Source organism: Odontesthes bonariensis, chromosome 5 (assembly GCF_027942865.1).
Source record: "Odontesthes bonariensis isolate fOdoBon6 chromosome 5, fOdoBon6.hap1, whole genome shotgun sequence".
NCBI classification, from domain to species: Eukaryota; Metazoa; Chordata; class Actinopteri; order Atheriniformes; family Atherinopsidae; genus Odontesthes; species Odontesthes bonariensis.
This window is the reverse complement of record NC_134510.1, coordinates 38,989,652-39,061,740: the sequence shown is the minus strand read 5'-3', so window position 1 is coordinate 39,061,740 and position 72,089 is coordinate 38,989,652. Positions and strand designations below refer to the sequence as shown.

Here is a 72,089-nt window from a genome sequence, read left to right as displayed (position 1 = left end):
TTTACCCAATACATCAAAGGAAAGGAGGAGAAAGAGAACTTCCCCTCACTGATTGAACTACTGGATGCATGCCCTGCCGACATTTTCCCCGGCATGAACGGCCTGTTGAGGTCCATCATTACGCTGCCCATCACATCCTGCAGCGTTGAAAGACTTTTCTCCGCAACTAACAGGATCAAGACAAGGCTCAGGTCGTCAATGCTGACTGGACGTTTGAACAACCTGACGCTACTGACGTTTGAACGAGAGCTCACAGACTCACTGGATTACGACGAAATCATCACCATATTCAATTCCAAACCAAGACGACTCCGCCTAGAGGGAGGCTACAGGTAGGCCTATTTCTCAATCTGATTCTGAATTGAAACTGGCATTATTTTTTCACTGTCACTCCCCCTTGAGCTGTCACCTTACTGTGGTGGGGGGGTTTGCGTGCCCCAATGAGTCTGGGAGCTATGTTGTCTGGGGCTTTAAGCCCCTGGTAGGGTCACCCATGGCAAACAGATCCTAGATGAGGGACCAGACAAAGAACAGCTCACAAGAACCCCTATGACGAATAAAGAAAATGGACACCGTGTTCCCTTGCCCGGACGCGGGTCACCGGGGCCTCCCCCTGGAGCCAGGCCCAGGGGTGGGGCCCGCCGGCGAGCGCCTGGTGGCCGGGTCTGGGCCCGTGGGGCTCGGTCGGGCACAGCCCGAAGAAACGACACGGGTCCCCCTTCCTACGGGCTCACCACCCGTGGGAGGGGCCATGGGGGTCGGGTGCAGTGTGAGCTGGGCGGCAGCCGAAGGCAGGGACCTTGGCGGTCTGATCCTCGGCTACTGAAGCTGGCTCTTGGGATGTGGAACGTCACCTCTCTGCTGGGGAAGGAGCCTGAGCTGGTGCGCGAGGCTGAGCGGTTCCGGCTAGATATAGTCGGACTCACCTCGACGCATGGCTTGGGCTCCGGAACCAGCCTCCTCGAGAGGGGTTGGACTCTCTTCCACTCTGGAGTTGCCCGCGGTGAGAGGCGTAGAGCAGGTGTGGGCATACTTATTGCCCCCCGGCTGTGCGCCTGTACATTGGGGTTCACCCCGGTAGACGAGAGGGTAGCCTCCCTCCGCCTTAGGGTGGGGGGACGGGTCCTGACTGTTGTTTGTGCTTATGCACCGAACAGCAGTTCAGAGTACCCACCCTTTTTGGAGTCCCTGGAGGAGGCACTGGAGAGTGCTCCTCCGGGAGACTCCCTCGTCCTGCTGGGGGACTTCAATGCTCACGTGGGCAATGACAGTGAGACCTGGAGGGGCGTGATTGGGAGGAACGGCCCCCCCGATCTGAATCAGAGTGGTGTTTTGTTGTTGGACTTCTGTGCTCGTCACGGATTGTCCATAACGAACACCATGTTCAGGCATAAGGGTGTCCATATGTGCACTTGGCACCAGGACACCCTAGGCCGCAGCTCGATGATCGACTTTGTAGTCGTATCGTCGGACTTGCGGCCGTATGTCCTGGACACTCGGGTGAAGAGAGGGGCGGAGCTGTCAACTGATCACCACCTGGTGGTGAGTTGGCTCCGCTGGTGGGGGAGGAAGCCGGTCAGACCTGGCAGGCCCAAACGTATTGTGAGGGTCTGCTGGGAACGGCTGGCGGAATCCCCTGTAAGGAGGAGTTTCAACTCCCACCTCCGGCAGAGCTTCAACCATGTCCCGGGGGAGGTGGGGGACATTGAGCCCGAATGGGCCATGTTCCGTGCCTCCATTGTTGAGGCGGCCGACCGGAGCTGTGGCCGCAAGGTGGTCGGTGCCTGTCGTGGCGGCAATCCCCGAACCCGCTGGTGGACCCCAGTGGTGAGGGAGGCCGTCAAGCTGAAGAAGGAGTCCTATCGGGCCTTTTTGGCCAGTGGGACTCTGGAAGCAGCTGATGGGTACCGACAGGCCAAGCGGAACGCAGCCTCGGCGGTTGCTGAGGCAAAAACTCGGGCTTGGGAGGAGTTCGGGGAGGCCATGGAGAACGATTTCCGGACGGCCTCGAGGAGATTCTGGTCCACCATCCGGCGGCTCAGGGGGGGGAAGCGGTGCACCGTCAACACCGTGTATGGTGAGGGCGGGGCTCTGCTGACTTCAACTGGGGACGTCGTGAGTCGGTGGGGGGAATACTTCGAGGGCCTCCTCAATCCTACCGACACGCCTTCCGATGAGGAAGCAGAGTTGGGGAGCTCGGACGTGGGACCTCCCATTTCTGGGGCTGAGGTTGCCGAGGTGGTCAAAAAGCTCCTCGGTGGCAAGGCCCCGGGAGTGGATGAGGTCCGTCCTGAGTTCCTCAAGGCTCTGGATGTTGTGGGGCTGTCTTGGTTGACACGTCTCTGCAGCATCGCGTGGACATCGGGGGCAGTGCCTCTGGACTGGCAGATCGGGGTGGTGGTCCCCCTCTTTAAAAAGGGGGACCGGAGGGTGTGTTCCAACTATAGGGGGATCACACTCCTCAGCCTCCCTGGTAAGGTCTTTTCGGGGGTACTGGAGAGGAGGATCCGCCGGATAGTCGAATCTCGGATTCAGGAGGTGCAGTGTGGTTTTCGTCCTGGCCGTGGAACAGTGGACCAGCTCTATACCCTCCGCAGGATCCTGGAGGGAGCATGGGAGTTCGCCCAACCGGTCTACATGTGTTTTGTGGACTTGGAGAAGGCGTTCGACCGTGTCCCTCGGGGACTCTTGTGGGGGGTGCTCCGGGAGTATGGAGTGCCGGACTCCTTGATATGGGCTGTTCGGTCTCTGTATGACCGGTGTCAGAGTTTGGTCCGCATTGCCGGCAGTAAGTCGGACATGTTTCCTGTGAGGGTTGGACTCCGTCAGGGCTGCCCTTTGTCACCGATTCTGTTTATAATTTTTATGGACAGAATTTCTAGGCGCAGCCAGGGCGTTGAGGGGGTCCGGTTTGGCGACCTCAGAATCGGGTCTCTGCTTTTTGCGGACGATTTGGTTCTGTTGGCGTCGTCGGGCCGTGACCTTCAGCTCTCACTGGAGCGGTTCGCAGTCGAGTGTGAAGCGGCTGGGATGACCATCAGCACCTCCAAATCTGAGACCATGGTCTTCGGCCGGAAAAGGGTGGAATGCTCTCTCCGGGTCGGGAATGAGATCCTTCCCCAAGTGGAGGAGTTCAAGTATCTCGGGGTCTTGTTCACGAGTGAGGGACGAATGGAGCAGGAGATTGACAGACGGATCGGTGCGGCGTCTGCAGTGATGCGGGCTCTGCACCGGCCCGTCGTGGTGAAGAAGGAGCTGAGCCAGAAGGCGAAGCTCTCGATTTACCGGTCAATCTATGTTCCTACCCTCACCTATGGTCACGAGCTGTGGGTAGTGACCGAAAGAACGAGATCGCGAATACAAGCGGCCGAAATGAGTTTCCTCCGCAGGGTGTCTGGGCTCTCCCTTAGAGATAGGGTGAGAAGCTCGGGCATCCGGGAGGGGCTCGGAGTAGAACCGCTGCTCCTCCGCATCGAGAGGAGTCAGATGAGGTGGCTCGGGCATCTGGTGAGAATGCCTCCTGGACGCCTCCCCGGTGAGGTGTTCCGGGCCCGTCCCACTGGGAGGAGGCCCCGGGGAAGACCCAGGACACGTTGGAGAGACTATGTCTCTCGGCTGGCCTGGGAACGCCTCGGGGTCCCCCCAGAAGAGCTGGAGGAAGTGGCCGGGGACAGGGACGTCTGGGTCTCTTTGCTCAAGCTGCTGCCCCCGCGACCCGATCCCCGGACCAGCGGAAGATAATGGATGGATGGATGGATGGATTATTTTTTCATATTTTACCAGCGTGTGACTGTATGTTAGTCTAGTGTCCTGGTATTTATCTGCTGCCGTTGATGGGCCCTGCGTCAGAACTAAAGTGTGTGTGTGTGTGTGTGTTGTGGAAGTTTTGTCTGAACTCCCTATTAAGGTTTGCTTACCTTCCTATTACATCTGATGAGAAGTGAAATAGAGACTTTTCAATGTTTCTGCCGGCCGGCCACGTGTTTATTTTCTTCTGCAAAAGGGTCAGTCAGCACCAGTCAGCGTTCATGGTGGAGAAAGACCCCAGACAAAGGGGGTGCAAACCATTTATACAGGGAAGAGGCTTTGTTCTTTCAGGTGTGTATTCTTCAACCGTCACCTTACCACACACACACACACACACCCCCCCCGGGGAAAGTCTCGCACTTTGGAGAGGATGCAGAATCTGGTAACAATCACTGCATGAAAAGAGGGATTTCTGGATGTGTGTGGCCCCTTACATGTCCGCATACGTTAAGCCCCTGCATTTGCGGTGGTAAAAGTGAAAACTTGGCCCAAGTTGTCGCAAATTGACCTGGCAACTGCTCCCCCATGCCCCCCTCCCCTCCCCTACTTAGGAGAGCCTTTAATATGTAAATGCCAGTGATCAGGTCGGGAGCTGCCACAGTCATTTTCAAGTGGGGTGGGGTGAGGTGAGGTGGGGGGTGGGCAGGCCTGTTTCTACACGTTCACCATCACCTCCAACTCCAGCCAAGTTTGTTGCTGTGTTGTCTTGAAAAAGAAGAGGTGCACGCTGTCTGCTGGTGACAGGTGATGCATATCTGTTTTTTTTCTCCCAAACACCTCTTTTGTAATACCGCTTTTTGTCGGCAAAATTCAAGGATTCAAAGGTTTATTGTCATATGTGCAGTTAGAAACGTGTTTCCCTGAACAATGAAATTCTTTTCTTTGTTGCCCGCACTGGATGTCCAAATGTATAATAATAAAGATAAGATAAAGATAAAATAAGCATGCAACAGCAATATTCTAAAAGGTTTCTTAAATAAAATAGAAATATAGAAATCTGGCCTGTATACATAATGTGCAGTAGTGCGCTCAGTGTTTTATTGTGTATGGCTTAATTCGGTGTCACAATGGTCACAATATCGCCGAGGTCTTTTCTTTGTCCTTGCAGAGTCCATTTTTGTGTCAAAACAGTGCAAATTGCCAGCTGTGGTCAGACAACATTAAACATTAGCAAAAAGGACGGGAGGTTGTCTCGCGAGTATTCCGTGTAATGACGTATACGCATATGATTGGTGGAGCTTAACGGCTCGCATGAGCTCTCGTTCAATCACGTATGAGAAACATTGTGTCGTGCAGTGTAAACAAAAAGTTTAAGGAGCAGATCTGGCGGCAGAAAGGGAGACAGAAATCGCTGAGGTCCCGTGCTGTGAAAACTGCCCTGGTTTGCGGAATACAATGGCTGGAAGACGACTTGCTTTCAACTCCCCAGCAACTCTCTGCGGGTCTACAGGTTTGTGTGTTTTTTTCTACTTGCACATGACCATTTGATTGTTTAATTTTAGTCTTGTTGACACTGTACAGCACTTGGGACAGTTCTCGCTGATTTTAAATGTGCTGTATATTAAACTTACTTACTCACTTGCTTACAGGCAGATAAAATGAAAGTCCTGTTGAATGCTATGACTGGGATGTCTCGTATGGTGGCCAGCACTGTGGATACGGTCGTGGAGAGGGTGCTGGAGGGAATCGACGAGATTCGCTAGGTTGGAGGCAAGATGGCCGTCGAGAACGCACTGGGGTTACATTCCAGAGAAGTTGAAGAGCGCACCCCCAAGAGAAGGCGGATACAGAATCCGAAAATCGCGGTAAGAGTAGGTTATTGACTGTGGCTTTAGGCTAAACTCAACTTAATTGTGTCCATCACGTGAAAACCAGTGTGAGTTGCTTTATTTAAAAAAATGTATTTCGTGTTTTCAATTTATAGGAAGCAGTTCGCCGCCTGCATAACTCACCGCGGCATTATAATCCAGGTCAAGGGTAAGAATAAGTGAATGTTCTCCCAATATCTAGTTGAGTTGGACCTGATGTTACGTTACGTCAATGCAGTTTTTTTTTATTAACCATAGGCCTGTTGTTTTTACAGGCTACTGTCACCTCACAATATGGATGTAACGAGTCGCTTGAAGGAGGCGGTGGCAAACAGTCCGAACTTCAGAGAGGTAGACGGGGACACTATCGAGGGTGAGCGGCGCTGACTTTTACCACGGCTGGCACTGATACTTTTAAGCACTGGTCATTTTATTCATTCCTCTTGTTTTTTGTTTTTTTAGCTGCGTGACGGACCTGTGTGCTGTGCTACAGGCGCGTCTTGAAGCCAACCCGAAATACTCACAGTCTCACCACAGAAGAGTGAAAGAGAGTAAGAACATATACGCTGTCAATATGACTTTTGTTACTTTATAGACAAGTTGTCAATATGCTGTGCATGGATAGACTATGTTTTGATTATTTATTGGTTATTCCAACAGCTCCCAGAAGCCAGCTTCTGATCCAGGATGAGGACGTCTGACAACTCCCGCAGACCCTGCAGGGACCGGAGTAATGAAGAATGCGAATTCCAAACGGCGGCGTTTAGGCTTATTTTGTATATTGTAGGCTACAGCAGTGTGTGTATATAGTTTTTAATTCTTTATTATCAACATGGTTCTTATTACAATGTAAGCTATGTACATTGTGTGGTGTGGCAATAAAAGCGCTTTAAAAAAAAAGTTTCCTTTTTCATTTCCTCAATAGATTCACGTCATTCATGCCTGCATTAGCCTAGTCATAGTGCAGCTTATAAGAATGACGTGAATATATGAAGTACACAAACATCCCAGGAATATTAGGAATCATAATCACAATTATTAATCATAATTGCTGAATGATATGCCCATATAAAGTATGCATATATTAACCTAATGGGCCAATGGGCGGTCAGCTTTACCGACAGTACAGGAGCTTTTTCATGTAATCATGTGCCTTTTTCGTCCAATACCAGCGAGGCCAGTGAGAGGTCCAGGCACTCTCACAGCGGGGTGCTAATCGCTGGGCCATTAGCACCCCGCTGTGAGAGCTCGCCGCGAGTCGGGTTCGTTTGTGACGATTTTCTCGCTCAACAAACTTAAAGTTTGTCTGCCTGCAAGCGCCCAGGTGCGTCTGAAAATTAGGCAAATTCTCGGATGTTCACTGCCGTCCACAGTGACACAAATCCCTCTTTTCGTGCAGTGAATGGTCATTCAAATGATTATTGTCTATTTGTCAATCAAGAGACAAATGGTTTGCAGACATCGAATTTACCATAACACTTCTCTCTTTTGATTATTAATTAATCACTAATAGGAAACAGCCTTAAAACAATAAAAAAAGAATAAAATGAAATAACATAAAAAATAAGGGAAAACAATACCAAAGTAAAGAAATTTTTTTTAAAAGAACAAAAATTAAAATCATCAACCACTTCTCTCTTTTGAGTAGTATTAATCACTAACAGAAAACACCCTTTAAAAAAAAAAAAAAAAAAAAATGAAAGGGACCAAAATGATCAAAAACAAGATTATCACTAATTCACACAGATTGAAAAATATATCATCCTGGCGGTTGTCTACAAGAGAGAAAATAATAATGGGAATATAAAAACAAACAAACAAACCAACACAAAGAAAATAAAAATAAACATTTACAAAATGTTATCATCAGAGTCTGATTTGGGATCAGGAATGTGAACAGAGGTTGAATTTTGATCGGCCTTATTGGCATACACATGAACATACGTGGAGGAGTAAATCATCTTTGTTATGAGCACATCAAACAGCCATTTTAACACGCATGGAATTAAGATGCAGAGCAAAAAGAAAATTATTATTAAAAACAGTGCTGGCCATCCTTGGCTCTAAGATTTTAGCCTAGAAAGTCATTCACTGCTGGTGGGGGTTGAATGGCATCTTGCATATGTTTGATGATGTTGGTAATGTTCTCATATTCATCAGAGTGGTTGTCTTCAGTTCCAGAGGTCCGCTTGACCGTCTTAAAATTTAACAGCATGTTAAGTTGGGAGTCATGTGGGTCGGGTGGCCCATTGACTATAACTGAGTTGTTTGTACATATCCGAGCTTGGATATTTAATTCCACACCAATGCGTGCCATGGTGTAGTTTGTTGAAACACGTCTAGTTGGCGTTTATTGAGTTGATTCCTTGCGTCGTCCTCTCTGGCGTCTGTGCGTCCTTGCACCATTCGTCCTCATGTTGTTCATCCTCGGCGTGTGTTCCTCCTCTGTCGTCCCGGTTGGCAGCTTGGCTCCTCCGTTGGCTCGGGGATCTTCCTTCAGTGGTTGGCGTGAACTCGCGTCGTTCTCTGCCATCTTCACAGCGGTATGCGTCATCAGAAGGCCCTGGAATGGATCTCGTTACCATTTGGAATGGCGGTGCTTCCTTCTCAGGTCCTTCACCCCCACCCAGTGGTCAGGCTGGAAGTCATGGCGTGATCTGGAAGCTGATGGTGATTTGACCTGCTGACACAGAGAGACAGAATAAGTTTTGCAATATTGTAACATGTTTCCTTGTGTGAGTGGAATGGAGTGGCCTGGTTACAAACTCTGTGTGTAAAAGCATTGCAAAGGACCTCGTGTATGTTAGATGTTTTCCTTATTCTAATATGCACAAGAACAATAGGCTTCTGTCCATGGCAGTCCTGTTTCCTGTTACACTACGCTAATTTGATTTTAGAGTGTCATTTTCTGGCAGGGGGTTAATAGCAAGAAATGTATTAATTTGGGTTATTGCAGAATTGACAAAGTGAGAGCCATTATCGCTGCTCAGTCTAATTGGTATTCCCCTTCTGGGAATAATCTCTGTTAGTAGAGCCTTTTTGATATTTTGCTGGGAATCTATCATCAGGTGTTCACATGGTCTGTCTGTGGTGGGTGAGTGGGTGTGATTGTTTGGTTTTACCTTTTATGCGTTGCACAAACCATTCATGATAGACGAAACTTTAGCTGAAAATCTGAAAATCCTTTAGTGAAACAGTGTTGGGTTAAGTGAGGAAAGAAATGTTTAGGAAGGAAAGGCTTATCGTCAGGTCCGCACCACACAGCTTCCTTTTGTGTGGCACTGCAGCGTCTTTTCCTGTGGTGTGGCGAAGGGCTGTGATGCTGTAAGAAACTTGGGGATAGTAACAGGAATTGATACAAATCAGTGGCAGTGTGTTGGAGTGTCGCTCTGTTTGCAGCGGCATCCACGCCTGCATTTCCTAGAGACAGGATCTGAGTTGTTAGTGTGAGCAAGGTATTTGCAACCAACGACTGACTTTGGGAGTCAAAATGGCATAAGACCTGAAATTTTTGTCACGATGGAAAAATGGGTTTTTCATCAGATTTTCTAAAAGCATTGTGTTGTATTGTAGCCATCATTCTGTGAAGAGCTGGGAAGTCTTTTGTTCAAGTGAAATCCTGGACACAGCATGTGGGACCAGGAGAGTTACATGAGAATAGACCTGCAAAGTGGGATGCAAATCTTTAGGTCGTCAGCATATTGTAACGAAGTAGTGTCTGGAGAGAAAACAAAGGATTCAAGACTGTCTGAGCGCTTCATTGGCTTTCACAGTATTCTTGAAACAGACGTGTGAATGTATGGCCTCGTCTGCTGAAGTTAAAAGCAAACCAGAATTAGCTTCCTGTGTAAACCTGGAGCCTCAGAGTAGATGTCTGAAAAAGTTGACCACTGCAACAAATTTTGTATTAATTGGCTGCATCACCTGCTTGCAGACCCTGAACAACACGCCACTGTGTTGGCCGATCTTTATCTCTGATCTTCTTATCAGGAGATAAAGGTGTGTGTTTTGGAGAATCATCACCTGGGACAATGACTCCTGCTGTCTTAAGAGACTCAAAGAATGGTGGTATTCTATCGATGGCTTCTTGTTTAACTGAATTACAAAGTTTAAAGTCTGATTTTGGAGTGATGACAACATTTTCACAAACTTTGAAAGACATCATACTTACCGACAGCCCACAGTGACTTGGGGATCTCCTGTAAGGCTGTTTGAGTACAGTGTTTTCTTTGAACAAACAAAAAAAGTTCCAGAAGTGTTTTCAGTTACCAGCTGGATTTTCGTTTGGGTGTGCACACAGATGTCACTTTTCCTTTTTTTTTTTTTTTTCTAGTAAACACTCTCTTTGAATTTTGTTCTGTCTTATTATTTCCTGTTCCCTATTCTTCAGTTTTTCTTCTAACTTTGATCCATCTTTTAAACTAAGGTACCCCCTATTGGGAACCCAAACATTTAGATATTTTAACCCCCCCCCCCACACACACACATTTCTTTCTCATAACGTCAACAAGTGGCCCCCTCCGGAGGTTGCGCCCCCTCTACGGAGAATCTACTTCCCATCCCACATAGGAAGTGTCGTACGACTGATCCAATTAATCTCCTGCTTCGTCTTCTTAAGTTTACAAGCAGTAAAAACTTTGCCACCTGCTAAGATCATGAGAAATAGAAATGCTAAAACCCAAATTTGAAATAATAATTTAGAAGTCAATATTTCAGTACTCACCAGATGTTTTTCGCTGAATTATGTTTGTGGAATCCCAGCGGCAATGATTCAGGACAAATACACGGTTAGCTAGCCTGGGCGAAAGCCGACTGTTGACTCCGTCAAACAGTCTGGGAAAACCCAAGAGGAATCCGTTTCCATGGAGGGTGGGACCTTACCCAGCAACTTAAATTCATTGGAGTTCCCTTAACCAATCAGTAATGTTTAGAAAGGACGTAGGTTATGTGCCGAGGTTCATGCTTGCTCGCGAATCACGCTTCCCACATCCGCTTTCATTATACCGGTACCATTTGATAAATCAAACTTTTCCCAAAGCCAGTTGGAAGGAGAGCTACGACATCCTTGCCACTAACAAAATTGACGAGGCATTCCTCTTGCTCTTGTTTTAATTGTGTAATGCTCTCCAGAGTTGAGACAACTTCATGGATAGCTTCTAGCTTTCTTCCGTCGCCATGTTTATTTCCGCTGCGGTTGAACTACAATTATATGGACTACAATGGACTCCGCGCGTGAGTTCTGCGTCACCACTCGCAACTGTTTGCTGATTGGCAAAACACTGAGCGAACCGAGGTAGGGGGGTTGGGCCAGACTATGTGCGGAGCCAAAATCTTTGGGCGGAAGTACGTAGGATGGTGTCGCCAGGCTAACGGTTAGCCCTCCCGTCTTAAAAACTAAACAAACGTTCGGAGGCTGAAGTATAATTCAGGACGGCCAATCGCTTCCCGTGTTTTGTCCCGAACGGCTGCGCATGGGACCTGCCGACAACGCCAAACTGTTGTGGAAGTTTTGTCTGAACTCCCTATTAAGGTTTGCTTACCTTCCTATTACATCTGATGAGAAGTGAAATAGAGACTTTTCAATGTTTCTGCCGGCCGGCCACGTGTTTATTTTCTTCTGCAAAAGGGTCAGTCAGCACCAGTCAGCGTTCATGGTGGAGAAAGACCCCAGACAAAGGGGGTGCAAACCATTTATACAGGGAAGAGGCTTTGTTCTTTCAGGTGTGTATTCTTCAACCGTCACCTTACCCCCCCCGGGGAAAGTCTCGCACTTTGGAGAGGATGCAGAATCTGGTAACAATGATCATTCAAATGATTATTGTCTATGTGTTAATCAAGAGACAAATGGTTTGCAGACATTGGACATTTGTCATTTAAAGCTGCCGTAGGTTTTCAAAATTCCGAGTCTAAAGTCAGAAAATTCGAACTGATACAACTTTCTGGTCCCTCCCCCTCTGTGGACGAGGTTGTACACGTGAGTTCACACCAGTGTGCGCACAAACAAGCTCTGCATGGAAGACGTGGTTCTGCTGTTCTGCTCAGATAATAGATAAATAATAAACCTAACGTGATTGGTTAAAAACAGCCGGGAGCGCTCGATTTTTGCAGGCACGATTACAGGCTTTAGAGGGAGCTACAGATTTCGGGATTTTTCCTAAACAGCCTATTTAATATTCTACTTCCAGAATCCCATGACAGTTCAAGCTAATATGACTAAAAAATAGTTGCCGACGGCAAGTTTATGAGACAAATGGTTAGCAGACATCAAATTTACCATAACAGTGTGTGTGTGTGTGTGTGTGTGTGTGTGTGTGTGCGTGTGTGTGTGCGTGTGTGTGTGCGCGTGTGTGTGTGTGTGTGTGTGTGTGCGTGCGTGTGTGCGTGTGTGTGTGTGTGCGTGCGTGTGTGTGTGTGTGTGTGTGTGCGTGTGTGTGTGTGTGTGTGCGTGTGTGTGTGTGTGTGTGTGTGTGTGTGTGTGTGTGTGTGTGTGTGTGTGTGTGTGTGTGTGTGCTTGCGTGCGCGCACTCCAGGTCAGACCTGAAGTAGTTGGCTGGCAGGGGATGGAGGGAGCGAGAGACAAGACAACAGACACAAGAAGCATCACATGAAGGACCCCCCGCGCGAAGGGGCGGCTTGCCCACCCCAATTTCACTCCGTCCCATCCAAATACTGCGTTCTGGATCCGCCACTGACCCTGCCACTCAGTGACAGCTGGGACACGCTCCATACCCTTCAAGCTTAAACTAAATTACACTGATGCCTTCAGAATACCTTCATACTTCTGCATTAATGAGACTTTAAACATGAGAGCATGTGAGCAGCTCTATAGAAGCAGAAGTTCTGTCAGTTTTGCTGCTCTGCAGCATTCAGGTGTGTGTTAACACGATGCCAAGGAGGAAAGACATCAGCAACGATCTCAGAGGAGCAGCTGTTGTTATAAGGCCATTTCCAAACTATCTGGAGTCCATCGTTCTACAGAGAGAAAGATTATTCACAGGTGGAAAACATTCAGTTTGCTGCTCTGCAGCGTTCAGGTGTGTGTTAACACGATGCCAAGAAGGTCAGAAACCCAAGAGCTACATCTCAGACTCTGCGGGCCTCAGTTAGCATGTTAAAGGTTAAAGGTCACCCCAAGGTCAGAAACCCAAGAGCTACATCTCAGACTCTGCGGGCCTCAGTTAGCATGTTAAAGGTTAAAGGTCACCCCAAGGTCAGAAACCCAAGAGCTACATCTCTGTATGCCACAGCATAAAATAAAATAAGAACAAATGAGTTAAATTACTTCAGAAACTTGCGGGATAGTGAACTTACAAACACTTCCGCATTTCAAAGTAAACCAAAGTTACTGATCCAGTTTGAGCGGTGTTTCCAGAGGCCGCTTCATGAGAAAATGAGGACATTATTCACCAGCACACAAAAAGTAAGTACACCCTGTTTCATTTCCAGCCTCTGCCGTCATCGCGCTGTTGGACTGGACTGTAACTTACAGCCAAACGTTATGCAAAGCAAGAGAAACTCACAGAGCAGATCCACTGAATCTGGTTTTTATTCATGTCTACACACGTTTTTAAAGTTGTTTCATTGAATGTTTTCATGACAGTTTACAGAAGAAGTGGTTCTTTGTGTCAGTCCGCCAGAACCTGTTGTCACAGATTCCAGGAGGGAAGAAAATGTCACGCCTGGTAACTGAAAGTTCCTCATCGCGTGTCTGAACACCGACCTACCTTATGCAAATATTCAGTTTATGCAGGTGGAATAGGAGGAGCGCGCTGACGCACCTGGACACGCGCTTCCTGCCAGGGGAAACGAACTTGGCTCGGCACCGAACCGCGTGGAAACCAGCCCGGCAGTTTTGGATCTGTGAGTGAGAAATGTCTCGTGTGAGAAAATGCATGCAGTGCGCGTTGGACAGCCTGTCCGAGGAAAACTTTGAAAGGTTCCGCCACGAGCTCGTGAATAGAAAGCAGGACCGGAACGTTACGCGCAACAAGGTGGAAAAGAAACCTCGCTGGGAAGTTGTAGAAGTGATGATCAACACTTTTTTTAGAGGACGAGGCTTTTAAGGTGACCAAGGAGCTGCTGGAGGAGATCGGCTGCTGCCAGGACGCAGAGGTTATGGGTAAGCGTCTTCCTCTGGTGTAACAGTTCTATCAGTTCCATCAGTCTGGAACTATGGACCCACACTCTGTAAATGTTACACTTACATTTAAATGAAAAACTTTCACATGAACCTATGTCCTGCTGCCAGGTCTGCTCCCCCTCCCTGTTGGCTTAAAGGGATGGGCATAAAGGGCCATTTCGCTACATTTTCGGCATGTTGAGTTTTGGCTGAAAATAGTTAGACAGCTCAGATCTGGACATAATTATTCTAAAGAGGCTGTAGATTTATTAATACCTTATTGGAGATTTGTGAAACCTTTTTCTGATTTGTGACAATGCAGAACGGGGCCATTTTACTGCTTTGTTTGCATCCTGATCACCAGACTATAGTCCTGTATAAACAGAAATGGTTAGACAGCTCAGATCTGGACTCTAGACAGTCTGCAGCAACTTCAAGGATCAAATAAGTCACTGAGGGACTGAGGTTGGGCCTGACTGTCTCACACGCTTAACAAAAGACTTCACTGGGATTTAATAAGTTTAACATTTTAATACCAAAAGAAAGATGATCAACAGTAAATCCCCGCCCATAAGCATGTGACCTGCTATCCCCTACTCAATATAAACACATAATAAATGATACTATAACCAAAACAAACAACAAAAATAATAGCAATATCCATTCACCTCAATAATAGAAAAACACACACTAATTCATTCATGGCTCCTACACGGTCAATATCTTTATTAATTATATTCTGTAGATGTAAAGTGGGAGCAGCATATCCCTTCTGCCTTGGTATTTAACACTCTACCTCTCAGAGAGAAATCCCTTCTTCTGAGTTTTCCCTTTAGCTGGAATAAAATTTAAAGAACATCTTAACTTTGGGTCTTTGTGGTTTAGAAGCCCTCAGTATGCCACTTCTTGTTTCATACAGACAGCATTTGTAGTGCAGTCTTTAATTGCTAATAAGTCACATTATTTTGGATTTAGGCACAAATCAGAGGCCTCAGAGATGTCATTAATCCCAGCAAGAGCAGCAGGAATGGATTGATTTGCATTCTTTACAGAAACTGTGTTGTTATCAGCCAGCTGAATGACGATGAGCTCCTTATCAACTATAGTGATTCAAAGTAAAAATAAATATGGCGATGGGACATCCTATGGCGGATACCACGTCTGCAGTCAAATCTGGGGGTAGAGCCATTTCTCAGTTTAACAGAACTATTCAGCCTTTAGAGTATACGGTTTTAAATACCTTACAAACAAATTCTCCAAAGCCAAATTTTTCCAGTGAGTGTAAAATAAACTGACATTCAGTTGTGCCAAAGGCCTTATAAAAATCCAGGTAAGAATGAAGCTTTTGTCATGTATCAAGTTAGAGTAATCAAGTAAATCCTAAACCCGCCTGATGTTATGAGAAATGTATCTGTTTCATAAACCCTGACTGCGTTTCTTTGATGACCGTGTCCAGGACCTCTTTCATTTTATTAGCAAGTATTACATGTTATATTATATATATATATATATATATATATATATATATATATATATATATATATATATATATATATATATATGTATTGCTGGGAGAATTAGAAACATCCTCCCCCGTGAGAACGCTGTCACGATAACTCTTCCATATCTTCCATATCAATAGTTGTAAGGCCTTTTATAGTGTTGAGAATAGTGCTGAAACCTCCTCGTTATATTGGGAGCTGTACAGTTTAGTGTAGAATTTGTGTAGGGTTGTCAGAGACGAAACCCTCGATGTTTAACTAATGAACAGATCTAGACTTTTCAAGCCTAAATAAGTAAGCAGAACTCTGTTCTCGCTCCTTCGGCCATCTCTTCCTGGATCTCATGAAAGCATCACCCTTGTGGTGATATAAACTATCCAGTTTATTTTGAAGATCCAATAAAATTTATTTATCATCCTCCATAATTTCCTCTGGGGACCTCCAGTAAAACAAAGCAACTTTGCTTGTTACATCTTCCTCTTGAGCTTTCCTAAGTTTAGTAATTTGACTCCCATATCTTCTTAAAAATGTACCTGCTTCAGATTTGAAAAGTTCCCATTTGGTACAGACCAATTTCTCTCTTTTAGCTTTATTGCAATAATAAGTATTTAATTTATTCATATGAATATTGACTGTTTCATTCTATAGTATTATTTCATTTCCAACAGGAGAATTTATAAGGAATGTTGTGAAGCGTAAACCTCTGGATATGAATAAGAACTGCTCTGTGGTCAGTAAGAGAGGTGATGAGTGTATTAACAGCAATGTTGTCTTTATCAATATGATTAGAAACAAGACTGCCATCTGGAAAATCCACAACATTAAATTTTCACATAAAGTTATTTAAATTTGTGCTGCATGAGGATTGTTGTTCTGTAGGCCATCTATCACCACTTTACCGAAGCTGAAGTTACCATTAGAAGGATCGAATTGGTCTTAACAAGCCATGAAATCACGTAAAATCCTTGTGTTTCTCTCATCTTAACAGTTAAAGAAGCGATGGGAGCTGGATATCATCCACCACCACCTGGTCAGTAGCAGTGAGTCGTCCTTACCTCTTCTGTCATCACATCCAGAGGATCATATTTCAGTATCACAGCTTCTTACCTTTGCTGGACTAATTTGAACTGCATCTGATTTTTGAAGCTCTAACTGTCATGGTTTTGTTTAGGCTTCTGACCCACATACAGAGAGAAACTCCCAGGAGACACAGAACTCAGGAAAGCAAGTTTATTGTAGACGGTGTATCAGTGGCGGCTGGTGATTCAATTTGTTGGGGGGGCGCAGTTGCGCGTGACGGGTCAAATAGCACCTCACAATCAGAACACAACACACAAATTCTAAAAACCACCTAAACTAGACCATTGTTCAAGTATTAATACAATTAGAGAGATACTTTGGATATTGTTGACCTTAAATAAAGAGTTTTGGGACAGAATAGATAAAGAAATATAGGCTACTGTAATTAGAATAGACCACATGTTACACCAGTCAACTAGATCATTGTTAAACTATCAATACAGTTAGAGACAGACATTGGGTTGATCAAAAATGAAGCGTTTTGGGGCAGAATAGATTCAGAAAGTAGGCTACTTTAATGAAAATAGACCATATGTTATACCATAACCACAACATAATAGTAGGGAGGGATGATGGTTCTGAATTTCCTATTCTATTGCAAAATGTACAAATATTCAGGAAAAACAAAGACCACATTAAAAGGTAGGTGTGTCTAATGTTTTGAGGACTAATATAGAAGACTGGATCAATTCTGATGTTTTTAAATGTGCTATATAAATAAAGCTGACTTGACTTGACTGCACAGAAAAATGGACAACAACTAATTTCTACAACAGAGACTCACCTCTGCAGCAATCCTACTGTCTGTGGTCTTCTTCCCCGAGAGCCCGGCGCTTCCTCGGATGCTTGCTTGATGGATGTGATTGATTCGATGAATTGTCCAATCACGTTAAGATTAAAAATAAGGAAAACTCTGCCATTGGTCTGGGCGCACAGAGCTGCGAACTAGAATCAATTTTTCATGCGCCAATGAAAAGCTGCCTCTGCTTGTTCGCGGTAAAAAAGTTTGCTAGCTCTCATAGACTCCAGTGTTACCGGCGACCACCTGGAGGAGGGCTTTATATCCAATAGCAAATAGCAAGCCTATCTTAAAGTCGAAAGCATTTAATGGTTGCTGGCAGTGGCATGTAGCCTACAGCAGAGTCTATCACACCACTGCACGAGTAAAAACGCAATGTACAAATGTATAATTAATTTCATATTTGTTATGGTTGATTCACGGGAGGGGCGGCGCTCTAGCGCCCTCTATTGACCAACCGCCACTGCGGTGTATGCGTTAAGGGGGTAGTCAGGAACGGTGAAGCGGCTCTGGGCTCAGGTCCTCTGAAACACAGGACAAAGGGTTAGAAAGGAGGCGCAAAGGGGAAATTAACGCAGCAGGCGGCCGACATACGGTGCGTTCACATCGGACGCGGTCGCGCGACGCGATTACATACAAAGTCAATGCAAAGACGCGAATAGACGCGGATTCAAGCCGGCGGCGCGATGAGGTGCGGTGAGGCGATTGCCGCCGCGCAAGTGAAAAGATGCGAATCCGCGCGAGTTAAAAAAATCCAACTTTGGCGAAATATTCGCGTCAGACAGCCTATCAGCGTTGAGATTCTGGACGACACTGACGTGGAGACAGATGGACAGGCGCTCCGCAACTGAAATGGAGTCGTGTCTGTGACGGGACTGCAGATGGAAATGAGCTTCTAAGCTACAATCTGGTGCAGGTTATCTATTTACTTTGTAATTAATGTACTTTGCACATGGTCCCTGACTAAATGAAATAAATAAAATAAAAAAATAAAATCACCGCCTTCTCCAGGAGTTGCGTCTGGATGACGGCCGCTTCCAGCGGTATTTCAGGTTCACCAGGACCCCGACCTGCTCGGGAGGATCGGTGCCGTGATCTCTCGGCAGGACACCAACTACAGGAGGCGCTCCGCAGCAGAAATGCAGCTACGGTGCCGTGATCACCTGAAATCACGGCACCGTAGCTGCACCGATAAAAACAGCTGCTTCTCTGAGATTGTTGCTGATGTTTAATGATCTTCGGTCATCACATTTTAAAATGACCAGAAGTCGGGGCGGTCCGTGGCGTAGTGGGTTGAGCAGGCGCCCCATGTACAGAGTCCTCGCTGCAGCTGGCCCCGGTTCGACTCCCGCACCGAGCGGCCCTTTGCTGCATGTCTTCCCCCTCTCTCTGCCCCCTGCTTCCTGTCTCTCTCCAACTGTCTGTACATTAAAGGCATAAAAATGACCAGAAGTTTTCTGCATTTTGAATTGAACTCTAACTCATTAACGTTACTTCACTGATACTGTGACCGATTGGCAATTTCGTTCTTCTTTTCACAGATGACGATTTGGACTTATGCTGAGGCAGCTGTACGGCGGTCCCCTGAAAGCTGGAGAAGAAGCCAAAGATTTCTTCTTCGAAGTCCTGAAGGCCAACAGGAGCTTCTCATCAAAAACCTGGAAAAAAAGAGATTCTGTGGCAAAATCCATTTTCAGGCTCCAAAATAAAAAGAATTTTAAAAACAGATGCAGGGAGTGTTTTCTTATCAAAATGCAGATTTTATTATTTTTTTCTTAAAAGACAACATTTATTTATTTATCTGCAGTGTACTTACAGTCAACATAATACTATAACACAGGCTTTTACATTGTGAATATAGCAGAAGACACTCGTCTGATAGATCTTCATTAATTAAGAATTAATTAATCAATTGGAATTAATTGAATTCCAATTGGCTTGAATTGGACTTACTATCGAAGTGCCTTGAGATGACATTTGTTGTATTTGGCGCTATATAAATAAAAATGAATTGAATTGAATTGAATTAATACAATAATATAGCATGGTTCCTAACAAAGTGTGCATGTCAAAGCCAAAACTGCACTCGGAAAAAAGTAGGACATGCATTAACTCTTTGTATTTTAGCTGTGATCACCTAACTGCAGAATAAATTGCAATATAAGCACTTTTTTAAATGATTAGAAATAAAGAAAACTGAACCAGGTGAGTGGAGTAAAAAACTAGGGGGTTTTAAACCATTTGGGGTGACCTTTAACCTTTAACATGCTAACTGAGGCCTGCAGAGTCTGAGATGTAGCTCTTGGGTTTCTGACCTTGGGGTGACCTTTAACCTTTAACATGCTAACTGAGGCCTGCAGAGTCTGAGATGGAGCTCTTGGGTTTCTGACCTAAGGGTGACCTTTAACCTTTAACATGCTAACTGAGGCCTGCAGAGTCTGAGATGTAGCTCTTGGGTTTCTGACCTTGGGGTGACCTTTAACCTTTAAACTGACAGAACTTCTGCTTCTATAGAGCTGCTCACATGCTCTCATGTTTAAAGTCTCATTAATGCAGAAGTAGGAAGGTATTCTAAATGCATCAGTGTAATTTAGTTTAAAGCTATGGTAGGTAATCCTAGAGAGCTAGCAAGAGAGCTAGCAAGATTCGAAAGTGTCCCCTCCTCTAAGCTCCACCCCCCCCTCCCCATTCCGTCAGTGCTTCATCCAAAACCGGTAGAACCGCGTGCGCACATGGAGCAGGGAGCCGACAGAGGGGGGCGTAGGCAGAAAGCAGAGGCATCTGATTGGTTTTTGTAGGCGCTCCAATCCGAGATCAGCAGAGGTCTGATTATTTTCGTCCCTTTTTCTAAATACATCTTGTATAGATTTCTCTCAGGATAGACGGACCATTTCACCCAGTATTACAAAATGTGTTTCTGAACAGGATTACCAACCATGTCTTTAAGCTTGAAGGGTATGGAGCGTATCCCAGCTGTCACTGAGTGGCAGGGTACACCCCGGATCACAGGGCTCAACAATTACATATCTCATTAAAATGATGCTCTAATCATTTCTGCATGATTCATCTTAACTTTCAGCTCTGTAAGGGTAACTTCCTCACAGAGCTCTCATGCTGACAGTGAACGTTTAGGCCTCATGCTTCAAGGGCTTTAGCTTACTTTCACTGTTTTAATTGAGTTTGTACAGTTTAGCTTTTATTGTTAAAAGAAACCACAAACTAACAAACAAACAAACTAACAAACTAACATAAACTATTTCTGTATGCACCTATATTCCACCTCTGCTGCCTGTTTACTCCCTGATAAGCTCTGCCCATTTGGGCTGGACGGAGTTCGCCTTTAAAGGCATTTCTGACCCAAAGAACATGTTTTTAGGTACTTTACTCCGTCATTTCTGGCTCTACTTCCCCTACATCCACTCCTCTGTATGCCACAGAATAAAATAAAATAAGAAAGAAATGAGTTAAATTACTTCAGAAACTTGCGGGATGGTGAACTTACAAACACTTCCGCATTTCAAAGTAAACCAAAGTTACTGATCCAGTTTGAGCGGTGTTTCCAGAGGCCGCTTCATGAGAAAATGAGGACATTATTCACCAGCACACAAAAAGTAAGTACACCCTGTTTCATTTCCAGCCTCTGACGTCATCGCGCTGTTGGACTGGACTGTAACAGCCAAACGTTATGCAAAGCAAGAGAAACTCACAGAGCAGATCCACTGAATCTGGTTTTTATTCATGTCTACACACGTTTTTAAAGTTGTTTCATTGAATGTTTTCATGACAGTTTGCAGAAGAAGTGGTTCTTTGTGTCAGTCCGCCAGAACCTGTTGTCACAGATTCCAGGAGGGAAGAAAATGTCACGCCCAGTAACTGAAAGTCCCTCATCGCGTGTCTGAACACCGACCTACCCTTGGCAAGGCATCTTTATTTATAAAGCGCATTTCATACCACAGGCAACTCAATGTGCTTTACATAAAGACAAGGCATTTAAAAGAACAGCATTGTTAGATTCGGTTCTTTTAGTAGGAGGCTCAAGAACGGACCGAAGTAATTCAAGTGAAAATGAAGTGTTTATTGGTAGTCACACATCAAAGCATATCAGCGCTGGAGAACCATTTTGTGATGCAAATGTATTACTCTTTTGAACGCATATTGTTTTGAGAAGCAAAACGCTTTATTTTTTAAACCCCAGCCAACTAGCCGGACTACCTTCATCAACACCAAAACGAGGCTGGAACTCTGCTCACAGGACGCAGCAGGGGGTAAGAAGATGTTCATAAATGATGTTGCTGATATGGGATGTTACACAGCTTCATGTCAAAAGAGGCGAACTATCCCTTTAACATCCAGACAAACAAGTTCCCTTTCAGGGCGTCCTGCCGTCTTTCCCGCTCTGCTTCTATCTATCCTCGTCCTTCTGCCCTCACATGCTCGTATTCGTGTGACTCTTTGTTTCCTCAGACGTCTACAACAGAGGCAGAACCCACAAAGTTACTGTTCGACACTTTAAAGAAACAGAAAGCAGAGATGAAGTCATTTGAGTTTAACCATCTTCAGTCGTCGCTTTTTAAAAAACGACCAAGAAGTTTTCTGCCTTTGGATTAAAAGTGTTGACCGAATCTTTTCTTTCATTTCTGTCTTTTCTCCACAGAGGAGCACTTTGTGGACAGACACAGGGATGAGTTGATCCAGAGAGGGACCGGCGTTGACCCCATTTTGGATGCACTCCTCAAGGAAAAAGTATTAAGTCCAGAAGAATATGGCGATATAAGAAGTGAGCGAACCCCTCAGAAGAAGATGAGGGAGCTGTACAGCGGTCCCCTGAGAGCTGGAAAAAAAGCCAAAGATATCTTCTACCGAATCCTGAAGGACCAGCAGCCGCTTCTCATCCAAAGCCTGGAAAACCAATGAATTCTGTGGCCTTACAGTAGAAAAGAGGAAAAGTGATTCTAAATGTTTTTTTATTGGTGTGATCCCTGATCACTGAGCCTCATTTCATTACCTCATTTTATATAAAACACACAACGCAGGGAATGTTTTCTGATGAAAATGCAGATCTTTGTTATTTCAGCAGAAATTTCTCGTTTTAATGCAGCATATCACATGAAGAAGAGTCTGTTTTTAAGCTGAATATTTTCAGTAGAAAACAAAATAATTTGAAATCGAATCAGGTCTGATAAGAATTTGTCCTTCATTCGAAATGTTTTCTGGAGTAAACTTAATAATAAAATCAGCACTTTTTGAGGGAATTTGAAGTGTCTGTGTTTAGAACGTGACTTTTATTTGATGGACTTCTGTCTGTGTGAGCCGGGAATGTCCTCTGTTATGTTCATATTTTACACACCTTCTTGAGCTTTGCAGGAAGATCCTCTGGTGACATCGGTGGAAAATGTGGGAATGAGTGATCAGGCCTTCATCATTTATCAACAAACCTTTATCACTGAGTCCAAGACGATCTATTGCTTCCAATAAGTACATTTATTCCAAAACTTGGCTAACTACATTTCATCATGCCAGCTTTTCAAAGATTTGTTCCTCCTACAAACACGATGACGCTAACAGCTTGTCCTTTTAGCTGTTGTAGAAAATAAAGGGTAGATACGTACAACATCCCTACATGCTTATCATTATATTTCCCGAGCTGGGCTTATCATGGAGATTATAATTCAGCCTCCGTTCTGAGTTTGAATCCAGGGACTGAAGGATGAAGAACTTCCTCCTTTGGACATTGATCCCTTTCAGCAGGCTTCTCTGATGCATCCTCCTCTGCTCAGGGAGCCCGGAGGCCGTCCACCTCCTGCTGGTGAGGTTGACAACTCGCCAGTGTCCGTGTTGTTTTAGTTTCAAACTGTGTGCTTTAAGCTGATGAATCGGCTCTTAAAAGTTGCACTTTAAAAAAACACAGTCATTTTGCAGCCCTCCACCTCCCTTATATTTCAGTTTTTAAACCCTTATTTAAAGAAGACTATTTTTAGCTTTTTCTCTTTTTTAGACTTCACTCAGCCAACTCAAACCAGATGCAAGATCGTGGCTGATTAAACGGGATTTAAATAAAAAAAAAACTGTATTTTTCCTCCTCAGTTCCATAAAAATGAGAAGAAAATGCACAGCGTGCTGCATTAACAGGTGATTTCATGACACTCTGCTGTTTCCTTTCGCTTTTCAAAGTGTTCTCACCAACCAGAGCTGGACTTTTCCAGGTGTGTGTGCGTCTGACTCTGCACACACTCTCATAAGTTACAGCCTAATTAACCACAAAAAGGTACGTCTGCGTGGCTTCTTTTTGTTTCTATATGTTTCTTTTATCAAAGTGCATTAGAGAGATGAATAATTTACTGTCAGTGAGGTGCAGTGTTTTTCCTACATGTATGTTTCTATAGGCAACGAGGCAAAGGTTATTTCACTAAAACTATGCACTGTAGCCTACATGCATATTCTCATAAGTTTGGACTATATTAGTATAAATATAACAAAAATGACAATAATAATTAGAAGAATTTGAATTGTGAGTTTCTCAATCTCTCATTTAAACAAATCAGTACTTGTTTATAACATTTGTAAACACACAAATTCAATATAATAGCATAAATATATCACTTTTATAACCTTGCTGTCTTGCGCAAAGTGGATAGTCAAACACAATTACATTTACAATTACATTTCTATATCATTTAATTATTTTTTACTTTATTATCAGCACGATTAATAATGTGCAGATTATGAATCAGCACCATGGAGCAAACTCGTAGCTATACAGTTTATGTTTTGAAAAAAGTATGAAATGTCACTGTGTGTTTTATTAGATTATAATAAAATATAATATGATAATAAATATAATATTATTAATTAGATTATAGTTTATACATCATATTTCCTTCTGCAGAGACGCCTCGTAAGGAGAGGACGTTAAAGCAAAAATAAAAGGAGTGTTTTAAATTCGTCCATGTGCCCCCTTTTGACTTTGAGCACCTGCCCCTCCAAAGGTCTCTGCACGGCCCTGCAGGCGAAGGTTCATTATGAGAGGGCTACTTTGGCTTCTTAGTTTTTATGGACCAGCTGGGTCAGTCCAGCTAACAGCCACACAGGCATTTATTAACAAGATATTCGACTGTATTTTGTCTCTTTAGCTTAGAACCAGAAAAGTTTGATGAAACAGAGACAGTTGAAGCGTTAAGCCTTCTGCTCGTCCTGCTGTAACATCGGTCTAACTTTCATAATGGTAAAGCCCTTTGGAGGCTAAATAGATATGGAATGCTAACATCTGGATAGTTTGCAGATGTTACAGGCCTCAGGATGAGTTAGCTGTTTTGTACAGGAAAGGTACAGACAAGAGCCGTCAGTTGTGTTCGTTCCTCTGTCTGAGGGCCGCCTGGCGCAGCTCGCTGCAACTACGCCCTCTTGTGGTGGAGTTGGGGAAACGCACCTTATTAAAACCCAAATAGAAAACACATTTAAATCTGGCCTTTTGCAGAGAAAAATACACCATAATTATCACCTGGTTCAGGTGTCCTGTGTAGCAGGAGGGTCGTTCCACTGGAAACCGTCCGATACAAAGGATTGGTTGTGGAATGTACGTTTAGCTATTCCACATCCGAACAGACCTTTCAGTAACACGTAACTTCATGACCGACCTCAGCATCTGTTGATGTAAAAAGCATATGTGATGCTACGGGGGTCTGCAGAGTGAAAACTGACACCACTGAAGCCCAGAACTGTGACCCCCTGAAAACATTTGGGGTGTTTCATAAAAGAAAACTAGGGCTGGGCAACGATTCAAATGTTTAATCTAATTAATCACATGATTTCCCTGATTAATCACGATTAATCGCATTTGTACGCAAAATCCAAAAATGAATCCAAAAGTAGTGTATAGCTTTTAGCATTTAGTTTTATTTTAAATGTGCTGCCATATGAATGAAAGTGCCATAACATTTGTTGTGCAAACACACTTTTAACATCAGCATCTTTCTGTAGTTTTTATGTAGAAGCCTCGCTCCACTGTCTGTTTCCTTGAATGACTTGCTGCTATCAGTTGTGTGTTTTGCCTTTAAGTGATATTTTAGACTGGAACTACTACGCTGAGAAGACAATTCAACTTGGCAGTGTTTACAGATGACTTTGGTTCTGTCGACTCCGCCGTCTGGAAGAACTTTAAAATGAAAATGGCCGAGTAAAAGTTCCGTACCCTTCTCCATGTTTGGTGGATCTGCCGATTACTTTCTTTTCCGGTTCCACAGCAGACAGCAACAGACTTTTACAAAATAAAAGCCTGTGAGCAGCGGACTTTTACAAAATGAAAGCCTGTGAGCAACAGACTTTTACAAAATAAAAGCCTGTGAGCAGCGGACTTTTACAAAATAAAAGCCTGTGAGCAACAGACTTTTACAATAATAAAATTAATAATAAAACAGGGGTGGTCCGTGGCGTAGCGGGTTGAGCAGGCGCCCCATGTACAGAGGCTATAGTCCTCGCTGTGCTGCGTGTCGTTCCCCTTCTCTCTGCCCCCTGCTTCCTGTCTCTCTGAACCTTCTATCAATATAAGGCACATAAGCCCCCCCCCCAAAAAAAATTAAAAAATATATTTTTTTAAATAAATACAAAAAAAACCTGCGTTAATGCGCGATAAAATAATTATCAGCGTTAATTAACTAACGAATTAACGCGATAATAACGAGTTAACTCGCCCAGCCCTAAAAAAAAGCTAATGTTGCAAAAGTAAAGCTGAAGTTCAGAGCAGACGCTTCCGGAGTGAAGAGCCGAAGCAGCACAGTGGGGAACGTGCCCGTCCCAACTTTATTTAAAGACCTCATGACACGTGGAGACGACTTTTTTTTGTTTCGTCTGAAATAACTATTATTTTCGAGTTGAAATACATTTTTGTGCTAAATATGCCAAGTTCTCTGTTATTTTCTAAATTTGAACGCACGCCACTGAAATCCACAGGCCAGTGTCCCGCCAAAGTTCCAACATAAAAATGACGTATGCTCCGGAACGTCTGCTCCCTCCTCCTCTCTCCTCTCCCACACTCTAGACTGTTCGCAGCAGCACACCGACTCATCTACCACTGGCATTGGCTCACACCTCCCACAAGACCACCTAAAACAGGGGTGGCAACCGGTCAGGGCCGCATTTTTTACTGTGTTGCCACAAAGAGCCATATTATTTTGAAAAATGACCGAATTCTCTCCGTTCCATCCGTCTGTTCTTGACTCGCTCTCGTCTCGGTCACATCAGCGCTGATATTAAACCCACGAACCGAGCAAAATGAGTCAAAAACAGGCGTGTTTGGAAAGCTTCTTCCCATGAGGAGACAGAAGAAGAGGCTGTGACCACCAAGAAAAAGAAAGCTGCATTTTGAACACATGTTTAAGCGTTACCATAGCGACCAGAGAGCGTTAGGAGGCAGAGAGGATGTTTTATCAGGACGCTGCTAATAAAGTTACATACAAGTACACAGTGGATTCAAGTTTATTATTATATTTACCAAATACCACAGAGTCTGTGTTGGTTGTATCATTTTATTTTTGTAGTATTTATCCGCCACGCCTGAAAGGCCGGTCCGTGAAAATATTGTCTGACATTAAACCGATCCATGGAGCAAAAAAGGTTGGAGACCGCTGCCGTATTGAACTCACGCACATAAAAAAAAAACCCCACAAACACAAATTTTGATATGAACATAAGAGCCGCATGCGGCTGAGGAGCCGCGGGTTGGCCACTCCTGACCTAAAATATAACAGATAAAGGCAAGGGGCTTGAAATAATCTTACAATTGTCACAGAACTTCACTGGTCAGGAGCTGGGCTATAGCATATGAGCAACAGCGCCTTCCGCCTCGCCATCCGAACTTTCCGTGGAACCGTGTGGCTCCAACTCATCCAGGTATGGCTAGTAAATTAGGGCATAACGCCCCTCACATTGTCCTCCAGCATTGGTCGGACTATGCCACTTTGAAAAATGTGTCAGGATCCGAGGATGAATCGGAGGAGTTGTCAGAATCCCTGTTGTAGCTATGGCAGATGTCAGGATCGTTCCGGAGTGTACGTCATAGGTCACGTGACGGACTAATAGGAAGCTCGCCAGCAGATCGCAAAAATCGCACTTTTAAAAGGCCGTACAAACTCAATTTCTCTATCATAATGATTAAAACCAGCTTCAAGTGACTATTTAGTATGTGTACTTTCAATGTGTTTATATATATTACAGTATTTCCCACGTGTCATGAGGTCTTTAAGAAAGCTTGTAGACATCAAAGTAAACTGAGCATAAAAACATTTTTGGAGTATTTTCCACCAAATGTAGGTTTTAAATCCTTTCTGAGTAAATCCCAGTTTTATCTACATGTCACACAGCAGTCAGAGGCGGGCCTCCTCAGGGGGGCTCCAGCTGTTTTAATGTGACATCAGTCATCAGAGGAAGAAAGTTAATGTCACTGATGTGGCAGAAGAGCTCAGAGACATCAGTTCTGTGGGGAGGTGACGGTTTCCCCCAAAGTGAGAGGACAAACACATTAAATCCAGAATAAAGTCATATACACATCAATAGGATCTATGTATTCAGAGGAGTCAGGTTATTCCAGGCTGAAGACACACCTATTTTCAGCTGCATTTGAATAAAGCTCCAAATCTGAAGCTCGAGTTTCAAAACTTAAAGGGACAGTTCACCTCTTTCACAATATGCATGCCAAGACAAACTGCCTGCTGTGCAGACCGAAGCGCAGACCGAGCAGCAAACACCGTAACAGGTGAGGCTGTCGGCAGCAGGCAGTGATACGAAGGGAGAGAAAATAGGGCCAAGAGATTGTGAGGTCTGACTTTTTCCTGGAGAACGATTTTGTGATGCAAATGTATTACTCTGTTGAACGCATATTGTTTTGAGAAGCAAAACGCTTTATTTTTTAAACCCCAGCCAACTAGCCGGACTACCTTCATCAACACCAAAACGAGGCTGGAACTCTGCTCACAGGACGCAGCAGGGGGTAAGAAGATGTTCAGAAATGATGTTGCTGATATGGGATGTTACACAGCTTCATGTCAGAAGAGGCGAACTGTCCCTTTAATCACATTTTAACTACTGATTCTATCTATTGTTCTTATTTCTTTCTTTTTTGTTTAAAATTTAAATCGTGCTTTTTATTTCTACTGTTTTAATGTCTCTGTAAAGCACTTTGAATCGCCCTGTAGTTGAATTCTGCTGTACAGATAAAGCTGCCTTGCCTGTGACACACAGTAACAGGCGCTCGTCCTGTTCTGGTGGAATCAAGAAGAATTCTTTACATGATGCACTGATGAACATCTCAGGTGTTTTGCACCAGTTATTCATTAAATGAGGCCCACTGATCAGAGCTGGCACTGCGCACGTCTGCATCTGAAGTAACAGGCAAAGATTTCCTTCTGCCAGCACAAAACGCTGAACATCCTCATCAGTGTGCACGTGTCTAATGTCATTGAGCTGCAGCGTGCAGCGTTTGGTCGGTAACCTCCACGTTCACTTCCTTCTGTTGAGGTCGGCCATGAGACGCGGTTCTTTCTCCCGAAGGACTGAGAGGAAGATGTCTTTGCAGGCTTCGCCTGCTCTCAGAGGGCCACAGAAGAGCTCCCGTATCTGATCCTGAGAGGTGGGCAGGGCTCTTATTGCTAAATACGTTTCCGGTTGGACGACTTTATTCCTCAAGAGAGCATCTAAAATGGGTCCGGTGGCGCTCACTCTCTGGATCAAGTCCTCCATGTGTTTGTCCACAAAGTGTTCATCTGAGGAAAAAGCAAAGGAAATGGGTTTGCTGATGACTCATTTCATTCATTCAATGTTTAGGCTTTATTACAGAGGGCTCAGAATCTATTTACCAGCACGTCAAAATGTAGAGAAGAACATTTTATTCAACAGATCAGTTAAATATCCCAAACACAGTTTGTTCTTTGGATTTTGCGTGTTGTTCCCCCTCTCTCTGCCCCTGCTTCCTGTCTCTCTGAACTTTCCTATCCATTAAAGGCACAAAAGCCCCCAAAAATATTTTAAAAACAATAAAAAAATAAAAAAAATATTTATCTGCGTTAAATAATAACAAGTTAACTCGCCCAGCCCTAATCTAAATATTTGTTATCAGCTCAGAATCATCCTTTGAGTCCCTTCCATCATTCTCTCGGTGCAGTAAAAACAGAGATTTCATGTCACGGTTTTCCGGCCTTCTGATTACACGAGCCAAACGCTCGCCTGCTTCTGCCTCCGGTCTTCAGACGATGCTTAGGGTTGGGAACTCTGTAAGATTTTCTGTATTTCCTTCATAACTGACTGAAAAGGTCATTTAGTTTCCTCCAAAGGTTCTGAAGTTACAGTGGACCCAGCGAAGCCCCTAAACCTTTAAAACAAATGCCTCCATCCTTTTTCTTCTGCTTGTAAGAAACTGGTCTAAGCAGAGTTTCCCCGACGTGCTTCTCCTCAGGGATAGTTTCTAATTCCTCCTGGTGGGTAATGAGGCGTTCCCGAGCCAGGTGAGAAACAGAATCCTTCCAGTGGATTCTCAGTTTACCCGTCGGCATCGTGCCAGCTGGGCACATCTGGAAAGCCTCCAAAGGAAAGCACCGAGGGGGCATCCTTTTCTGACCCACCTTAAATAACTCCTGTTATTACTTAGTGCAGAGATACTCACTGCGCGGCTCGCACTCACATAGTAGCTTATAACAATATGCTAACAATAACGATATTTTTTTTTCAAATAACATACAGCGAATACTGCACAGTATTAGGTATTTTTATTAAGTTTTAGTTTTTGTAGTATTAAGTATTTTTTTTAATTTTGTGTTTTTGTAGTATTAAGTATTTTCATTAAGTATTAATTAAGGCTTAATGGTGTTTCCTAAAGGGTACACTGTTAAACCTGGCAACGCAGCCCGCTTAAACCACCGTCACACTTGACCGCAGAGCATGCTAGCTCCTTTAGCTGGTTTTTAATTAAAAAAGGGCAAAAACCATGCTCATCCTGAATGTCTCACTATGATTACAACAACAAACTACAAATACAACATGAAGAAAGTCGAGCACATGCACGCCAGCTTCTGCTCATCCCAGTATTAAAGTGATACTCCGGAGTAGATTCACCCTGGGGTCATTTGAACCGTGATATCCAGCCAAGTAGCCCACCCGCAGTTTTTTCGATATTGGCTGAACATCAGCTGAGTTACTGAGTTATCCCGAATAGCTTCGTACAAGGGTTAATGGATCCCGGTCCGTATCTCCAAAATTACCACACTAAAATCACATGCCATGACACCAAACTTCTACAGTAGTACAAATATGGTCTGTACTCACCAAACGATGCATTTGGAAGTTTGTACATAGTCCAGGAGTTTATTATCATCAACACAAGCCTGATAGCTTTTCTGCTGCTAAAGCTGCGTCGACGTCACTCCAAGGAGCTGGGAGCTTCAAAGTAAGATGAGGGTTGATCTACTACTGTAGACAACAAAGTAAGGCTGCTCAATTTCTCCATTGATAAAATAATTTCACAACTCTACAACATAAAAATTCATAAAAAAACATGTAGAATATAGCATATACTTTGTTGTCTACAGTAGTAGATCAACCCTCATCTTACTTTGAAGCTCCCAGCTCTCTGAAGTGACGTCGACGCAGCTTTAGCTGCAGAAAAGCTATCAGGCTTGTGTTGATGATAATAATAAACTCCTGGACTATGTACAAACTTCCAAATGCATCGCTTTGTGAGTACAGACCATATTTGTACTACTGTAGAAGTTTGGTGTCATGGCATGGGATTTTAGTGTGGTAATTTTGGAGATACGGACCAGGATCCATTAACCCTTGTACGAAGCTATTCGGGATAACTCAGTAACTCAGCTGATGTTCAGCCAATATCGAAAAAACTGCGGGTGGGCTACTTGGCTGGATATCACGGTTCAAATGACCCCAGGTTGAATCTACTCCGGAGTATCACTTTAAGGTAAATGTGGTCTGAATTGAAAATGTATTGGCTGTGTTGTTTCTTTTCTGTGGGATGTTTTATATGTAGAAATGCAGATTTGCAAAAGGGGACTTTAGTATGTTGTGGTAAAAGTGGCTCTAACCTTGATTTTGCTCTTGTGAAAACAATAGTGAGTATGTTTTCTGAGCTCCTTTAAACTCTCCTCTCTTCATACCACGACACCCTTCTGCAAACGTGTTTTGAAAGTCAGGCTTTTTCAGATCCCCGTCACTTCTGCCCATTAAATTTAGTTTAATGATCAGATCCTGGAGCAGTGACAATGAGGAGCCCATCAGTGCACCTACCTTCTGTCTTTCCTCCAGCTGCTTCAGCTAAGGCTCTCCCAACTGAAGCGAAGGAAGAGAAAAGTGTGTTCATTTACTGCATCCATGGTACAAAAAGACGAGCCAGATCAGACTCTTTATAAGCTGGACTTTGATCAGTCAGAAGCTGATAACTTACCATCAGCCATGCTGCTGATGCCTGTGGCTCCTCCTGAGGACCCTGCAGCTGAAAGCAAAAGATAAAACACTTCACCAATGTTTTCCTCTTCCTTACTGCGTCAGGTCATTCAGATCCATCAGACAGGCTTCCACATGCAGATATGTAATCAGTAGGATTGATGTATCAGCATTAATCAGCAGACAGAATCTGTTCTGCAGCTTCAGACGGCTGCAGAGGTTTAATGAACCCAAACAGCATCAGCAAACTGAAAACAACTCTAACACACAGGCTGATTTTACTAACATTCCTACTTTAACCACATGATATATCAAAGCAGACATGCTCTCATCTCCAGGTGTTTCACTGAAAAGTTGAATTATTATTTGACTACATTTGCTTTTTGGTTTGATTCGTTGTGTTGTTGCTTTCATTTTGCTTCCAGTTTGTTGCCAACATGGTTCTGAGACGTCAAGTCACCAAATATCAACGCCTCCTTTTCCCTGCCTCATCTCAATGACCATTTTACTGTTTGTGTCTTCTCATAAAGCAAAAGAAAACAATATCTGGCGACTCTTTGTCGACCCTTCTACCTGCCCAGGGACTTTACTTCGGCCATCATTGTTTATATCCCACCACACGCAGATACAGACACCGCTCTCTGCATGACACCATTAACATCCCAGCAAACACCGGGACACCGCCCTCATCATGGCCGGGGACTTTTATTTATCTTTAGGGCTGGGCCAGTTAACTCGTTATTATTGTAAACGTCTGTTGCTCACAGGCTTTTATTTTGTAAAAGTCTGTTGCTGTCTGCTGCGGAACAGGAAAAGAAAGTAATCGGCAGATCCACCAAACATGGAGAAGGGTACGGAACTTTTACTCGGCCATTTTCATTTTAAAGTTCTTCCAGACGGCGGAGTCGACAGAACCAAAGTCATCTGTAAACACTGCCAAGTTGAATTGTCTTCTCAGCGTAGTAGTTCCAGTCTAAAATATCACTTAAAGGCAAAACACACAACTGATAGCAGCAAGTCATTCAAGGAAACAGACAGTGGAGCGAGGCTTCTACATAAAAACTACAGAAAGATGCTGATGTTAAAAGTGTGTTTGCACAACAAATGTTATGGCACTTTCATTCATATGGCAGCACATTTAAAATAATGCTAAATGCTAAAGGCTATACACTACTTTTGGATTCATTTTTGGATTTTGCGTACAAATGCGATTAATCGTGATTAATCAGGGAAATCATGCGATTTATTAGATTAAACATTTTAATCGTTGCCCAGCCCTATTTATTTTATTTATTTATAAGGCAAAGGTTATGCCGAACTGCTTCCAGCATGTGACATGCCCAACCTGTGGTGTTAACACGCTGGACCACCGCTAAAATACCCTCCATAAAGACGGCTACGAAGCCACAGCGATGCCGGCTTTCCACGCTGCCATCTTCCTCGTGCCGGAGCATAAACAGAAGCTTAGGGCGGTTGCTCCGGTTACCAGGGAGGTCAGCGGTTGGTCCGTCCAATCAGAGGCCACGCTGCAGGACGCGCTGAGTGACGTCAGTCTGTTTACGGAAGTGGCGACGGCTAAGCTGATGGATGATATCCGTCCCCGCGGTGACTGCGTAGACCTTCCCTAATCAGAAACCGTGGGTCGATGGAAAACTCCGCGGGGCTCTGAAGGCTCGAATAAAGGCTGCTGGTCCTGGTGGCATCCCCGGGCGTGTTCTGACACATGTGCAGAGCAGCTCACTCCACTGTCCCTCCCCGCTTCAATTCAATTCAATTCAGTTTTATTTATAAAGCGCCAAATTACAACAAAATGTCATCTCAAGGCACTTAAATAGTTTAGTCCAATTCAAGCCGATTGGAGTCCAATTCATTGTAATCATAATTACAGCGGAGAGGCTGAGGAAGAGTTTCTTCCCTCAGGCCACCGGGACACTGAACCTTCAACCCCCACTTAACTCTGTATATTTGTATTACTATTATTATCATTATTATTATTATTATTATTATTATTATGTGTATTTAAGTCCAGGTTGAAGACACACCTATTTTCAGCTGCATTTGAATAAAGCTCCAAATCTGAAGCTTGAGTTTCAAAACTTAATCACATCATAACTTTTGATTTTATCTATTGTTCTTATTTCTTTCTTTTTTGTTAAAATTGAAATCATGCTTCTCAGAGCTATAGAGTAATACAGAGTTGCGACACGCTTTGAAGTCGCCGCTAGGGCTGTCACGTGGTTCATGTGAGCCTCCGGAGTTCCAAACATCACAGCGCTGTCAGTCAGTTTGAACGGGTTTTAGCGAGACGGAGCACAAAAACAATAACTTTAACATTTACGACGCAATTTTCGGTAAATATTGACCCATAATGTGCATTGATCACTTCACCGACTATGTATTTTAATCAACGTTTTTCTTTTTTGGAGCACAGAGACACATTTATCACCATTTTAAATCGTAGAGGGTACCCCTGCATGCTAGCAGGGGGCAGCTACCTGGTCCTCCTTTATACTGAATCATGCCAGAGGTCCAGCTTACCTTCAGATCTACATCCTTCAACAGAGCATGATGTTACTGTCTGTTCCCAGGATTTACTCCTGTTGTCCCAAACACTCCATCTGTAGAAGATGTCATTCAGTCTGTCTGTTCTCTCTGGTGTCGGATGGACAATGAGCCCCCCCTCCCGCGACCCGATCGACGGATTCAGCGGGTATAATGAATGGATGGATTAAAATATGAATTTAACTTTTTTTCTGGTTAAAACCATATTAATGACAAAATAAATGTGTCAGTTGTGAAAAAAATAAACAAAACAGATTTAAACCAAACATTTTATTATAAAATGTCATCATAGAACATGTAAAACAAGCCTTATTAAAGAAGTTATTTTACTGCTATTTATACTGTTGGGTAGATTAATCTGCAACAATGAACTGTATTTGATCAAATTTAAGGGTTTGGACATTGTAGAAAAGTTCTGAAGTCCTAAGGGTTGATCCATGGCAGCAGCGAGCACCACATCTGCTGACCTCCCTGACAACAACAGAGAAATTAATAAATTCATTATCACAGCTGCAAAGTCATGCTGAAAAAAACTTACTTAATTAAAGAACAGTCAGCTAATGCCTCACTATGCCAAAAATGTAGTAATTTAATCAATTTACCGGAGAAAATACGTCAGAAATACCAAAAATGTATTAAATATATAGTATTTTGGTAATGTTTTAAAACCTAACAATCAAAACAACTTTACACAATGTCACCTGACAATAAAAAGTTAACGGACTTTAGTGAAATGATCACGTTAATTACCTCACGTTAGCCTCCGTTACCAAGCTTTAAGCTAGGTCCCTAAATCCATTCCATTTTTAACATCAACATCGACATTTCATGCTAACCAAATGTAAAAATAACGATGTCTAAGAGTATACTTCTGATAGATAATGCTTAAAAATGTAAAAAAACGTTTAAAATGCTGTTATTTTATTAACTTACCAGTAATTGTTCTTGACGAGCAATTGAGGTTAACGGAGCTGCGTCCGTTGTTTGGAACTGTGGCGTCTCCGTGACCCACGTGACTTCCGCATTCCTTTCTTTCAATAGAAGTCTATGGGAGTGTCGCCACTCTCTTTTTACACCACTCTGATGCTTCTTATTTCTACTGTTTTAATGTATCTGTAAAGCACCTTGTAGTTGAATTGTGCCGTACAGATAAACTTACCTTGCCTTACTGTATACTTTCACAGGTCTATTTGTATTCTATCTTTCTGTTTTTATCTTTGTTTCATATTTTATTTTATTCTATACTGCACAGTTGTACACGGGAGCTTGTTGCAGTTTCATTTCACTATGGGTGTACATCCACATGTGACAAATAAAACTCTGAATGTGGAATCTGTTCTGTATCTGCAGCATCTTACCCTCGATGGGACCAGATTTTGGATAGTCATCTGAAATGAAATACAAATAAAAACTGTTAGTTGATACTGTGGTTTGCATTCATAAGTGATGGATGAATGAATGAAATTAAGGTAGAAAATAAAAGCATTAAATGAGTTTGTGACCATTCATGAATGCATTTCCTCTCCTTTTGTGCACTCACTGTTTCTAAATGCACAGGTCCAGACTGGCGCATCCTTTTCTTCAGCCTTTATCGGGTGCGTATATGACAGTTTAAGGTTGAACTCTCTGTCCGGATTCTTAATGAACACTTCATAGAAGTTTGGATCTTGGCTGTCATACCTGAGAGTTATTTTCTGCAGAAAATAATGGATAAAAGAAAGACAAGTTCAATCATGCAGAACAAAAACAAACAAACTGCATTTTGGATTGAAATCTGACTCATTAGTGTTACTGTATTTACTCATTAATGTAACTGTATTTACTCATTAATGTAACTGTATTTACTCATTAATGTTACTGTATTTACTCATTAATGTTACTGTATTTACTCATTAATGTTACTGTATTTACTCATTAATGTTACTGTATTTACTCATTAATGTTACTGTATTTACTCATTAATGTTACTGTATTTACTCATTAATGTTACTTGACACACTGAGAGAGCTGCTTTCATGCTCTCATGTTTAAAGTGTCATTAATGCAGAAGTAGGAAGGTATTCTGAATGCATCAGTGTAATTTAGTTTAAGCTTGAAGGGTATGGAGCGTATCCCAGCTGTCACTGAGTGGCAGGGTACACCCCGGATCACAGGGCTCAACAATTACATATCTCATTAAAATGATGCTCTAATCATTTCAGCATGATTCATCTTCACTTTCAGCTCTGTAAGGGTAACTTCCTCACAGAGCTCTCATGCTGACAGTGCAAGTTTAGGCCTCATGCTTCAAGGGCATCAGCTTACTTTCACTGTTTTAATTGAGTTTGTACTGTTTAGCTTTTATTGTTAAAAGAAAAGGGCCTGGCTGGGACGTTTGAAGCCAGTAAAGATGGCGTTTTTAAATCCAGGTTAGAAACATTTCTTTTCTCATGTGTCTATGCATGAAATCTGCACGATATCTTTGAACTTATCTGGACTGTTGCTTGTTTTTAAATTCATTTAAATGATTTTATTTGTTTCTCTTTATGTTCTTTTATGTATGTTTTATGCTTCTTCCACTCCCTGCTGCAATGCTTTTATTTTATGTAAAGCACTTTGAATTGTTTTGTACATGAAATGTGCTACAAATAAATTTGCTTTGATTTGCTTTGATAGATGGCGTTTTTCAAGCAGCCACCATGTGGCGCTGTGAGTCTACACTGATCTCCTGCAAAGAAGTCAGTTTTCTAAAGGATGTGTGGTCATCTATTGTCATCTATTGTCTGAGCACATCTGAAGTTGGTGTGGTGACCAAAGTCAGAGTGATGAGTCCAAGATGAAACTAAACAACTTCGTATCAAATGGTGAAACATCAGTCTTCACCCTTCGGTGCTCGGGCCAAACACCAAAACAATCTCTAAAGCCGCTTCAGTAAAATGTGGCCGTGTACGTCAGACTGTTCACGGTACCTCTGGCTGAACGTGTGCCGTCTCTGCGTCAGCTGTGAGGCTGAAGCCCTGCTTCATCTTCAGGAACTTGTCTGGCCCGTGCTTTGGGATTTCTTCATAACCATGGGAGGATTTTTTCTTGCTCACAGCCTAAATAAACACAGATGAAACTGGTTCAAGGTTACAACATCTATGTCACCTCAGTTTTAAGGTACATTTGGAGATGGTCATGGATTTATGGATGTAATATCAGCATCTATGGGGGATTAGTTCAGAATAAGAATTAAAACATTCGTGAAAAGGTCATTATTGATGATAAAACTGAAACTTTGACAGTAAGACTAGCACATTTCAGGTTAGACTGCTGTAACGGCCTGCTCACTGGGCTCTAAACGGGCTATGAGACAGCTGCAGTACATCCAGAACGCTGCTGCTCGAGTCCTGACCAGAACCAGGAAATACGACCATATTAGTCCAGTGCTCAGGTCTCTGCACTGGCTTCCTGTCGCTCAGAGAATAGACTTTAAAACAGCTCTGCTTGTGTACAAGTCTCTTCATGGTCAAGCCCCAAAGTACATCTATGACATGTTAGAGCCATATGAACCAACTCGGGCTCTGAGAACCTCAGGGAGGGGTCTGCTGCCTCAGGGAGGGGTCTCCTGCCTCAGGGAGGGGTCTCCTGCCTCAGGGAGGGTCTCCTGCCCCAGGGAGGGGTCTCCTGCCTCAGGGAGGGTCTCCTGCCCCAGGGAGGGGTCTCCTGCCCCAGGGAGGGGTCTCCTGCCTCAGGGAGGGTCTCCTGCCCCAGGGAGGGGTCTCCTGGGGAAGTTCGTTTTTTTAAACCTGGACCTTATTTCTGGCATAAAACACGTTCATCTACTCACCGATAACAGTTTGGTGAAAGTCGGCGTCCTTCGGAAGATATTTAGATCACTGGAGATCGGCGTATATCCATATAACGGGAGAGAACAGGGCAGAGACAATACAGCCTCTAAATAAGGCATTATCTGTCTTTATTTCACCAATACTTTAAGACCAATGAATGAATGAACACGTACTATTGCTCTGTTAGCTCAGAGCTGCCGTGTTGTTGTTATCCGGGGTTATCAGGGGGCTTATAGGAAGCTTTCTACACACGCGTCAGTGGGATGATGTCATCAACGTGCGCCGCTACAGCACAGCTCATTCACTCCGTGCTCTGTGACGGTCGGCTAACTTCACACAGAGTTTGCTGCTGCTAGTTTTGTGCAACATGGCAGAATATTTATCCGATGACGACGACGAGGACGACGACTCTGAGTACGATGGACGTCCTTTCCCGAGTGAATGAACTGTGCTGCAGCGGCGCACGTTGATGACATCATCCCAGTAGAAGCATGTGTAGAAAGCCGCCTATAAGCCCCCCGATAGCCCCGGATAACAACAACACAGCAGCTCTGAGCTAACAGAGCAATAGTACGCGTTCATTCATTCATTGGTCTTAAAAGTATTGGTGAAATAAAGACAGACAATGCCTTATTTAGAGGCTGTATTGTCTCTGCCCTGTTCTCTCCCGTTATATGGATATACGCCGATCTCCAGTGATCTAAATATCTTCCGAAGGACGCCGACTTTCACCAAACTGTTATCGGTGAGTAGATGAACGTGTTTTATGCCAGGAATAAGGTCCAGGATTAAACAAACAAACTTCTCCTTTAAAGCGATACAATGTAACTTCTCAAAAAGCCCACTCCGGAGCTCCCTCTAGAGGCTTGGAGGTAATGTACGGTTACACTGTCGTAAATACAACACCCTTTCACTTTCACTTTTCACGTTTGTTGACGAACCGGCGAGGAGTTAGAAGGTGCAAGCTATGTCGACTGAGAAGGTAAGAGTAATCAAATGTACCTGGGAGCGTGAGAGGGGTCTATTTGTTTTTGCGGTAGGTGTGCCAGAAAGCAAGTCAAAGTACTTCCGCTCAGCTACCGGGCCGCTGCAGCAAAGTTACATAGCGCAGTTTTTCCAACTCAGACCCCCGAAGGGCATAGGAGACAGGCCAATTGTAATTAAAACTCATTCTAGCCACACAAATTTTTTCAAGCTGTTATTTTAAGGTAGAAATGTTACATAGTATTGCTTTAAGTGTAACTGCAGAAGCAGAAAATCAACAGTGCATGAAGGTCATATTTATGATATTAATGCCTAAGAAAGGCAGAAGTTGTAGCTGGTTTATGTAAACCAGACATTCTCACAATAGTTTTGTAGATGTTTTATCAGTGTTCAAAATGTTGTGATGCTAAATTAAAGATAAAATGACCAGATTGTTGCTTTTTTCTTGCTGAAAACTTGCCCTCACTCTCTGTTGAAGGTGTCTTGCGTACAGTATTTATGACAATAAAATGTTCAGTCACCTGTTGAAGAGCAGGATCGCGTGGGACCAGAAAGACGTGGAGCTTGAGGAACGGCGTGTTGGGTTGATAGTATAGCAACACGTTACACTTGTATTTCACAGGAAGACCCATTTTCATCAAGGGTGCTTTTAAAGTAAAACTTGGTTCCGTTAACTTGACGTGTGACTCTGTGACCTCGGAGACTTTTTCCACAATGTCGCCACAATCGGTAATGTGTAGGATTGCAAAATTGTCCAATAAGTTTCGGATGCCATCTGTGGAAGATACACAAACCACAGACATTGTGAGATGAAAGAAAAAACATCAACACATTTCATAATACTTTCTATTTTCCTAATGCCTTCTGACCGATGCAGATCCAGTGTGGCAGGTGCACCTCGTCTAACCTCCCAGCAGTGACTGTGACGTCCATCAGAGGACCTGCAGGTGAGTATCGTCTGCTTTCCATTCGCTCCATGTGTCCGTCCCAAGAGCCGAACTGGTACCTAAAGCCAACCTTTTCCTTGCAGACCCAGCGCAAACCAGAGATGCTGCACTCAAAGTGTCCCACGTCAGACTGAAGGCTGAAATGGGAGTTAAAAAACAAGCTTCTAATAAAAACATGGAGGGACCCAACAGAGGAAATGTAAAAGTAGCTGCCCTGGTTACATTTGACCAGCAGAACACAACTAACACTTTTATTGTGATCTATCAGAATCACAGTTTTTCTTCTGAAAATGAAATTCAAGCTTAACTTTTTCCTGTAGTTGAGGATGTTATTTTTACCTGTAAGTCGGAGCCTCGTCTGAATCTGAACTGTTCACCTCAGGTCCAAGTTTAGTCCAGCCACCAGAGCCCTGCTGCAGAGGATAATCATTTATATACACAGGTGCAGAATTTTCTCACCGACTCTTCATTTAAATTCTTAAATCAAATCAAATTAAAGATCAATAACTTGATCTGATGAATAAATGTAAGGAAATACCATGCCACTTCCACGGCCCTCTGGCTTCAGACTTCCTGAAGGTCCTTGTTAAAACACAGAGTTTGATTACAATATTAAAGAATCCAATAAAATCGTGTTCATGTTTGATGATCAAACATGTTCAGTAGGACACGCTGCTGACCGAAGCCTCAGAGGAGGAAAAGGAAGCTCTTCATATGCACTCTGTTCTGTAATAACACCACAGGAAAGCTAAAGTCCTGAAGATTTTAAAAACGCAAGCGATGCTGTTTTACATTATTACAGCAAATGGACCACATGCACACCTAAAGTGTTGGAAAACACAAAACCACTGACATGCTGGTTGTCTGAGATCAAAAGTGAGAGAATAACCAAACCCACTCAGGTTTGATCCTCTGAGAAACACCAATGTTTGCACCAAAGGTCCCTGCAGTCAGCCCAGCTGTTCCAAACTCTACTGAAAATTAAACCGACGAGAAGAAAAGTCTACGCTCAAACACAGTCACTGTGGTTCAGCTTCTTTGGACCATCAGTGTCTTCGCTAAATTTCATGTCGTTCAGAAACATAAAATGATACAGATGACGTTCTGAGTACCAGCTTTTCCACATTTGTTTTCCACATTACTCACCTTTGGATGCTGAGCTGGTCTCTGATAGCTTCTGGACCAGGTCAGTCCTGTTCATGTCCATGAAAACCTCTTTGGTCACCTCCACCCACTGCTGGCCAAGCTCCACCACCACCAGATTCAACATTTCAGCTGTCATGAGACGGTACTCCAGCTTATAGTGAGGGATTTGTGGGACGCCCCTCTGGAAACATGTCAGCTCCAGCAACCATGTGAATTTTAAAAGATCTGTTTTACTCAAACTCTTCAGAGTTTCCAGAAGAATCTGTTTATCAGCTGTCTCTGCTGCTATCTGAAAAAAACAAAGAATTCATTCTTAAAGGTGCATTTTCTCAGATGGCAAAGTTAAAGCTGCATTTCTTCACATTTTATCAGTATCAGTGTTTTAATCTGAATGTTTGCATGATGACCAATGTCCATAAAAAACACCAACATTCCCAACAGCTGATTCTCTGACTGGTGTTTCAGGGCCCTGAGTTCCCGCTGCCTTAGCTGGTAGGTGTGATTAATCCCAGAGCGTTCATTCTCAGGTTTTCTTCTGTTAACAACTTTGAATTCAATCACCTTAGTTTTATCCAGATAAAACCAGTTTACAATCAAACAAACACCTCAGGGCCCTTTGCATAATAATCTAACAAAGTCTTTGGCTGTGTTCGAAACCGCATACTTCTCCTACTTCTCCTACTAACTTTTTGAGTTAGTATGCGAGTTTGAGGAAGCGAGAAGTTCCCGGATGCATACTAGATTCTCCGAAATGTTGGGTATGCATCATGAGGTTACTACTCATACTCAAACTACCCAAGATGCAACGTAACGTGACGTCGCCGATCGTCATTTCCTGTGAAAATGGCAGTTTCAAGCTAGCTACAACGAGGGTAGGTTCACTTCCTGTTTTCAAAACAAAAGCACCAATTGTATCGTAATGGCTTTCCCTATGATAAAAGGCAACGGGTATTTTATTTTGTGAAAATAACCGGAAGTGCGTTGCTCACTGCGGCTAGCTTTAGTAGCGCCGAATTCGTGGGAACAAAATTGTAAACAGCCGGTATTTTGTCAGGTTTTCAACACGTTGGGGATCTAAACGACTACTTTCTCACCTGAAAATGTTTCAAATGTTGCTAAAGTTTACAGAGTTTATAGCTTAAGAGAAATCAGCTTCAGGCCGGCTGATTTCGGCTCGGGCAGGAGCGAAATGCATTGTGGGTAAACGCTCTGCATACTGTCTGATCCATGAGTATGTAGTATGTAGTATGTAGTATGTAGTATGCAGTATGCAGTATGTAGTATGTAGTATGGAAGTATGTAGTTTGTAGTATGCGGTTTCGAACACAGCATATGACTCTGCTTCGCTTTGAACAACCAGAACCAGCCTGAGGGAGTTCCTGTCTCACTGGAGATGTGTCAGGAGTGCATTACATGAGCCAGAGATTTGTCCTTCTGTCGACAGCTTGGATGCAGACCTTCAGAGAGACGGGTCATGTTCATTAGGAAAGTTCTGGAAAACACGACTTCAACATGGTATGATCCCCTCCTCTCTGGATCAAGGGACCCTTCCTCATCCGAGTCAGATCAGAAGGAACTAAGGTTCCAAAAGTGACGGCTCAGTTCTGATTTCACAGTCAATAATTACACCTCCGACAGATCCAGTGTAAACAAAGCCTTCTCCCTGGTGTGCACAAGATTTCCTGTTGTTTCAGGGCACTCAGAGGTGTGACAAGAGCATCAACAGCAGGAAGGGATGACACCTGTCAGAGAAGAGAGGCCATCCCAACAAAGTGTTCAACCAGGGACACGCAGGGACTCGAAAAAGCATCAATGGAGCGTCTGTCCACAGGACTCTGGTATGTCCCACACTCCTCAAAGATGGACTTTATGAAAGAGTGCTCAGAAAAAAGAAGATAGAATATTTAGAGTTCACCTAAAGGCATCTGGGAGACTCCTCAAAAATGGGTAAGAAGGTCCTCTGGCAACATGAGAATTAAGATGGATCAAAGAAAAACACCACATGGTACAAAGTCAGCACCCTGAGAATAACATCAGCACAGTAAAGCACGGTGGTGGAACAATCATGCTGTGGGCTGTTTGGCAGGGCTTGGGAATGTGGTCATGACTGAAGGAATGATTCATCAGGCTAAATGCAGGTAAACTGTTGAGGAAAAGCTGAGGTTCCCTTTTCAGCATGATGACTCAAATCACACCGCTACAGAAACAAGTGTTTCATGGAAAGTTTGAACTTCTTGGAATGATGGTCAAAGCCCTGACCTCAGTCTGACCGAGAATCTCTTATACGCCTGAAAGGTTTCTATCCTTCCAAGAAAGCTTATTTCAGCTGCTTGTGATTGGAATCTAATTCATTTGGTCCCACAGATCATGGCCTCTGATCTGTCTGACAATCCCACGCTCTATTCTACCCCGCTTCTTAAACAGCATCCAGAGATACTTAAACTCCTCTACTCCAGGCAGCGACTCACTCCCAACACGGAGCGGGAAATCCACTCTTCTCTGCTTTGGACCGTGGCCTCAGACTGGAAACTTTAAGAGTCGTCTAGTTTCAAACACGAGTTTTGTTTGCGGCCTCATTTAAAATGTTAAAGGTGAGATTGATTTTCATGCTGAATGAAAGCTGTGATGTCACACTTACTGCCTTCAACAGCGCAGCTCCATGCTCATCCCCAGAGAGTTCCTCTGAGAAAAAACAGATAATTATGATGTCATCTCACATCCAGATGGAGTCGTCTTTGGTCAAAGTTAAACATGCACATTATACATGCAGAACTAAAGAATCCAGCTAAAAACACTGAGCAACAAGGAGACGTGAGTCAGATATTTCCGTACAGCTTTATGAACCTCGTTTCTTCTGTTTAGTACAGGTGATGATCCAGTTTGAACTAGTTCAGCTTACCTTTGAGTACTGAGCTTCTGTCTGTGAGTCTTTGCACCAGATCAGTCTTCTTCATCTCCATGAGAGTCTCACTGACCACCTCCACAGACTGCTGGTTCAGCTCCTCCACCATCACATAAGCTATAAGTAACCTGTCTGCAGGCAGCGATGTCCATAACATGTGTGAGAGATTCTCCCGAGAGATCATCAACTCTTCGAATCTCTTCAGCTCCTCGTCGCTCAAATCATTCAGAGTTTCCAAAAGCAGATGTTTCACAGCTGTCAGATATGACACCTGGAACAGTCAGTACATCCATTATTTATATGTGTGTGTGTGTGTGTGTATATGTACATAGAACAGAACATATTGATCTATTTGTCTCATTACGTTTTTTAACATCAAACTAAATTCTACACAAAACAACGAGTCCTTTTCCTTCTCTTTTAGATGCTGAGACACGGTTATTTTGTTAAGTTACAGACTGCAACTCTTTCACGGCGGGTCAAAGGGAGGCATCAGTAACATGTTCAGAGTGAGGACTCAGCCTGCATCTGCTGAATGAAAGCCGTCACGTTCTGAGTCAGACTGATGTCACGTTACTCACTTTGTGGATCAGACCTCGCTGTTCACCCACAGAGAGTTTCTCTGAGGAGGAAAAGACACAAAAGACACTCGTGAACAACTGATTTCATAATTATATCTTAACTCTTTGTATCAGAAGCATGATTGTACAACTAAACAAAACTCAATTTGAACCTTCTCAGCAATGATAAAGGATATGAGCTGTGTCTCACAGCCCCAACACTGACACTCACACCGCCATTTTCTTTCCTTTGACTCATAATATAAATACTGGAAAACACACTGGAAAAAATGCCCCTCCAAAAATAAGTAAAAAAAAACAACAAATACAAGATGTTTTTGCTTGAAATAAGCAAAAAATCTGCCTAAATATCTTGACAAGCCAATTTTCGGCTTGTCAAGATTTCTTGAAATAAGATGTGATATTTAGGAATTTTGAGATAAAAATTACCTTGAAATTAGCTTAAAAACCTCTTCAAATGAAAAGAAAAAGCTTGTTTCATGTGAAATATGACTCAAAACAATATGTTTTCAAGACTTTTTCACTTAACAAGATATTCCAGATGTATTGTATTAAAACAAGTCCCTATATCTGGCTGAAATGGTGCTTGTTAGGCAGTTGTGTCTGATATTAAGTGTAATGGGATACTCAATGAGACAAATATACTTGGTAAGATTTAGATTTTTTCCAGTGCAGACGTCTTTCTTCAACATTACAAATCTTACTGAGTTTATCACCCAAATGTTAGCATCCATTCTCAGATTTCTGTTGTTATTGTCCTACTGTTTGGTGCTGAGCTGGTCTCCAAGAACCTCTGGACCAGATCGGTTCTGTTCAGGTACTCGAGAACCTTTCGGGTCCACTCCACAGACTGCTGTCCAAACTCCATCACCATCACATCCACTGTGCCTGTGCTGCTTTCTGTACGACTCGAAAAGTCTGAACCAAAAGTAAGGAAGGTCACCGACACCAGAAGTCTTCTGAATTTCAGGAGCTCCTCAGGCCTCAAATCATTCAAAGTCCCTAAAAGCAGCTGTTTGACAGCTGCCACCGTTGCCACCTGGAACAGTCAGTACATGCATGAGACAGATATTCAACCCACTGAGACGGTTACAAACATGTCAGCAAGATCACACACGGCCCCGATGCATTTGGTACATGCTGCAGGATTGACTACAGAGGGCTGTTTACTGTTTCTGATCATCAGCAAAACAGGCTGAAAAATGACAAGAGGAGGAAAAATGAACTTTTCCTCCTTCAGCTTCTTAAAATGATTTTATTTACAGCCTGCAGCTCTCAATGTTTATTGCTGCTTCACTCTCAGAAACTAAAGTACAGAATTGTACCTTTAGGGGTACGATGGCTTGTCCCTGGGGCAGTACCCTCAGAAGGTATAGTTCTGTACCCTTATACTGAAGTAGCCTAACACAGACTGTCTATTGTACCCCAGCATGTAGAAAACATGCTGGGGTACATATATGTACCTTTTACCACTTGAGTACATATATGTACCTTTTGGACCCTCAAAAAGATACATATATGTACTTTTAGGTCCAATAATTAACCCTAGGGGGTACATTAGTATAGATTGTACCTCAGGGGACAAAAAAAAGACTCGTACTGTACCCCTATTTCTGAGAGTGTAAACACAGAAATCCATAACAGGATCTCATATCTGTGTCTGTGTTTAACTCATTGACTGCCAAAGACGTCTATAGACTTCAATTGCGTTTTTTAACGGAGGCTGGGGAACAATCTAGCAGAGTTTGTCACTAAATCTTAGGCTTGTAAACACTAAACAGAGAATATACTGGCAAAATTACTTACTTTGGATGGGAGATGAGTAAAGATCACATAGATTGTAGAAGAAGACTGAAGCGGCTTTGAAGCCAATGAGACTAATCAAAATGTTTGTAAACTATAATTGCCAAGATCGGAGAATGAGAAAATACAAAAAAACAAAAAATTTAGGCAGCTAACGCTCGAACAGAGCCTTCTGTGCAGCAGAAGTAGTGTACCACTACTATCCACCGACGAGATACCCGGGCCAAGCGGAGAGAGTCGTCGGCGTGCTCGTATTTCACCTCAGCGGAGCGCACCACCAGACAGTTCTGATGACTCAGACAATGCTATGCTATCAAAATACCTTCTCAGTGTTGTTTTTGCTGTTTTATGGAAGGAAACCACTTTTCAGATGTTTGAGGTGTCACTAAAGCAAAAAATGTTAGCATCAAAGTCACTGTTCTGCTTGACAGGTTTCTTTGCACAAAAAGCTTGTTTTCTCCATTTTTTGGTCAAACAGCTGTTTTTGGTGAAACCAACCTATGTTCTACTGTCTATTACTAAAGGACTGAAAATGGTAGAAACAAACATTTTTCCTGATGAAAGAAGAGAGTCTACTCTTTCTTTTGGTAATTTCGGTGTGTACAAAGTCATAAGACACACTTTTCTGTGGGTCTTGGAAAATCAGTCAAAATACTGAAAAACACTTGGCAGTATGGGTCTCTCTGCACTGAAAATGGCTGGCAGCCAATGAGTTAAGGTTGTGTAATTCATTTCTATCCCTCGATTCATTCCTCCTGTGCTCCTTACAAACATCCGGCATTAAACACGTGTTTGCATTGAATCAGTAACATGTTCAGTGTGAGGACTCAGCCTGCATCTGCTGAATGAAAGCCGTCACGTTCTGAGTCAGACTGATGTCACGTTACTCACTTTGTGGATCAGACCTCGCTGTTCACCCACAGAGAGTTTCTCTGAGGAGGAAAAGACACAAAAGACACTTGTGAGTGGCAAAGTTTTATGATTTGCACATGTTTTGTCTTTGTTGTCTTACTTTCTGGCCCAAAGCTGGATTCTGCCAGCTGATCAGTCTTCTTTATTTCCTGTAAAATCTTCTCAGTTTCCTCCACCGCCTGTTGGCCGTAAGTCTGAACCATTGAAAACACCAAATCCTGTATGTTTGGCACATCCAGCGGCGTCCATGGTTTTACATAATGAGGCCCGACTTGTTGAGTTTTACTAAATGTGATCCAGAAGTCTTTGAGCGAACGGTCACTCAGCTCAGCCAACTTTTCCAGCAGCAGCTCTGTAACAGACTCCATCGTTTTTATCTGGTAATTCAAAGGAAATGTTGTTTAATTCAGTCATCAGCTGTGATTTAAACTGATCTGTCTTTTTACTTCTCATTCATGTTTTAGAAATGCAGACGGAGAAAGATTATTTCAGCTGGACATGTTGGAACCAAAGATAATGTGTGTAACATCTATTCAGTGAAAGCCAAATGAACTGCAGTCAGACTCACTTTGTGGATCAGTGCAGGAAAACATTCACCCCCAGCGTGTTTCTCTGAGGAGAAAAGATTCAGAAGTTACTGATTCAGCAGCAGGTGTTATACTCAGAACATATTTAAATGAACACTGTTAAATCTTTAGATTACCCACATCCCTCCCACAAGGAAAGAAAGCAGGAGGAAGCACGTTCCTTTGAGAGAAAACACAGATCTTTGTCAGGATTGTTTTTCTGTTTCTTTCTAAAACCGCCTTCTTCTTCAGAAAGCTGGTTACCTCATGATTGGACTGCTGGTGTGCAGCTTTCATCTATTCTCAGTTCTTTTATGATGTTTTTGCAGATACTTTCCACCATCCAAACGTGCTGCTGTGCATTATGACCAAACATCATTTGTCTTTAGAGAGAAGAGGCTTTCTCCTGCAGCCCTTCCACACAAACCATACTTGTTCAGCCTGTTTCTAGCTGTGCTGTCATGACCTTTAACCTTTAATAATAATAATAATAATAAATTTTATTTTTAAAGAGGCGCCTTTCTGGACACTCAAGGTCACCTTACAAAGTGGATAAAAAACATCAAAATAAAACACATCAATATTAAAAGAAGTAAAACACCAGAAATCAATAAAATTAATAAAACACAGAAAATCTTTTACAACAAAAAAGGGGGCAGGGAATTGTATCAGATGGAATAGGCAGTTTTAAACAGATGAGTTTTGAGTTGTGATTTGAAATGGGGGAGTGTGTCTGTGTTTCTGAGCAGGGGTGGTAGAGAGTTCCAGAGGCGGGGGGCAGAGCGGCTGAATGCTCCGCTGCCCATGGTGGTGAGACGGGCGGAGGGGATAGACAGGTGTGTGGAAGAAGAGGATCTGAGAGAGCGGGAGGGGGTGGAAACATGGAGGAGATCTGACAGATATGGGGGGGCGAGATTGTGAAGGGCCTTGAATGTTACTAGGAGAACTTTGAATTGAATACGGAACTGAACAGGGAGCCAGTGGAGCTGTTTGAGGACAGGGGTGATGTGGTGGATAGAGGGGGGTTCTTGTAATAATGCGGGCAGCTGAGTTCTGGACCAGTTGAAGTTTATGGAGTGATTTTTGAGGGAGGCCAAAGAGGAGAGAGTTACAGTAGTCCAGGCGGGAGGGGACGAGGCTGTGGACAAGGATGGCAGCAGTGTGAGGGGTAAGGGAGGGGCGGAGGCGGAGGCGGTTGATGCTTCATAAGTGGAAGTAGGCTGACCGGGTAATGTTATTGATATGGGATTGAAAGGATAGTGTACTGTCCAGGATGACGCCCAGACTCTTAACCTGGGGGAGGGGTGAGACGGAGGAGTTGTCAATAGTGAGTGGGAAGCTGTTGGTTTTGGATAGAGTGGATTTTGTGCCAATGAGGAGAACCTCCATTTTGCTACTGTTTAATTTGAGGAAGTTTTGGGTGAACCAGGCTTTTATTTCAGATATGCAATTAGTGAGGGAGGTGGGCGGGAGAGAGGACGAAGGTTTAGTGGTGAGGTAGAGCTGGGTGTCATCAGCATAGCAGTGGAAGTGGATGTTGAATTTGCGGAAGATATTGCCAAGGGGAAGGAGGTAGATGATGAAGAGGAGGGGCCCCAGGACAGAGCCCTGGGGCACACCTGAGGTGACGGGGGAGAGAGTTGATTTGAGGGTCTTGAGTTGAATGAATTGAGTGCGGCCAGAGAAGTAGGAGGTAAACCAGTCCAGGGGAGTGTGGGTGATGCCAATGGAAGATAGCCTGCTGAGGAGGGTGGTGTGGCAGATGGTGTCAAAGGCTGCACTTAGGTCGAGGAGGATGAGGATGGTGAGTAGTCCAGATTCAGATGCCATGAGGAGGTCATTGGTGATTTTGATGAGTGCTGTTTCAGTGCTATGGAGTGGGCGGAAACCGGACTGGAACTGTTCATACAGATTGTTGTGGGATAGGTGAGAATGGAGCTGGGAGGCAACTGTTTTTTCGAGGATTTTGGAAATGAAGGGTAGATTGGAGATAGGACGGAGGTTGTTGAAGTTGGAGGGGTCAGCACCAGGTTTTTTTTACAATTGGGGTAATGGCTGCAGTTTTAAAAGGTGTAGGGACAGTTCCAGTGGTGAGGGAGGTGTGGATGATTGCGGAGATGAGAGGGACCAGAGAAGGGAGGCATGTTTTGACAAGTTGGGTTGGGAGGGGGTCTTATTGACAGGTGGATGGTTTGGATTTCTGGATGAGCTCTGTGATTTCTGAGAGAGTGGGGAGATGGAAGGAGGAGAGGGAGTGTGTAGGTGGGGGAAGGTCGACTGGGGTGCTGAGGTGAGGTATTGATCCGAGGTTCTGGTGGATGTTCTTGATTTTTTCTGTGAAAAATGACATGATGGCATTGCAGAATGAGGTTGTGTAGAGGTGAGGGGGGAGAGAGTCCTGGGGTTTGGTGGTATTGTTGAGTAGGGAGAAAAGTGACTTAGAGTTGCTTTGATTGGCAGTGATTAGGCTGGAGTAGTAGTGTGATTTGGTGCTGGCAATGAAGTCCTTATACTGTAAGATGTGGTTATTGTATATTTCTTTGTGAATAGTGAGACCAGTTTTTCTGTAAAGCTGTTCCTGTTGTCGTCCTTTGGCTTTCATGAGTCGGAGATCGGGGGTGAACCAGGGGGCGGAGATGGTGAAGGAGACAGATCGGTTTTTCAGTGGAGCCAGAGAATCAAGAATCTTATGGAGACCAGTGTTATAGTGAGAGACCAGGTCATCGGGGGTGGACAGATTGTTGATATCGAGGAGGCATGAAGAGTGGATACTTGCAGTGAGAGTGGAGGGGTTAATGTTCTTTATGTTTCGGAAAGAAATGAGGCGTGGTGTTTTAGCGATTGAGAGAGTGAGCTTCACTGTAAATGAGAGGAGAAAGTGGTCAGTTATGGGGAGTTCATCAGCTGTTATGTTGAGAGGGGTGACACCAGAGCAGCAGATTAAGTCCAGAATATGTCCTTTGGAGTGTGTGGGAATAGTGGTATGTTGCTGAAATCCAGAACCATCTAAACAGGAAGTGAAGTCTTTGGTGAGAGGCAGATTGGTATTGTCCATGTGGATGTTAAAATCACCCAGCAGTATTATGTTTGGTGAGAGAGAGGATAGATGTGTGAGAAAAGCAGTAAAATCATTTAAAAAGTCACTTTTCGGTTTTGGGGGGCGGTAGACAGTGGCAATAATGGTTGGAGTGGGACCAGACAACTGACAGACAATGGACTCAAACGAGCTAGAGACTGGCACGGGCACCGGCGAGACTTTACAGTTCTCGCGATAGATTATCGGGAGGCCTCCTCCCCGGCCAGAGACACAGGGTTGACAGCTGTAAACAAACCCACTTGGAGTGGATTCAATCAACTGAGAATAGTCTTGGGGCTGTTGCCATGTCTCGGTTAAGCAAAGAAAGTCTAGCTTACGGTCGGTGATGAGGTCCTGGATGAGATGTCCCTTGCGTGTCAGTGAGCGGATGTTGAGTAATCCAAAGTTGAGTGAGGTGTTGTCGCAGCTGATGGTGGTGTTAGCCGACCGAGCTAGGCGGGCTAACACGCTGTGGTCGACAGCCTGGCTGGTGGAGCGTGGAGGGCGACGTCGAGAGCTGGACCAGATGGATTTTATTGCTGTTGAGCTGTTGTGTTGGAAATCCCGGCGGGACCCTCGGTGAATGTATCTCCGGCGAGGCTGGAAGATGATGATCGGGTGAAGGTGGAGTGCCTCTGGCGCGGGTCCAGGCGAGTGACAGCGCAGCTGGAGCAGGTCAGTGGCCGAGTACTGTAGCAGACCCGCCACTTGCAGGTGAACGGGCAGTAGAAGGAGCCAGACGCAGGATGTATGTCCTACCGGTCCACATTATTGACGAGGGCTCGGGTAGCGTAGACGGCCAGAAAAAAGGCTCCAGGTGAGTTTTAAAACTTTAAAAGTTACCGGCGAGCAGCGGCAGTAGGGCAGCAAGTAGGCCTACCGGCGAGCAGCGGCAGCAAATCGCGCCAGCGTTCACTCGTTGTGGTGGCTTCTCTCTCGTGCACAGGTGTGCCCGCTTTAACATGCTAACTGAGGCCTGCAGAGTCTGAGATGTAGCTCTTGGGTTTCTGACCTTGGGGTGACCTTTAACCTTTAACATGCCAACTGAGGCCCGCAGAGTCTGAGATGTAGCTCTTGGGTTTCTGACTTTGGGGTGAACTTTAACCTTTAACATGCTAACTGAGGCCTGCAGAGTCTGAGATGTAGCTCTTGGGTTTCTGACCTTGGGGTGATCTGTAACCTTTAACATGCTAACTGAGGCCTGCAGAGTCTGAGATGTAGCTCTTGGGTTTCTGACCTTGGGGTGAACTTTAACATGCTAACTGAGGCCTGCAGAGTCTGAGATGTAGCTCTTGGGTTTCTGACCTTCGGGTGACCTTGCTGGGACGTCCACTCCTGGAAAGATTGACAGCTGTCCTGAATGTTTTCCACTTGTATGAGGCAAGTACAGTATTGCGGCTAGATCCAACACCAATTAGTTCAGCGCCGCTGTGGGCTAAGCAGGGGGAAATCAGTTGTCTTACGCGTACTCAATGATGTAATGTCCACACACTCATTCCGGTTTCTTCCGTTTATTGCTCTCCATATCATTCAGACTCCAAAAGTCCTTTCCAATTGCAAGATAGAGCAGAAACGTTGAGACAAAGGCTTTTAGTCCATCCGATGTGAGAAGTGCGATGCGGTGCGCAAAAGGATAGCCTTCCCCCTTACTCACCCCACGCCAAACTGAACTGGCGCACAGGTGCCAGGTAGGGCTAATAAAGGGCTTCCAATTGCGCACCACACACGCCCAGTGTCACACCCATGTCCAATGATAACCAATAAACAAAAACACAAATCAAAGTGAACCAATAACCATAAAGTGTACCATAATGAAAACAAAAAATATAAAGAAAATAATTATGGCTCCTACATACAGATTTGCAGATTTCTTATTTCTGCTTATGTAATTTAACTTTATGTTCTTTATTCTTAAGTTTGAATATTGGTCTAATAGTCATTGATGAGAAAGTTTTATTGAATATGGCTGTTTGTTCATCTTTTCTGTTTAGTACGGGCTATTTAATTTAAGTTTAATACTGGCGGTACTGTAACTTTAAGAGGCTGGAAGGTTACACCTGTGTTGTGAACGTCAGACCAGCAGTGGAGACACACGGTTTTTTACCGTGTTCCGTCCTATATTGTGTTGAAAGCCAGGTGTATGGATACTTGAGTGACACTTGTGGAATAAATTTCTATGTTTTTTCTAACGTTACCTGGACTTCATGTGGATTTTTAAGGACAACAGTTTTTTGAACACGTGTAAGCCAGGAATATCTGCTAGTCGACTTTTGCACCTACACCACTTGTGAATAATCTTTCTCTCTGTAGAATGATGGACTCCAGATAGTTTGGAAACGGCCTTATAACCTTTCCCAGATTGATGGGCAGCAGCAGCTGCTTCTCTAAGATCAGTGCTGATGTCTTTCCTGACTGATGATCAATTAATCAGTGCATTGATCAGCAGCTCCTGGCTGCTTCTTACCCTCTTAATTCCCGTGGAAGCTGTAAATAAACAGAATTTTGTGGCCTCATCTACTTTGTTTCATCAGTTTTTCTTTATCTGCTGTCACAGCTTGTGTGGAGATGTGATGTTAAATTGAGTTATAATGCTACTAAAGTCTATTTAAACAGCAAAATTTAAGAAGGTTCATAAACTTTCAAGTACCCCTGTATTTATCATGATACAGTACATTATTGAGAAAGATGTTTACTGTACCTTTGGGTCCAAAGCTGCTCTCTGGCAGCCTCTGTGCCAGATCAGTCCTGTTCATATCCATGAAGGTCTCCCGGGTCACCTCCACATAATGTTGACCGTATATATTCACCATCAGATCCACTATGTAGCTGTTGTTTGCACAGCTCAGTTGGCTCCATGGGATTTGTGGAAGATCCATCTTGAATTGGGTCAAATGTAGAAACCACCTAAATCTACTGAGCTCATCACCCTTCAACTCCATCAGTGTGTCCAAAAGCAGCTGTTTCACAGCTAACATGGCTGCCATCTGGAAAACCAACAGTGTTTCAGAGGAAAATATCGATTTAGTTCACAGAGAATCAGACGGTGTTGTAGTTTATCCTAATATATTATCTTTCAATGTCATTACTTCAGACCTTTGGATGTTTAAAGATGTTTTTCTCTCAGGAGAACACAAATAACTGAAGCATCTTTACAGAGCAAAAGATGAACAAACATACAGCACGTAGGTGAATTCATCTTTAGTATTAACAGTGTTTTCAGGGTGGAACTTTTTAATAGTGATACCAAAACTGACCTGAACACCAAATGTTCTTCAATAATTCACTTTAAGCCAGCAGCACAGTGTAGCAGAAACATATGAACCAAATCCTTCTTATTTAATCTAGTTTCATGTGTAAAAGAAAAAGCTTTAAAGCTTTATAAGCGCGTTAAAAAAAATAACGCATTTTAATCGCACACTATAATTTTTTTTTTTTTTTTAAATACAGACGGATGGAAGCGTCGACAAGAGCGTGGTTGTTTGCAGATTATGCAACAAGGAATTCGCGTATCACCGCAGCGTATTGTAAAAATTGGCTCAATATCACCTCAATATCACCTCAACGCTAAACATGTAGCAGCTAGCGTGGTAGCTAACAGGGGCCCAACGCAGCTTAACATCCAAGATTCTATATACTGTGTTTTCATGCATGCTACATTCAGATTTCAAATAGGGATATGTTCTGTGTTTGTTGAAATATTGTTGAAAATGTTAATTTTCTAAAGGATAAAGTATATGCGATTAAAATGCGATTAATTGCGATTAATTAATTTCAAAGCCTGTAGTTAACTCGATTAAAAATTTTAATCGAGTCACAGCCCTACTTTAAAGTCGAACTCAGTTCTGTGAAAACCATCCAAAATGCATGATGAAAACGTGATTTTAGGCTCTTTTTGAATAAAGGCCTTGCTCTGCAGGGTCAGACAGGTGAGACAGTACTCACTTTGTGGATCAGAGCAGACTGACACTCATGCAGCTTTTCTTCTGAGGAGAAATAAAGAAAAGAATTCAAACACCAGGAGAAGCAGCTTAAAAAGGAAATGAAGATGCTAAGAGGTGACAAAATGTCAGCACAGAAAGGTGGAGGTGGACATCTTCCCCAACACATTTTCCTCTGCTGAGGTGCACGTGCACCTTTTAACTTTCTTTGCTGACCTTTTATAGTTGGAACTTTTTAACTATTTAGCACTGTTTTGAGGGAGTTTAGAACATTCCAGACATAAACGCAGAGAGATCAGATGTTTGCACATATCGGCTTTTATCTATTTCATTACTGTTCATCAGGATGGTCAAAGTCAACAAACGTTCAACTGAAACCTCTGAGATCTGAAGGCCATCTTTTCCATCAAAGGCCCACTTATAAAAGCCTTCTTATGACACACGTTCTGCTTCTGATGGAGATTTATTTCTTATTTCACACTGATGGCAAAGCTGAGTGTTAAACTGCCTCACCAAACACAGCCGACTACCAACTGTTCAGAAACCGGCTCACGGTTCATCATCCTCTTTCCTGTATCCTGACCCATTCACCATCTTGTTTTAAACCCACAAATGAAGCAGGCCTGCCGCTCATTTCCTAAACATTTATAATTCTTTTATTTCCACGTTTTCACTCTCTTACTTTTGGGGTTTGACAGCCTCTGCACCAGATCCTTCTTCTTCATCTTCATCAAAGTCTTCTTAGTCTCCTCCACAGACCTTTGGCCGTAAAACTGCACCATTGAATACACTGTGTTGTGCAGGTCTGTCATCTCCATGAACATCCGGTTGGTCATTGAATAAAGGGAAAGGTAACGCTCACTTAAGTCCTCAAAGCCCGAGTCGTTACGGTTGTGAAAGTCCTTAAAGGCCCGGAGCTCTCCATCACTCAGATCAGCCAGTGTTTCCAACAGCAGCTCTAAAATGGACTCCATCGTTTCTACCTGGTAAATTCAAACAAAACGTTCATGAGTCACAGTTCAATTCGTCAGCTGTGACACGATGGGAAGAAGCCAGAGTTCCCAGAGAGAAGCCACACATAGACATGGAGAACATGCAAACAGAAAGCTGGGATTTGAACCAGGAACCTTCTTGCTGTGAGGTGACAGTGCTGACCACCACACCAGCTTTTACATATCAGGACATGATGAAAGTAATCTGGTGCTATCCAGGGCCTAAAATGAGGTGAATCCAAGCTCAGATGAACAGCAACACATGACATATTACACTGTGTCTTTATTTATGGAAGGAAAACTGAGACAGAGCCCAGAAACAGTGAAAAACTCAGCACATCTGCTGATAACACAGCTGAACTGAATCTTCTCCTCAACTGATTCCTGCTGAACCGAACAGCTGAACAGTCATGACAACGGACTCAAGACAGAATATTTTAGCAGCTGGTGATGTTCAGATGAAGCTTTATGAAGATATCATCACATGAATGTCACTGAAAACAGATGGAGAGACGACACAAAGTGTGGATGTGAACTCTGGTCAGTGAAGCTCAAACAAAGTGAAGCTCTTCTTTCTCACTGCAGACTTCCCCATGATGGTGTCGTTAGTTATTATGATGAGGAAGTCATGTGTTCAGAATGTGTTCTCAGGATGATCTTTGCTAAATTAGACTGAGGAAAGCTTTAATAATTTAAGGTGACGCTGACTTTAAAGGGATAGTTCGCCTCTTTTGACATGAAGCTGTGTAACATCCCATATCAGCAACATCATTTATGAACATCTTCTTACCCCCTGCTGCGTCCTGTGAGCAGAGTTCCAGCCTCGTTTTGGTGTTGATGAAGGTAGTCCGGCTAGTTGGCTGGGGTTTAAAAAATAAAGCGTTTTGCTTCTCAAAACAATATGCGTTCAAAAGAGTTATACATTTGCATCACAAAATCGTTCTCCATGAAAAAGTCAGACCTCACAATCTCTTGGCCCTATTTTCTCTCCCTTCGTATCACTGCCTGCTGCCGCCTGCCGACAACCGCACCTGTTACGGTGTTTGCTGCTGGGTCTACACAGCAGGCAGTGATACGAAGGGAGAGAAAATAGGGCCAAGAGATTGTGAGGTCTGACTTTTTCCTGGAGAACGATTTTGTGATGCAAATGTATTACTCTGTTGAACGCATATTGTTTTGAGAAGCAAAACGCTTTATTTTTTAAACCCCAGCCAACTAGCCGGACTACCTTCATCAACACCAAAACGAGGCTGGAACTCTGCTCACAGGACGCAGCAGGGGGTAAGAAGATGTTCATAAATGATGTTGCTGATATGGGATGTCATACAGCTTCATGTCAAAAGAGGCGAACTGTCCCTTTAAGTGTTGATCCTCTGTTTCAAAGCTGAACTGTGTGCAGTGGACTGATGTGATGTTACTCACTCTCTGGCTCCGCTCAGGTCGTTTCTCTGAGGAGGAAAGAGACAGAATAAAAGCTGTCAGCAGCTGGTTCATTATCAGCTTTTATCCGACACATTTTACCCTGAAGTGAAACCATGCTAAATGCTGTTGAATGTATTTGTGTGGAATCTGCTAAACTGTGACAGATCTGATGGAAACACTTTAATAATCTTCATGCGCTCCTTAATTTCCAAGTGAAGCTCTGAAATATACGCAGTGCTCCGGTACGTTTGTTGCCTCACCTTTGGCTCCTGAGTCAGCGCCCAACAATCTCTGCAGCAGATCAGTCATTATCTTCTTCCAGAAAGCCATCCTGCGTGTTTAGTTAGTTATTTGTTTATTTGTGACAGGACTCTGCATATTAATAAACATACAATGTAAATATGCCAGATTTAGCTCCAAGGCTAATTTCCATCTGCAGTCCTGCTGTTCACACTAAAATCAAGACAAGACAAAGACAAAAATAGGAAACAAGAAAACAAAACGTACAACATTCCATATCACTTAACCACATCACAAGATAAAACTAAAACTAAAACTACCCTTCATGTTTACAGTCCTGGTTATCTGTAAGCCATGTTTTTAGTTGTTTCTTAAAAGCTACATATGTTGAATTTTCCCTTATGGCCAACGGAACTGTGTTCCATGTAGAGCAACCAAAGACTGATAGGACCTTCTGTGCAAATGCCGTTCTCCTAAACTGTACCTCACAGTCCCCCCTGATGGCTGATCTTGTCATTGTCACCCTTTTTTCTGTTTAATTAAGTTACCCAGGGGTGGTGGTTTGCTGCCTTCAGGGGAGTAATGAACCTTTCTTTGTCCCAATGAGTGACTTGAATTCATCAAACTCCTCTGGACTCAACTGATTCAGAGTTTCAACAAGCAGCTTCTGAGTCGTCATAGTTTCCACCTGGAAAATTACAAGAAGATATCAACCAGTACACAGAGGACTGGGAGCTGCAAACATCCAGTCATGTGACAAAGAAAGCAGCTGCACTGCACAAATATTTTGTTGAAATCAGTAACTGTGTCTCAGACCAAATGGCTACGACCTGTGGGGTTCCCCAGGGGTCAATCCTGGGACCCCTATTGTTCAATCTGTACATGCTTCCATTAGGCTAGCTAATACGCAGCTATAATGTGTCCTACCACAACTATGCAGATGACACTCAGATCTACGTGTCACTGACGGCAGGAGAACACAGGCCTGTAGATACGTTGTGTCGCTGCATCGAACAGATCAGTGTGTGGATGCAAAACTATTTTCTCCAGCTAAACTCAGACAAAACTGAAATCAGCTTGTAGTAAAACTCAGTAAAGTGTGTGAATATAAGCACAGCTCTGACCCTGGTCAGGCTCAGCATCCAGCGGGAGAACAGGGACTGTGGATACAAAGCAGTGGAAATGTTCTTCCATCTGTGCGTAATGATCAGAATCACCCAGCTGGTTCTCTTCTAACCAGCTGTTTCACCCTGACAGCTGATGCTCCGGAGCAGGTTGGGTTGGCAGACAAGCACCCGATACCTGTAAAAGCCCCGCCTCCTGACCAATCAGCTCTCTGACAGATTTAAATAGGACAAAGACGTCGGCGCATGAGCAGTGAGCCCACCTTTTGCCTACCGATGTTGAACGCACTTATTGTAAGTCGCTTTGGTTAAAAGCGTCTGCAAAATGACCGTAATGTAATGTAATGTTTGTGAGAGATGTGTCATCAGAAAGGAATGTTTCTGCAGCCTAAAGCAGACTCTGATCTCTCCAAAGTTTGTTCCTGCGCACGTTTAAAGATTTGGAACTAACGTTAATGATGTTATTTCATTTGTTTTTACAACGAACTATAAAATATTTCCTTTCCTCTTCTTCCGTAGTGCGTTTCTGTGCGCGCGCGCGCCTCTGTGTGCGTTTATCTGATTAAATCTTTCTAAAATGTACTGAATGAACAACTCAAACCCTTCCTGTGAAGCTCGGAAGGAAATGAACTGAGACTGGTTAGAGTGGCTTTCTGTAAGCTGTTTCCACACAGGAATAAAAACGGCTGGAAACAGGAAGTCAGAGCGCCCAGCTGAAAGTGAGCAGACACTGATGCTCCCTCAGGGTGCTGCAGGGATGTGCTGTGTGCAGGTGTGCCGCTCACCTTCTCTGAGGAACCCTGCAGCTCTGCCAGCACTCTGCTTCAGGACTGAAACACAGCCACGTCTCCAGCTTCTGAAAGCCAGAGCAGGGAGTTTATGGGCTTTGAAAGTACTTTCACTTCCTCCTCAAACCAACGCCCAGATGGCGGAACTGAGAAACATCCTCCTGTGGGCAGGGCCGTGGCTAGTTTCAGCAAGTTTGTGTAGAAATAAAAGGAGAAATACCTCCCAAAGTCTATTGTCTATTGATTTACAAATGCACTCCTGTTATCAGTCTTGGCTGGATAATTAATGCCAATACACACAAAAAAAAGATACTAAAGATATCGCCCAATTTTTTTCAATTTCAAATAGCTTTATTGGCACAAGAAGGCAGATCTTATATTGACGAAGCATCTAAACACAATATTAATAAAAATAAACAAATGAATAAGTGGCAGAACATTAACAATAAAATATAAACAACTTAATTGAGGCGTGGTCATGATCCGTATCATTAATTATAATCGATTTGTTAGGACTTGGTTGGGAATCGAAAAAAAAAATCACAGGACTTTGACTTGAGAGCAAAGACTTGAGACTCTACTTGGACTTGCAACATAGGGACTTTCTCCCACCTCTGGTAATCAGTGTTGTATAAAGTACAGTGGAAACCGCTTATAGTGATCACGTTGGTCCAGAGCCAATTTGAACTCTATAAGCGGTTGATTACTAAAACCGAATTTGTATTACAGTACAGGTATTTCACTTATTTTTTTATGCAGAATATCATCTAAATGCCATTTGTATCGTTTTTCAATGAGAAAAATTAAATGAAACGGATAGCTTCAGCATTTACTGAATTTTATTATCATGCAAGTTTAATTACAGTACTGCGCAGTGCGCCGTCGTTTTCTTTCTCCATCGTTAGCATTCATGACTGTCTCTCGTTGCTTAATTAGACTACACAAGGTAGCCTGAGGAATGCCAAGCTTCGCCGCAGCATCTCGTTGGCTCGTTTTTGCTAATTTGTCATACGCCTCGAGGAGACTACGTTTTTCATCCAGAGAAAATTACTTCCCTTTTCCCGCCATGATTCGCGCACTTGCTGCCCGGTGTCAACTCGTTACGTTAGCTAGCGAGGCAGAAGCAAAGGGCAGAGGCATTGGGCAGAAGCATAGGGCAGAAGCATAGGGCAAGGAGCATAGGGCAGAAGCATAGGCAGAAGCATAGGCAGAAGCATAGGCAGAAGCATAGGGCAGAAGCATAGGGCAAGGAGCATAGGGCAGAAGCATAGGGCAAGGAGCATAGGGCAGAAGCATAGGGCAGAAACATAGGGCAGAAGCATAGGGCAGAAGCATAGGGCAGAAGCATAGGGCAAGGAGCATAGGGCAGAAGCATAGGCAGAAGCATAGGCAGAAGCATAGGGCAGAAGCATAGGGCAAGGAGCATAGGGCAGAAGCATAGGGCAAGGAGCATAGGGCAGAAGCATAGGGCAGAAACATAGGGCAGAAGCATAGGGCAGAAGCATAGGGCAGAAGCATAGGGCAGAAGCATAGGGCAGAAACATAGGGCAAGGGGCATAGGGCAGAAGCATAGGGCAAGGAGCATAGGGCAAGGAGCATAGGGCAGAAGCATAGGGCAGAAGCATAGGGCAGAAACATAGGGCAAGGAGCATAGGGCAGAAGCATAGGGCAGAAGCATAGGGCAGAAGCATTGGGCAAGGAGCATAGGGCAAGGAGCATAGGGCAGAAGCATAGGGCAGAAGCATAGGCAGAAGCATAGGGCAGAAGCATAGGGCAAGGAGCATAGGGCAGAAGCATAGGGCAGAAGCATAGGCAGAAGCATAGGGCAGAAGCATAGGGCAGAAGCATTGGCAGAAGCATAGACAGAAGCATAGGGCAGAAGCATAGGGCAGAAGCATAGGCAGAAGCATAGGGCAGAAATATAGGGCAGAAGCATAGGCAGAAGCATAGGCAGAAGCATAGGGCAGAAACATAGGGCAGAAGCATAGGCAGAAGCATAGGCAGAAGCATAGGGCAGAAACATAGGGCAGAAGCATAGGCAGAAGCATAGGGCAGAAACATAGGGCAGAAGCATAGGGCAGAAGCATAGGGCAGAAGCATAGGCAGAAGCATAGGGCAGAAGCATAGCGCAGAAGCATAGGGCAGAAGCATAGGGCACAAGCATAGAGCAGAAGCATAGGGCAGAAGCATAGGGCAGAAGCATAGGGCAGAAGCATAGGCAGAAGCATAGGCAGAAGCATAGGGCAGAAGCATAGGGCAGAAGCATAGGGCAAGGAGCATAGGGCAAAAGCATAGGGCAGAAGCATAGGGCAGAAGCATAGGGCAAGGAGCATAGGGCAGAAGCATAGGGCACAAGCATAGAGCAGAAGCATAGGGCAGAAGCATAGGGCAGAAGCATAGGCAGAAGCATAGGGCAGAAGCATAGGGCAGAAGCATAGGGCAATGAGCATAGGGCAGAAGCATAGGGCAGAAGCATAGGGCAGAAGCATAGGGCAAGGAGCATAGGGCAAGGAGCATAGGGCAGAAGCATAGGGCAGAAGCATAGGCAGAAGCATAGGGCAAGGAGCATAGGGCAGAAGCATAGGCAGAAGCATAGGGCAGAAACATAGGCAGAAGCATAGGGCAGAAGCATAGGGCAGAAGCATTGGCAGAAGCATAGGCAGAAGCATAGGGCAGAAGCATAGGGCAGAAGCATAGGCAGAAGCATAGGCAGAAATATAGGGCAGAAGCATAGGGCAGAAGCATAGGCAGAAGCATAGGCAGAAGCATAGGGCAGAAACATAGGGCAGAAGCATAGGCAGAAGCATAGGGCAGAAGCATAGGGCAGAAGCATAGGCAGAAGCATAGGCAGAAGCATAGGGCAGAAACATAGGGCAGAAGCATAGGCAGAAGCATAGGGCAGAAACATAGGGCAGAAGCATAGGGCAGTAGCATAGGGCAGAAGCATAGGGCAGAAGCATAGGGCAGAAGCATAGCGAAGAAGCATAGGGCAGAAGCATAGGCAGAAGCATAGGGCAGAAGCATAGCCAAGAAGCATAGGGCAGAAACATAGGGCAGAAGCATAGAGCAGAAGCATAGGGCAGAAGCATAGAGCAGAAGCATAGGGCAGAAGCATAGGCAGAAGCATAGGCAGAAGCATAGGGCAGAAGCATAGGGCAGAAGCATAGAGCAGAAGCATAGGGCAGAAGCATAGGGCAGAAGCATAGGGCAGAAACATAGGGCAGAGGCATAGGGCAGAAGCATAGGGCAGAAGCATAGAGCAGAAGCATAGGGCAGAAGCATAGAGCAGAAGCATAGGGCAGAAGCATAGGGCAGAAGCATAGGGCAGAAACATAGGGCAGAGGCATAGGGCAGAAGCATAGGGCAGAAGCATAGGGCAGAAGCATAGAGCAGAAGCATAGGCAGAAGCATAGGGCAGAAACATAGGGCAGAGGCATAGGGCAGAAGCATAGGGCAGAAGCATAGGGCAGAAGCATAGAGCAGAAGCATAGAGCAGAAGCATAGGGCAGAAGCATAGGGCAGAAGCATAGGGCAAGGAGCATAGGGCAGAAGCATAGGGCAGAAGCATAGGGCAGAAGCATAGGGCAAGGAGCATAGGGCAGAAGCATAGGGCACAAGCATAGAGCAGAAGCATAGGGCAGAAGCATAGGGCAGAAGCATAGGGCAGAAGCATAGGGCAGAAGCATAGGCAGAAGCATAGGCAGAAGCATAGGGCAGAAGCATAGGGCAGAAGCATAGGGCAAGGAGCATAGGGCAGAAGCATAGGGCAGAAGCATAGGGCAGAAGCATAGGGCAAGGAGCATAGGGCAGAAGCATAGGGCACAAGCATAGAGCAGAAGCATAGGGCAGAAGCATAGGGCAGAAGCATAGGCAGAAGCATAGGGCAGAAGCATAGGGCAGAAGCATAGGGCAAGGAGCATAGGGCAGAAGCATAGGGCAGAAGCATAGGGCAGAAGCATAGGGCAAGGAGCATAGGGCAAGGAGCATAGGGCAGAAGCATAGGGCAGAAGCATAGGCAGAAGCATAGGGCAAGGAGCATAGGGCAGAAGCATAGGCAGAAGCATAGGCAGAAGCATAGGGCAGAAGCATAGGGCAGAAGCATTGGCAGAAGCATAGGCAGAAGCATAGGGCAGAAGCATAGGGCAGAAGCATAGGCAGAAGCATAGGCAGAAATATAGGGCAGAAGCATAGGGCAGAAGCATAGGCAGAAGCATAGGCAGAAGCATAGGGCAGAAACATAGGGCAGAAGCATAGGCAGAAGCATAGGCAGAAGCATAGGGCAGAAACATAGGGCAGAAGCATAGGCAGAAGCATAGGGCAGAAGCATAGGGCAGAAGCATAGGGCAGAAGCATAGGCAGAAGCATAGGGCAGAAACATAGGGCAGAAGCATAGGCAGAAGCATAGGGCAGAAACATAGGGCAGAAGCATAGGGCAGTAGCATAGGGCAGAAGCATAGGGCAGAAGCATAGGGCAGAAGCATAGCGAAGAAGCATAGGGCAGAAGCATAGGCAGAAGCATAGGGCAGAAGCATAGCGAAGAAGCATAGGGCAGAAACATAGGGCAGAAGCATAGAGCACAAGCATAGGGCAGAAGCATAGAGCAGAAGCATAGGGCAGAAGCATAGGCAGAAGCATAGGCAGAAGCATAGGCAGAAGCATAGGGCAGAAGCATAGGGCAGAAGCATAGGGCAGAAACATAGGGCAGAGGCATAGGGCAGAAGCATAGGGCAGAAGCATAGAGCAGAAGCATAGGGCAGAAGCATAGAGCAGAAGCATAGGGCAGAAGCATAGAGCAGAAGCATAGAGCAGAAGCATAGGGCAGAAACATAGGGCAGAGGCATAGGGCAGAAGCATAGGGCAGAAGCATAGAGCAGAAGCATAGGGCAGAAGCATAGAGCAGAAGCATAGGGCAGAAGCATAGAGCAGAAGCATAGAGCAGAAGCATAGGGCAGAAACATAGGGCAGAAGCATAGAGCAGAAGCATAGGGCAGAAGCATAGGCAGAAGCATAGGGCAGAAGCATAGGGCAGAAGCATAGGGCAGAAGCATAGGGCAGAAGCAAACGTCCAGAAAGGAATCAAGGGAGTAAAAAATAAAATAGCTACACATAGTTTTAAAATTATTTTTGCACATGTTTACATTCATAAAATGGCCAAAAATGAACATTATAAGCGGATTTCTTGATTACTATAAACAAATTATTCAAACAGCATTTGTATAGAAATGATTCTGTCCCAAGCCTTTTGATCTATATAAGCGGTTGATTACTATATCCGTGACCACTATAAGCGGTTTCCACTGTAATGAAATCTCACACTCAAGTAAAAGTAAAGGATCCCCTCCAAAATATGACTTTGGTAAAAGTCCAAGTCACTGACTGAAATGTTACTTGAGTTAAAGTCTTAAAGTATCCGAAACATCTTGTACTTAAGTATGAGAATTACTGTAAAAATAGATGTACTTAAAGCTGCCGTCGGCAACTTTTTTTTAGTCATATTAGGTTGAACTGTCATGGGATTCTGGAAGTAGAATATTAAATAGGCTGTTTAGGAAAAATCCCGAATTCTGTAGCTCCCTCTGAAGCCTGTAATCATGCTTGCAAAAACCGAGCGCTCCCGGCTGTTTTTAACCAATCAAGTTAGGTTTATTATTTATCTATTATCTGAGCAGAACAGTCACCAACCACGTCTTCCATTCTGAGCGTGAGTCTGCCCCCAGCTTGTGTGCGCGCACACTGGTGTGAACTCACGTGCACAACCTCGTCCACAGAGGGGGAGGGGGAGGGGGGGGCGATTCGGAGCTTGTTAGAGGTTGGGGGAGGGACCTGAAAGTTGTATCAGTTCGAATTTTCCGACTTTAGACTCGCAATTTTGAAAACCTGCCGACTGCAGCTTTAAGTATGAGAATTACTGTAAAAATAGATGTACTTAAGTAATGTAATGAAAAGTATAAGTAAAAAGTAAACAAGGCAAATGCAGTTTGAATGACATTTTTTATATTTTAGTAAACTTTGAAGGTCAAATACACTTCAAATCTGCACACAACCAAGTGCAGGCAAAATTTAGACAGAAAATACAAACTTTGTGAACCTTTAAGTTTTTCTTCTTCAAGTAAGGAAGAAAAACCACTACTACAACTTCAAGCACAATAATAATAATAATAATAATAATAATAATAATGTAATAATAATAATAATAATAATAATAAAAATAATCAATTCGGTAATGAAAATATGGCCACACTAGCATAAATCATGACCGTCAATTTTGTTAACAGTGTGGAATTTTTTTATGAAGTTTTTTTTTTTTTTTTTTTTTTTGGTAAAGAAATGTAGAACTTGTATGATGCATGCAAACGCACCATTACAACGCCATCAGGGTCACAAGAAATGTGTTCACCAAGTAACTGCTGAAGAGAAGAAATGAAGCTGAGAGTACCAGAACACTATTACCCTGCAGTCCTGTTGTATACCAGAACTGAACTCTGCATCCATTGTCCAGCAGAAAGAACAAAGTGTTCAACACTCAGAGGCTTGGTTAAAGGGACACTATGTGATAAATTAAGTCATTTATTAGCTCAAATCAACATATTCATTCATAAATTAGTCCTCATTGGTGTAAAATTATCTCCGTCAAAAATCTCAATATGTCAACTTATGTTATCTGACATGTTATCTGTCATCTGTATGTATAGTGTTGTTGTATGTGTGTTATGTAATCCTTTGTACTGTGTGTCTTGATGTCTTTTTGTTTGTATGGACCTTGAGTCTGAAGCCATAGCTTCTTGAATCTTGACACATACCGCCTGCCGTAGTTCAAGAAGTTGCAACGCACATTTGAAAACGCGAGGCGCTAGAGAGCAAAGCAAAACTTTGCAAAATAAAATTGCACCACCAATACAAACTTTGTGAACCTTTAGCTTTTTCTTCTTCATGTAAGGTCAGTGCTGAAAATGAGGCGTACATTACACCATTAAGAAAAAAATGAAACAAAAGAGGCTGCTACTGTTATTGCCGTCATTATAAACTAAATTTAAAGAAAAAAATAGGAGAAAACTGAAGCTTATCTGGCAGCTGAAGAGGGAGTCCAGTTTGAAACCCCTTTTGTAAACCTTTCTAAAAAATAAATAAAATAACTCAGTACAGAAAATGTTTCTCTCTCTCTTTTTTTTGGAACGAGTAACTAAACCGAACAATGAAAATGTATCTGAGTAAAAGTATGCAATTAAGTTCGGAAATATAGTGAAGTAAAAGTGAAAGTTGTCGAAAAATGTTAAACTCGAGGAAAGTACAAAGTATTCCAAAATATACTTAAGTACAGTAGTGAAGTATTTTTACTTCGTTACTATACAACACTGGCAGTAATCATATGTTGTATACCTTTGATTTTATTGATAGCTTGCTGTTGGTTGCATGCATCATACAAGTTCTGTATTTCTCTACAAAAAAAAAAACTTCATAAAAAAAATTCCACTGAGCCACAAACGAGATCTGACATAGACCCACTCTGAATAGTTTATAAACAATTTAAAAGTATTCCAGATGGATGTGACTGTCCTGGAATTGCCTAGATAGAGTGGTAGTTGGGTTTCATCCTCTCTTACTTTAACCATGCCTCTGAGTGTTGAACACTTTGTCCTTCTGCTGGACAATGGATGCAGATTTCAGTTCTGGTATACAACAGGACTGCAGGGTAATAGTGTTCTGGTACTCTCAGCTTTATTTCTTCTCTTCAGCAGTTACTTGGTGAACACATTTCTTGTGACCCTGATGGCGTTGTAATGGTGCGTTTGCATGCATCCTACAAGTTCTACATTTCTTTACCAAAAAAAAAAAAAAAAAAAACTTCATCTAAAAATTCCACACTGTTAACAAAATTGACGGTCATGATTTATGCTAGTGTGACCATATTTTCATTACCGAATTGAATTATTATTATTATTATTATTATTATTATTATTATTATTATTATTATTATTATTACTATTACATTACTATTATTATTATTATTATTACATTATTATTATTATTATTATTATTATTATTATTATTATTACATTACTATTATTAGTAGTATTATATTATTTTTACTGTGATTATTATTATTATTACTATTATTATTATTATCATTATTATTATTATTACTATTACATTACTATTATTATTATTATTATTACATTATTATTATTATTATTATTATTATTATTATTACATTACTATTATTATTATTACATTACTATTATTAGTAGTATTATATTATTTTACTATGATTATTATTATTATTACTATTATTATTATTATTATTATTATTACTATTACATTACTATTATTATTATTATTACATTATTATTATTATTATTATTATTATTATTATTACATTACTATTATTAGTAGTATTATATTATTTTTACTATGATTATTATTATTATTACTATTATTATTATTATTATTATTATTATTATTATTATTATTATTATTATTATCATTATTATTATTGTTATTATTATTATTGTGCTTGAAGTTGTAGTAGTTACTTGTCATACTTAAACTACCCAAGATGCAACGTAACTGGACGTCGCAGATCGTCATTTCCTGTCAAAATGGCAGTTTCAAGCTAGCTACAACGAGGGTAGGTTCATTTTGTGAAAATAACTGGAAGTGCATTGCTCCCCTATCCAGACTTTCTGGAAGGGGGTACACTCCGTAATCCAGGAGGTCACTGGTAAAACATTTTTGCTGAATTCCTCTTTCTGTCTCCTCAGTCATACCCTAGACACTCTCTTTGACGCAGATACCAAGTCTTTGTTGATAATTCTTTTATTTCTGGCTAAAAAATGTATTTTGCTGAGGTGGTCAACTCCCCGGGTCCCTACCGTCGACATGTGGTTAACACAGATTTCTGCTCTTATTCCTCTTGAGAAGTTGACTCATGACCTTAACCATAAATCAGACAAGTTTTGGAGGATCTGGGAACCATTGAATTCCTTATTACAGAAACTTTGACTGATCATCTGTCCCTGGAAGAGGAGGGCTGACTGCTTTTTACTTTGTTTCATTTTTTTTATTTCAAACATGCAATCCACTTACATGTCTCCTGTCATCTTGCTGAGCAACGCACTTCCGGTTATTTTCACAAAATAAAATACCCGTTGCCTTTTATCATAGGGAAAGCCATTACCATACAATTGGTGCTTTTGTTTTGAAAACAGGAAGTGTAGCTACCCTCGTTGTAGCTAGCTTGAAACTGCCGTTTTGACAGGAAATGACGATCGGCGACGTCACGTTACGTTGCATCTTGGGTAGTTTGAGTATGAGTAGTAACCTCATGATGCATACCCAACATTTCAGAGAATCTAGTATGCATCCGGGAACTTAAAAAAAGTTAAAGTTAGTAGGAGTAGTAGGCGGTTTCGAACACAGCCAGTGATCACTGGCGTCCCAGAGTCACCCCCCTAATGCCAGCCATCACTGCTCCTCACACCACAACAACCATCTTTTTTTTTTTTTTTTACAGCCACAAGCTACCTCAGCCTCTCACCAACTGCACACCAGTCACAGCGGGGTGGGGATGCAAACCCTGGTTCGGGTAGGGGGTAATGAAAGCATAGAGGGTGCCAGAGGTGGAGGCAGGACAAGACACACGAGCAGATTCAGCAGACAAACTCACCTAAACAGTCCTATAATCACAAAAAAATGCTGAAATGTAGTTAGCCAAGTTTTGGATTACAATTCCAGAGGAATAAATGTACTTATTGGAAGCAATAGATCATCTTGGACTCAGTGATAAAGGTTTGTTGATAAATGATGAAGGCCTGATCACTCATTCCCACATTTTCAAAAAACATTTAGAATCACTTTTCCTCATTTCTACAAGTGGAACAAACTGCCAGTGGAGATTAAACTTTCACCAAATGGAGACATTTTTAAATCCAGGTTAAAAACATTTCTGTTCTCATGTGTCTATGCATGAAATCTGCACGATATCTTTGAACTTATCTGGACTGTTGCTGGTTTTTAATCATTTAAATTATTTTATTTCTTTCTCTTTATATTCTTTTATGTATTTTTAATGCTTCTTCCACTCCCTGCTGCCATGCTTTTATTTTATGTGAAGCACTTTGAACTGTTTTGTACATGAAATGTGCTACAAATAAATTGATTTGAAATAAAAGTCACGTTCTAAACACAGACACTTCAAAATTCACTCAAAAATTGCTGATTTTATCATTAAGTTCATTCCAGAAAATATTTCGAATGAAGAACAAACAGTGAATTCTTATTAGACCTGATTCAATTTCAAATTCTTTTGTTTTCTACTAAAAATGTTCAGCTTAAAAACAGACTCTTCTTCATGTGATATGCTGCATAAGTCCAGCACCCTTCATAAAAGTGACACTAAAAACTCTTCAAATAAAGTTTCTCCAACCGTGTTTGTTATTTTAGGTAGCTATTATCACGATAATCCATGTCCAAGAGTCCATCTCCCCGGATAAGATGGGTTTTATTCATTATTTGCCACTATAAACACACTCGGACCTCCACAAGCTTTTATTTTGGTACTTCCTGTTACCGCCATTTGAATTTGCAAATTAGCTAAATATTTAGTTTCACCCGAAACATTTAGATTTAAATTTAACATTTAGATTTAAATTTAACATTTAGATTTAAATTTAACATTTAGATTTAAATTTAACATTTAGATTTACATTTAACATTTAGATTTACATTTAACATTTACATCTAAATATCTATAATATCTCTAAGTTGACGAATATTGTTGTAAATGTGCAAAAGAGTGAAGCTCAAAAATTCACACCAGTTTTTTAAACATTGTTTGAAGCTAAATGTGACAAAATGTTGCTGTTATTTTCAGCGTGAGCCGCTTTACAAACGGCACCCCATACTTCCACTCCCTGCTGCAATGCTTTTATTTTATGTGAAGCACTTTGAACTGTTTTGTGCATGAAATGTGCTACAAATAAATTTGATTTGAAATAAAAGTGACGTTCTAAACACAGACACTTCAAATTCTCTGATTTTATTATTAAGTTCATTCCAGAAAACATTTTGAATGAAGAACAAACAGTGAATTCTTATCAGACCTGATTCAATTTCAAATTCTTTTGTTTTCTACTGAAAATATTCAGCTTAAAAACAGACTCTTCTTCATGTGATATGCTGCATTAAAACGTGACATTTCTGCTGAAATAACAAAGATCTGCATTTTCATCAGAAAACATTCCCTGCATTGTGTTTTTTATATAAAATGAGGTAATGAAATGAGGCTCAGTGATCAGGGATGACACCAATAAAAAAACATCTAGAATCACTTTTCCTCATTTCTACTGTAAGGCCACAGAATTCATTTCTTTTCCAGGCTTTGGACGAGAAGCGGCTGCTGGGCCTTCAGGATTCGGTAGAAGATATCTTTGACTTCTTCTGCAGCTCTCAGGGGACCGCTGTACAGCTCCCTCATCTTAGCCTGAGAGGTTCGCTGACTTCTTATATCGTCATATATTTCTGGACTTAATACTTTTTCCTTGAGGAGTGCATCCAAAATGGCGTCAATGCCGGTCCCTCTCTGGATCAACACATCCATGTGTCTGTCCACAAAGTGCTCCTCTGTGGAGAAAAGACAGAAATGAAAGAAAAGATTCGGTCAACACTTTTAATCCAAAGGCAGAAAACTTCTTGGTCGTTTTAAAATGTAACGACTGAAGATCCATCCATCTATTTTCTATCTGCCGACAGCCGCGCCTGTTACGGTGTTTGCTGCTCGGTCTGCACAGCAGGCAGTGATACGAAGGGAGACAAATTAGGCCCAAGCCATTGTGAGGTCTGACTTTTTCCTGGAGAACCATTTTGTGATGCAAATGTATTACTCTGTTGAACGCATATTGTTTTGAGAAGCAAAACGCTTTATTTTTTAAACCCCAGCCAACTAGCCGGACTACCTTCATCAGCACCAAAACGAGGCTGGAACTCTGCTCACAGGACGCAGCAGGGGGTAAGAAGATGTTCATAAATGATGTTGCTGATATGGGATGTCATACAGCTTCATGTCTAAAGAGGCAAACTGTCCCTTTAAGCCCAACTGGGCTGTCCCTGTATACAAGCATGGGACAGAAACTGGTTCACTGGCTGTAGCTGAGTTTGATCTTTAAAGGCTCCACGTCTGAAGCTCAGTTGTTCTGAATGTAGCAGGAGCGCAGCGGGGGGTAGAAGCCAAATTTAAAGCAGGTGATGCTTTTTGAAGGAACTTTCTGAAGGTCAGCAGAACATCAGCTGAACTGTGATGTCTCCTGTTCAAATGGAAGACGTTGGAACAGTTTACCTGCAGCCTGAGCCCCTGCAGCCGGAGCCCCAGCAGCCCCTCCAGCTGTGAAAAAGAGTTAGAGCTTCTAAAATCAGATGGAATTCAAATTTTTCCAGCACAGGTAAGAAGCTGTGATACTGAAATATGATCCTCTGGATGTGATGACAGAAGAGGTAAGGACGAGTCACTGCTACTGACCAGGTGGAGGTGGACGATATCCAGCTTCCATCGCTTCTTTAACTGTTAAGATGAGAGAAACACAGAGTTAGATTCTGAGGAATAAGGTTCAGTTCAAATCTGACGTTCAGAGATTTTACAAAAGGGAAAACACCAGAGGAAAGGAGTCCCTGACTCTGATGTTTGGGGTTGGTTAAAATGGCATTTAAAATCATTTAAACACCTTTTAATCTAAAAGTTACCAAACCAGGTG

At 43.1% G+C, this 72,089-nt stretch overlaps 2 protein-coding genes and 1 pseudogene across 3 annotated transcripts in view; 1 reads left to right on the top strand and 2 right to left on the bottom strand.

Annotated features, from left to right (window-relative positions):
* Nucleotides 1–13,389: 13,389 nt before the first annotated feature.
* LOC142380909 (caspase a-like) lies at nt 13,390–18,792 on the top strand (annotated as a pseudogene).
* Nucleotides 18,793–28,605: 9,813 nt separating this feature from the next.
* Nucleotides 28,606–59,463, bottom strand: LOC142380615 (uncharacterized). The gene is made up of 24 exons (XM_075466528.1): nt 59,344–59,463; nt 57,455–58,122; nt 57,195–57,220; nt 55,463–55,763; nt 54,785–54,825; nt 53,541–53,826; nt 47,769–47,812; nt 47,301–47,577; nt 47,180–47,220; nt 45,248–45,524; nt 44,486–44,526; nt 43,902–44,175; nt 43,641–43,684; nt 41,003–41,291; nt 40,395–40,438; nt 40,196–40,269; nt 39,779–39,993; nt 39,431–39,684; nt 37,065–37,193; nt 35,657–35,810; nt 35,475–35,504; nt 31,556–31,603; nt 31,399–31,440; nt 28,606–28,868 (listed from the first exon to the last, which is right to left on the bottom strand). The coding sequence occupies exons 2-24, from the start codon at nt 57,522–57,524 to the stop codon at nt 28,606–28,608; spliced, it is 3,264 nt and encodes a 1,087-aa protein (XP_075322643.1). The 5' UTR covers nt 57,525–58,122; nt 59,344–59,463.
* Nucleotides 59,464–70,365: 10,902 nt separating this feature from the next.
* LOC142380461 (apoptosis-associated speck-like protein containing a CARD) overlaps nt 70,366–72,089 on the bottom strand; it is a 3,206-nt gene continuing 1,482 nt past the window's right edge. The window contains exons 2-4 of one of the 2 annotated variants that reach the window (XM_075466339.1): nt 71,858–71,899; nt 71,678–71,722; nt 70,366–70,965 (exon numbers count right to left, since the gene is read on the bottom strand). In XM_075466339.1, coding sequence (XP_075322454.1) covers nt 70,706–70,965; nt 71,678–71,722; nt 71,858–71,899 — 347 coding nt within the window. In that variant the 3' untranslated portion in view covers nt 70,366–70,705. The remainder of the gene's footprint in view (nt 70,966–71,677; nt 71,723–71,857; nt 71,900–72,089) is intronic. The other variant, XM_075466340.1, reaches the window with a different exon arrangement.

Coding starts and splice junctions, on each gene's coding strand:
- LOC142380615 (XM_075466528.1), bottom strand. CDS start 57,524: ATGGCTTTCTGGAAGAAGATAATGACTGATCTGCTGCAGAGATTGTTG. Junction 54,826..55,462: donor GAGGCTGTCAAACCCCAAAA/GTAAGAGAGTGA, acceptor ATTTCTCCTCAG/AAGAAAAGCTGCATGAGTGT. Junction 41,292..43,640: donor GAGCTGCGCTGTTGAAGGCA/GTAAGTGTGACA, acceptor TGTTTTTTTCAG/ATAGCAGCAGAGACAGCTGA.